This window comes from Musca autumnalis, unplaced genomic scaffold (assembly GCF_047663935.1).
Source record: "Musca autumnalis isolate F117 unplaced genomic scaffold, ASM4766393v1 scaffold_4, whole genome shotgun sequence".
In the NCBI taxonomy this organism is placed as follows: Eukaryota; Metazoa; Arthropoda; class Insecta; order Diptera; family Muscidae; genus Musca; species Musca autumnalis.
The window spans coordinates 130,010,965-130,083,053 of NW_027411977.1; positions in this window are offsets into that span (position 1 = coordinate 130,010,965).

Consider the following 72,089-nt stretch of genomic DNA (forward strand, 5'->3'; position numbering starts at 1 on the left):
AAAAATATTTTCTCGTGTGATTACGAATTAAACAAAACAACACTCGCGGGTTTGCTCAATTTTTACACAGAAACTGATTTACGTACCTGTGTTTTGTTGATGGAATGTACGATGATGAAGGAATGATGTTTCGAAATTATGAGTTATTTCCTTCACAACGATAGCAAGTTGCTCTGATGGCAACAACAACAAATATGGGTATCCAAGATTCTTCTCTTTAGCAAAGGTGATTTGATTTGCGGGCAACAACAACGACTTCGACAGGAAAATATCCGGCTCGAAGGACCAAAATGTTGGCGTGATACCACTGACCGTCGAAAGCTCAGGGATGAAAAGAGAAGAAATAAAAGACAAACACGAGTGTATAAGTTTCAAATATATTTTCGGTTTATTGTTGGTATAGGGTTTCTGCGAACGAGAAACATTACCTTTTGTATGACTCGACAACGAAATGATTGCAATAGGAGTGTGACTCCTTCGAAAGTGAAATAGCAAGTGTCGTTGCCAGTGAGCATAATAGCGCTAACAAGGTCGCGATCCACAACGACGACCGCAGCATTGGAAAGCGCCCCTCTGCATCCGAACTGAGCGAATGTGACTTTTAGGAGAGAGTGTGGGAAAGAATGAATATTCTCTCCCAGCATCCGAACTAAGCGAATATGACTCCTAAAAGAAAGGCAGAGAAGATTTCCCCATTGAGCTCGAAGAGCGGCCAATTAACGTAGTTAATTGTAATGCTGCGGAAGGGGAAAACAATGTATCGAACGTATACATTGGCGTAACCAATGTATCGAACTTAAACAGTAATGATCGGTCAATCCGAACAGAAGTTATAAACAAATATTGACTTAGCATAGTACTGAAGTTCAAAAAAATTTCCAAACTTTGAGAGCTTCTCCTACAAAACTCACTTTTTACACTTAGCATACCGTCTGCTCCGTCGGAAAAGGTCGTAAGTCCCTCTCAATAAATTTTTCAGGAGGAAGAAAAAACATTCCAGCGCTTTCTGCATTAAAGATTTTATTAGATGGGTAAAGGCAGAATTCTTCGTTTATTTATTCCGCTTTAATACCTCTCCTTTGTTTGATAAAATTCCGTCGCGTTTGGGAGATAATTGGATGTCTTTGGACTTACGACCTTTTCCTTGTACAGTTTTGTAATTTTGTAGGGACTTACGACCTTTTCCTACAATTTACGGACGTTTTTAAAAAAAAAATATTTATACTTTACAAAACAATGTGGAAAGGGTATTGTAAGTTTGTTTTGTCCAATATTCGTGTAGCATCGCGAAGTATTCGTCGTAGACCCCCTCCCCTTGCCATTTTTTCATATCTTGACGAGATAAAGCGATCTAGCTACGTGCGTCCGTCCATCCCTTAAAATTGTAATAAAACTCCAGGCCTCAATTTTGGACTGATCGTCACGAAATTTTGTGGAGAGGTCGGGTTCCGACCAGAAGTGACCCCATTAGATGTTGGTTATGATCGAAAGGTGTGAAATGGACCAAATCTACAATTTTTTCTCGACATTGTAGTTGTCCTGTAGATCGCAGTTATATTCCGATCGGAGTGACATTTTAAGAATGATTTGAGTTTAAGGCAAAGAATAAGCTTGCAATTTAACATGGTGATGAGATAATTATTAATGGGTTTAATGGACCAAAATTTTGGGTGAAATCTTATATATAAAATACAATGTGTGAATGTTTGTATGTTCCGCATAGACTCAAAAACGGCTGAACAGTTTTTTTTTTTAAAATTTCAGAGAATGTACAAGGAACAACCGAGGTGAAAATAGGCTTTATATTTTCTTTTTTGAATTTCGGAGGGGGCTGGGGCAGGCCCTATTTTTTAAAAAAACGCTTTTTTGCAAAAGTTATGAAAGTATCGGTCAGAAAATAATTTGCGAGGCAAAGGTTGTTGAATCTCCGACCCTAAGTACTTATTCCATGTAATTTTCAGATTATGCACAGGGATGTCCTTTGGTGGAAGTAGGCTATATATTTTGACGCAGGAGCTGGTTACACCTGTGCCCTATTTTTTAAATGTGCTATATATATATAAAACATACGAACTATTCCGTTTCCCCAATCCTGGGTACATACTTTAGCAATAAGACCCGACAACTTTCTTAAATATGCTACAAATCAATGGAAATACCAGATGTTATGCATGACGATGCTTTGGTCCTATTGGAAAGCAAGTGTTTAGATTAGAAGGCAACATATCGATAGCTATAGTTTCTTCAGGTATATAAGACATGCTTCAAGCCATCAGTTATTTGGCGGTATGTTAAAATTGCATATCGACACCAACATTTCTGAAGATTGTTATACCCTCCACCATAATATGGAGGGTATAATTAAATTTGTCATTCAATTTGTAACATATCGATATATTCAGCGGAGACCCTTTAAATTATATATATTCTTGATCACAGTAAAATTCTAAGTCGGTATAACCATGAACCTCTGTCCGTATTTTGAAATAAAGATACAGGTCGCAATTTTTAAGATAGATCTTCGTGATTTGGTATAGAAGTTTCTATTACTTCAAAGATGTTTGGTTTTCACGCCTTCATATAGCCCCCATAGAACGGTACCTCCCGTTTTCCGGTATTTTGAAGATGTGGCCTCAATATTCCTCCGAAATGGCTGCAATTTGGTATTAAGTCTACTTCGTAAACGAAAGGAAACTAATTGAAGTAAAATTTCATACAACTCATGGTGGAGGGTACAACAAGTTCGGCCTGACCGAATTTAACGACGTTCTTATTTGTTATTGATAGTCACTTGCATATGCCAGCTAATTTGCGATGCAAAAAATATAATTGACATAAGAAAAGGTAACATAAACAGTTTCAAGGGCCAGCAACGTGGACCGGTTCGGCTAATATTTTTAATATAAAACGTGACATGTTGTACTTACGACCTTGTATTTTTGTCTTACGACCTTTTCCTTCAATTAAATTTCATGATTAATTCCGTTAATGTACGTGGTTTCTTAGCTACATTGTAATCCCAAGTATTTCTGCCCCAACTGCCTGCATCTTTTGTTTTTGTCTGCAAACCATGTAGAATCTTCAGCATGTAATGTCTTCCTGTGTTTAGATTTTTTCACAAATTTTTCAATATATGAGGTATTTGAACACTTACAGTCTCCCAATTTGTATCAATGAAAAGGCCAGAGGTCCATCTTTCATAATCAGTTCGCTTATAGGGGAAAATAGATTTCAAATGTAAATTTTCGTTGCAATATAGAATTTATCACATTTTTATTCAAAAGTTTGGTCCACAAGCTCCGCCAAATATCATCCGATTATCATCGATAGGTGTAAGCTAGTTATTTACATTGTACCCCAACCATGGATGACGTTAAACATTATATCTGAACTACATTAGCTGTAGTATTATTTTAAAGTATACATTTTCCTGTGGACTTACGACCTTTTCGTACTCAAATTTGTACGTTTTGTGGACTTACGACCTTTTCCGACAAGGGCAAAACATATAGAAAAACGCGACATACTACTATTTTCTTTGTATCATACGACGTGTTTTGACTTGTACTATCATCCTGTAACAAAAACGCGATTTCCAAAAAAAAGTGGACTTACGACCTTTTCCGACGGAGCTTGAGAGCTTCTCCTACAAAACTCACTTTTTAAACTTAGCATACTATTATTTGGAGGTGTCGATACAATCGGGACCTTTGTACACGTCATTTTGTATTAAGAGCATGAAACATTTTTTACCGCATACCCCCTCCAAAGGGGTAGGGGGGAAATGTTACGCTCGTGGTTTCATAAAACAATCTTCGCAGCAGCTCAAAGCTGTAACCGACGCATTGGCTTGATATTTACACTGGAAAGATTTTTGACCACTTTTTCCATACAAGTGGATCCACTGTGCGATCGGAGAATGTAGAGCTTCTGAATTTGTTCGTAACTTCTGTGGAAGAAATTTCCAAATTTAATTTTTGGTCCTTATTTAAAATTCTGGTCGAGTTATGAAAACAAACTCTTGACCTCTCCCTTAGTGCAAATTACATCAATGTAGAGTGTTGGGGTGTATGGATGCCAAATGCCAGAGTAAAGCGAAAACTTCATGAGCCGAAGACAAGTTCTGATGACGTTTGTTTTCTGCTTTGCTTGTGATTTGCGTCTCCACCAAACGCCAAAAAAGATTGTATTCCAGCAAAACAATAGAGAGGGAAGAAAAGTGAAACACACAAAATGGAATCAGGCTGTGTTTGATGATGTTGGATTTATTTCTTATCTCAAGTACGTCTTACCAGTTGGGAAGATGGTTTACAAAAAAAAGATAGGATGTTATAATGATTTTTGACGGAAGTTACATGTATGACCGAAGTTGGAATATGTTTTTAGAATCTGGCAACTCTTGTAGCTTTCAGACGTATTTTATTTTGTGTCAAAAAGTGCTTAAAAAAATTGCTTTAATTTATATAGTTTTGCAGTGATTTTCAAACTAAGTGTTAATAAAATAGATATTTTGTGTTACGGCCTATAAGTGAAGTGTGAAATACTGTGCTATAACGTATTGTTCTAAAAGATAAGTAATTTAATTTCTGTCTTTGTGTTGTTGATCAATTCGTTGTTTACCTTTTTCTTTCACTTAGCCTTGACGTTCGTTAACATAGTCTTGAGCTTTTGCTTAGGTGTTAACATACTTACTTTCATACTAGCTAGCATACTTTTAGGCTGTTATAATTAAATCTATTGATTCAATTTTCAATCATTTAAACTAAACTATTTCCTAACATACTTTAAGGCATTATTCATAATGGATTGTCTTTATAAAGAATGTAAAATAACAAACCTAACTGAACGTTTTATAACATGTTGGTTATGCGAAAGATGTGCTCATCATAAATGTGCTGGTTTTACTGGCAAAAATTATGATCTTATAACTGACCGAGATAAAGGCCTTCGTTGGGCTTGCGTTGATTGCAGGTCCCTAGAAGTGGATTTTTATCGACTTTTTAGGGAAGCTAAGATCGAAATTGCAGCCATGAAGAGGAACTTTGTTGCTGTACAATCAAAGTTCAATGTTTTTGAAAAAATGTTTGCTAAATTTGAATATGTTGATGGTTCTCCGAAAAGAAAGAAGTCGACAGCTATTGCTACTGGTGAAAATTTAATTAGCTTAAATTCTCCTAGGGTGGCTCCGCCACGCAAGACTGCTGAAGATTTATCTACAGGTAACCAACTTGCGCTTCCGGCGCCATATTCAAATGTATTACCTAAAGTAAGTTTAAACCCTGTTCAAAGTACTGCAACTAAAGTTCAATTTTCAGATACTCCAACCACTTCAAATTCTCAAAATTATTCTATCGCACAACCAACCGGTGTTAATTCTTCTACTTCCATTTCTGCTCTTCCATCAACTGTAGTGACTGAAAATTATCCTTCTAACAATAGCAATGAACTAATAGTAGTTCCTCCTAGAAGAAGTATATTCATTTCCAGAGTACATTATAATACATCAGTAGAAAATATTTGTAATTATATACACTCTAAGCACATTAATTTTAATAATAACGATTTCATAGTATCCAAATTTAAATCTCACACTCAACACGCTATTTCGTCTTTTAAGATTGTTGTACCATCTGATATGTTTGACAAGATGGTGGATACTTCATTCTGGCCTGATGGCGTGTTAGTAAAAGAATTTGTGTATAGAGAACGTAATAGCCCAGTTAATATTCCAGTTGTCCCTTCTACCGTTCCTTTGTCAAAAAACTAAGTAAATCTGTATCTTTATTATATCAAAATGTTAGAGGTCTTAATACTAAACTTAAACATATCTATTTGAAATCTTTTGGCTGTGATTTCAAAATCTTGGTTTTCACGGAGACATGGCTCAAACCTGAAATTCGTGATACTGAGATTTTGTCTGATCAGTACCAAGTTTATAGGACTGATAGAGTTAATAAAAATGGTGGGGGAGTTTTGATCGCTGTGCATAACTCCATAGCCTCAGAGCGTATTATCCCTGGTGACAATTCAAATTTAGAATTTGTCTGTGTTAAATTAAATTTTTTAAGTAACGTCATTATTTTAACCTGTTCTTATATTGCTCCTAATTCTGATTTAGAAATTTACCTTAAACATTCAGAACTTATAAAAAATGTATCAGACTTACAAGAATCAACATTTGAACTGATTTGCCTTGGAGACTTCAATTTACCTCATATTAATTGGGTTTTGGGAGATAATACTATCGATTATGTGCCAACTTATACAACTTACTCATCGTCTGGTATGGATACTTTCTGGGACACAATGTATGATCAATGTCTACTTCAAATAAATAATATACATAACTCAAAAAATAGAATTCTAGATTTAGTTTTTTCCACGTCTACAAACATTTCATTGTGTAGATGCTTGCCATTTGCTGAACCTGAAGATAAATATCACCCAACATTACTTTTAACTTTAGAACTACAAGATAATTCTCTTAATAATTCTCCTGAGCAAAAATCATCAGGTAAATTCAATTTTGCCAAGACAAATTGTGAACAATTACGACTTATTTTAACTGATACAAATTGGATTCAAGGAGGTAACTTAGAATCCCGTGTATAATTTGTATAATACTCTAAATGATGCGTTCTTATCAACTGTACCAATTTTCAAAGTGAGTTCCGATAAAGGACCATCTTGGTTTACTCCATATCTAAGGCGATTACGTAATATTAAAAGTAAATTATTCAAGAAATTTAAAAAATATAATACTTCTTTAAATTATTCTAATTATTCTAAAGCTAGAAATAAATACAACACTGAAAATCTTAAGTGCTACACAAATTACCTTGATAAAATGAGAAGAAATCTTCACTCGAATCCTAAAAGTTTCTATAAATTTGTAAACTCGAAAAGAAAAGTCAAAGAATTCCCTAACAGTATGAAATTTGGTTGCAAAGAGTCCTGTGATACAGTTGAAATAGCTGATATGTTCGCTCAATTCTTTCAAAGCACATACTCAACATTTTCTTTTAATAATAATTACTCTTATAACATAGATAAACTAAATCAAATCCCTCATTTCCTTCTTACAGAGGACGAAGTGTTTAATGGTTTAATTTCATTAAAATATTGTAGCTCTCCAGGTCCTGATGGTGTACCGGCCAACATTCTGAGGAAATGTGCTTATGAACTGTACAAGCCTCTCACTAGCATTTTCAATGATTCCTTATCTTTAGGATACTTTCCTGTGCTCTGGAAATCTAGTTTTATTATCCCCTTACATAAATCTGGCAGTAGGACTGTCGTTGAAAATTATAGGGGCATTGCAAAACTTAGTGCAATCCCAAAGCTTTTTGAACTTTTGGTATCACGTAGAATAATTCATTTTGTTTCACCAATTATTTCTCCATATCAACATGGATTTATAAAAGGGAGATCAACTTTAACGAACTTATTGGAACTTACTTGCCATGTTCACAATGGATTTTCTCTAAAACATCAAACAGATGTAATTTATACCGACTTTAGCAAGGCCTTTGACACGGTCGTGCATAAGTTATTGATACACAAATTGGATACAATGGGCTTTCCAACTACACTTTTATCATGGATTTCTTCTTATTTGCAAGATCGCTCCCAAAAGGTATCTTTCAATAATATAATTTCAAGAGACATTACTGTTCACTCTGGTGTTCCTCAAGGAAGTCATTTAAGACCATTACTTTTCGTTCTGTACTTAAATGACCTTCCTTCTGTGATAAATTTTTCTAAAGTTTTAATGTTTGCTGATGACGTTAAACTATTCTGCAAATCAAGCACTAAAACTCCAACATGATTTGCATTCTCTAGCAAATTGGTGTAGTATAAACGGTATGTCACTAAATCTAAAGAAATGCAAAAAATTATCGCTGTTTAGAAGTCGACCTCTTTATTTCGAATACTTTATCGGTTCTCACAAGCTTGATGATGTTGATTCATTTGATGATCTTGGTGTCATTTTAGATAATAAACTACGTTTTAATTTACACATTGAATCCTGTGTCAATAAAGCGAAATCGCTCTTAGGGTTCATAAAACGTTGGTCCAAGGAATTTGATGACCCGTATGTAACTAAACGTTTGTTTGTCAGTTTGGTTCGGCCTACATTAGAATATGGTTGCGTATTATGGAGCCCATTCTACAAATCTTATTACAATAAGATAGAATCTGTCCAAACGCAATTTCTCCTGTTTGCTCTTAGAGGTTTGCCTTGGAGTACAGTGGAAGCACTTCCCCCCTATGAACATCGATTACAACTTATTGATCTCCCGACTTTGGCACGGAGACGTCTAATGCTTAGAGCAACATTTTTAATAAAACTTTTACGTGGTCAGATTGATTCAACATTTTTAATTGGCGAAATAAAATTTAATGTGCCCTCGCGGTTTACTCGGAATTACATACCGCTCAGTCTTCCATTAGCAAGATCTAACTATGAACTAAGCAATCCGTTTAGATCATTATGTGAAATCTATAATAATTTGTATGCACTTATAAACTTGACAGACCCTTTACCTATAATAAAGTCTTCTATTCTACGTCTACAGCTTTAGAATCAAGTTGTTGCCAGATATATGTTGTGTTGTCCTTATTGCATAATCTGTTTTATTAACTTGTTAAGTACTATTTTATGTAAATCCGGCTGATGTGTAACTGTAGCCGGAAATTTCCTACCCTACTAACCCTCCATAATCCGGATTATGGGGTGTACGCTCTCCCTACGTTATGGGGAGGTGGCCCCCTCGGTCGGCAGGGGCGGGGAAGAGTGGCGTGGGAACGTTCGAAAAAAAAAACAAAAAACATAGTTAATTATTTGGGAATTTTTGACGATTTTTACGGGATTCTGGGATTGTAAGTGACCGTTAGAGTTTGTGTTTATTTGAATATAAACATTTCCGGCCTCCCTTGCAGTCTGTCTGCAACATATTGCTTCCATATTCGATCATACTTGCTTACACATAAGTAATAATAGATGGCAAAAATTCATTTAATTATTTTAAGAGTTTGTGGTTTCATTGAGTTAATTCATTGTGTGTAAATATGTATCTTAAAATCTATGGTTTATAAAGTTCTTGGAATTGATTTACATTATATAGTATAACCCAGTTTTGTATTGTTCCAGTTGAGTAGCGCAATAGGTAAAATATAAATGAAGTTAAAGTTTAATAGTTTAGTTTTATATGTACCATAGATAGTCCACTCAAACATGGTATTTTGGGCAGTTGGTAGACCAGACCGATTAAAAATGCCTTCGCTTATGACGCGAGAATATAAGTCAACGCCCATAATTATGTCGACCGGACCGGATTTGTAAAATTCGTTGTCTGCTAACATGATATTGTTGAATTTTGAGGTAATAGTCTGTGGTAGTGATTTTCTTGGAGTGTGGATAGAAATCCTACGATTTACGCGAAGCGTAGTTTCTAACTGCATGTTGCAATCGTGGACGGATATCATGGTAATGGGACAAATGGTTTCATCCCTGAGAGTCAAAGTAGTCAATCGTAAACTATTGACGGTTTTGGAGGAAATACAGCTGAATTTTGATGCTGTGTCTAACAGACAACGTAGTTTCGAAGTGCCATTGGAGCTGATTATGTTGACCGCTACCGTTGTTAGAAGCGTAATGACGTTTTGTTTTAGTATCGAAGACAAAGACGTGCTTGGCGCTGTATTTATTGGTAGTCTGTTTGTCCTAAATGGCTTTTCCCCTGGAGAACTATCATCGCTCCTTCGTATAGTAGGGGTTTCTTTATTATGAGATGGTCGCCGATCTCGATTCTCAATCCTGGAATTAATGTGGAGCAGGGTATGGTGGGGTTTTCTGCAGTATTTCCGGTTGTCGTAAAGCAAGTCCCCTGGGAGTGTGTGTGTGCCAGACAGTTTTGACAGTAGCCATACATTTTCACAGTTTGGAGTCGATTGGCTGCATTCATATCCAAGAATTTCTTGCATTTTCTTAATGCGTGAGTATGCCTACATAGTCGACACACATATTCATATTTGTTAGATTGAGATCGCTTTTTCGATTCGTCGGTACGCATTGTAGCTGTGGTAGAATAGGAGTTAGAAGATTATTGAGACGTTGGTATTAGGGAGGAAATTTATGTTTAAGATTGTATATTAGGTATGATCAGTCGGTTGGCAGAACAACCAATTTAGTGATGGGTATCATTATTGTACCCCTTTCAGTCGCAATCTCAACTACGCGAACACGGTGGTCAGATCCAGGATGAACTTTAGAGATTCTACCCAGACGCCACAGATTGGGTGGTAGATTCTCCTATCTTACAACAACCATCACGTTTTCTTTCAAGTCATCGCTAGGGCTTTTCCATTTATAACGTTTGTGCAACTCCTTGAGGTATTCCTCCTTCCAACGGTTGCAAAAATTATTATGGATTACCTTCAGTCGCTGCCATCTGTTGATCAGGGATATGGAAGACTCTTGAATGGTTGGGTCTATTGGCGCAAGCAGAGGGGTTCCAATGAGGAAATGGCCTGGGGTTAGTGCGGAAAGGTCAGTTGGTTCCTGAGAAATGGGAGATAGAGGGCGTGAGTTTAAACACGCTTCAATTCTTGAGAGTAAGGTCTGGAACTCTTCGTAAGTGTGTTTACAATAGAAAGCAATCTTTCGGAACTGGGCCTTAAAAATTTTTACGCCGGCTTCCCATAACCCGCCCATGTGTGGAGCCCCGGGTGGGATGAAGTGCCATTGTATACCTTGATGTGCATAATTGGATTGGATAGATTCTTTCGAGGTTCGGAGAAAATCTTTGGCAAGTATTTTGGACGCTCCGACAAAGTTGGTACCATAGTCGGAGTGGAGATGTATCGGACATCCTCTTCTGGAGACAAATCTACTAAAGGCAGCCAGGAAAGTAGCGGTGGACAGGTCCGAAGTTGCTTCTGGGTGGATAGCCTTTGTCGAGAAGCGTATGATCTTCCGGAGTAACTTCTCATGTCGAAAGGCCCGGTGAAATCTAAGCCTGTATGTGTAAAAGGTCTAGAAAGCTCGGACCGTTCAGGCGGTAGAGCAGACATGATTTGTTTCTGGCGCCTGTGTTTGTATATAATGCATGTTTTGCATTTGTTTATGGCCGCTTTGATGAGGTTCTTTATTCGTATGATCCAATACTGGGTACGTAAGTAGGGTAGAAGTGTAGACTTGAAATCAAGTTGACAGATTTATGGGCCTATTTGATCATTTAAGCTTGTAATAAAAGTTTTGGTAATTAAAACTAATTAGGTCACAGCTTAAAACTTTGGGGGGAATGAACTGAAGGTCATGATGTTTTTTGATTTTTGTTGCATCTCGTTACTAGACAAAAATAAGAGAGGGGGTGAAATGTTACTAATCAGTAAAATATTCATGTAAGTGTGTCTAAAATTTTGGTGATATGTCTGTACTTATTATTTATTTTGTAAAGTGTGGTATGTTTTGATTTTTGGATGCATCTTGTTACTAAGGGTAAATCTGAGGAGAGAAATGACTAGAAATGAATTGTGTGTTTGTATTTGTTGTATGTACAAATCAGCTAAAAAACCCATGTAAGATTACACTTCATAAAAAAATTTACATATTTGAAATGTCTAAATATTTTTGGGTGGTGATTCTCATTGACTAATTTATGGCATGCACTTGTTGTTGTTGTCGTTTTCTGCTACATGTTTGTAAGAAACAGTCAAAGAATTCGTCAATGCGTTTATGTGTATTGTGCATTGTGACGTTTTCTTTAGATTTTGTTGTTATTGTAAAGTATGATTTGTAATAAGAAGCTAAATATTTTGGGTGGTGATTGTCATTGACTGATTTATGAAATACACTTGTTGTCTTCTGTTACATGTCTTTTTTTTTTTGTATGAAATGGCCAAGAATTCGTCAATCGATTCATCTTCAATGCATTTAAGGGTATTGTGTTTGTTGTTGTTTTTTCTGTTACATTTTTGTAAGAAACGGCATAGCTTAAAACTTTGGGGGAATTAACATTGGGTGCAATGTACTCTGAAGGTCATGCTTTGATTCTTGTTGTTAAGATATACTTGTTATTGTTGTAAATATGGCTTGTACTAATCAGCTAAATATTCATGTGAGTGTGATTCAATTTTGGTGGTATGATTTTGATTTTGTTGCATCTCGGGGCATATTACTAATCAGCTAATTTTTAAAGTGTGGAATGTTTTTGATACCTCTTACATCTCGTTACTAGGCAGCCATATTGTGGAGGGAATGACAAAGAATCAATTGTGCAATGTTCAATAAAACAAAAAAAAACCTAGCGACGACAATCTAACATTTGTATCATAGCTTAAAACTTTGGGGAATGAACATTGGGATCAATGAACTTAAGATCATGGTTTAATTCATGTTGCTTAGATGCACTTGTCATTGTTGACCACGAATCAATTGTATGTGTGTGCATTTGTTGTAAGTGTGGTTTGTACAAAGCAGCTAAATAACCTTGTTGTTATTGTAAAGTATGATTTGTCCTAAGAAGCTAAATTTCCATGTAAGATCACACTTCATAAAAAATATACATATTTGAAATGTGAATGTGTCTAAATATTTTGGGTGGTTATTGTCATTGACTGACTTATGAAATACACTTGTTGTTGTTGTTTTCTGTTACATGTTTTGTAAGAAAACGGTCAAAGAATTCATCAATCGATTCGTCTTCAATGCATTCGTGGCCATTGTGTGATGTTTGTTGTTTTTTATTTAATTATTTAAAAATTAAATGTAATTATAGGGAATAGTTGGTAAGAAAGGAAAATTCTATTGCTTAGATGATATTGGTATTTCATGTGTTGTTGTTGGTTTGTATAACATTGTTATTGCATATTATAAAAAATGCTATAGTTTAAATTTGATGTATACATTTCTGGTTTCTGATATTTCTTCAATCAATTGAATCAAGCAAAATCATATTGTTCGTCTGTGTTTAGACGCACTTGTTATTATTGTAAACTGTGACTTGTTAGTATGTTTCTAAATACCCGTGTTAGATCACTCCAAATGAAATTTAATGATTTGAAAATCATTTCCTGTTCTTTGATATCATCAATCGATTTGACTTAAATATATTTGTGGGCATTGTACATCACCATAAGTTTAAGACGAGCTCAATGCTTTTGTTGGGTTTGGTTAAGAACTAACTTTATAAGAAGGGCAACTATTATATATTTTTACTGATCTTTCACCTTAAGTTGTTGATATATACTGCGTTGTTGTTGCATATTATAACGTATTGTAGTCCAATTTGATGAATACATTTTTAAGTTATAACGAGAAACACATTTTTTGGTTACAAAACATTGTTAGAATTTTGAACTCGATAATATTGAGATAAAAGTTTTTCATAATCATACTATTAGATATTATAAATACCACCTTCAGTTGAGACTTCGAACAAATATTTTAAACTTGTCTGATAAAAGAGTTTTACTTCAATCTTGTAGCATGGTATTTATGTATTTCATAACTTTTGCCAGCGGTTCCACATATAAAAATATATGGAATTCTCCATTCACCAAAAACGAAAATCTTATTCATAGAGTAAATCATAGATTTAAATTCTTAGGGAAATTATTTTTGGGTTAAATGAAATGTGAAGGTAGAATGAAGGGTTGACTAAAATCAATTTAGTTTGCGGTTTGATACTGGTTGGGAAGAAGAAGTAAAATATAATATTATTACTAAATTACTTACAAATCTAAATATACAAATCATCTATGTTGTTTTTAACTTTTACAACATTATCATTAAATACTGTCAAGTAGTTTCTTGTACATTCATATGCATTTAAAAATTTGTTGATGTTTATGACATTGAATTGAACTTGTTTTTTCTCTTTTGAGAAGGTGTATGATCGGAATATTTTACATATGAAAATAACACGACATGTTTGGTGATGGGGCTCATCAAGTGTATTAAGTTGAGACCGTCTGGCTCTATATTTCCTTAATTTGCGCTGTATATACATATATCGAAGTTATTGATAAATGGTAGTAGCGAATTAGGTGTATTTAGAATGTTTAGTCCGCACTATAGGGACTGGGGGGAACAAGTGTTATCGAGGCTCCCCAATGGAGCCAGTACGCCCAATGCGTACGAGTGGCCGTCAATATAAAAAGAAATAGAATAAGAAAATAAATAAAACACGATAGTTTTAGTAGAAGGTTTGGCTCAATTGCCGTATTTATTTATGGTAAACGACATTACCTTTTCTACTTAATGTACAACGATATGTACGCGAAGCTTACGATAAAGCGCGGTTTTTGTGCTTGCCATTCAAGCTGTCGATCGATCTTATTTATTTGTTTATTTATTATGTTTTTTGTGTTGACATCTGCATGGATGTTTAAAAGTGGCGGTTGTCAAATCAATATTCGTTGAAATCTCTCATACTATTACAGGAGTGTAATAAATGGGCATGAGGAGATTTCAACGAATACACCTATGCAATTCATAGGTCTAATTTAAAGTTGTAGAATCAATTCTAACTTAAACATTTGCCGCCTCCCTTGAAACATCCAGATGTTTTAACAAATATGATATAAAAGTATGTGTAATTAAGTATTCTTATATATGTAAGTATTCAGTATTAGTATGTATAGTGCAGGCGTGAGCATAACCTTTTAAATTTTTTCTTTCAATTTTTGATTTTTTTTTTTCTTTTTAGCATATCATTTTTTTCAAAAACATTCTTACATGCAAAACGATGGGCCATGAGGGACCCCGGGCCATTAGGGACCCCACGGTAAATATGGCCATTAGGAACCATGTGATAGGCTTACAAACTAAACGATTGGGCCATTAGGGACCCCGGGCCATTAGGGACCCCGCGGTAAATATGGTCATAAGGGACCATTCAAGCGACTGGGCCATTACGGACCCAGCTGTTGTGCAGATCACTATAGACCTGGCTAACGAAAGGGCCATTAGGGACCCTGCGACCGATAGTGCAACGTGAGCTAACGTTCGCCTTGCTTGGTTGGGCCGCTTTACAACGATTTTCCGTACCATTTACGAAAACGACAATTTATGTGACAGGGCCAGTAATGATCCACCCAAACGATGTATTTTGAGCGAGCAGCGAACCAGACGAAAGTCGAAGAGAATGATTTTTAATTATTTTCGGGTACAAGTCTGCTCCTATAAAAATATCTACGGGGCGCGATTCGCCGAATTGAGGATCTGCCAAAACTATATTTGACACATCCGACTTAAGGTCCGAAGTGACCGAAAAGGCTGGAAGAGTTCTCGATATGGAACCTACTACCTACGCCGAAGTCTCAGAAGTAGACGACCTGTCACTACGACTGCAAAGTTTCAATGAGCAGCTTTTACGACATGTAGCTGCGACAGTACTATTAACTCCAATGATTGTCGATTTCGTGGATTGAACCTGGAGTTTCAGATCCTTCTGAAGTCTTTCCGAAATGAGAGACGACTCAGAAGCGGGATCGATCAGCGCCCTAGCAGGAAAAGAAGCTCCCTGATGAACGATATTGACCAGCGCTGTTCCCAATAGAACTTTTCTTTCCTGCGTAACGTGGAATGATTTTCGAACTAAATTATCGACCGATGTCGACGGAGCGCTAGATGTAGACGAACTTGTGCTACAATTTAAGGTTCTAGGCCGAAAGGTGGAAGCTGAAGCTGACAACTTCGAACTTCTGGGAGTCACAATTTGACTCGGACTGCTCACCATAGAGCGATTTCTGTGCAATAGAGTGTTATGCCTCTGATTGCACTTGCGACAAGAACGACTATTAAAATTTTTGACCTCGTGTCCCTTCTGAAGGCAATTCACACACAAACGATGCCTTTTGACCAATTTATATTTTTCCAACGGCGTACAATTTACGAACCGCTGGCAAACATTTAATTTGTGTTGTTGCTCTGCACAAAGAACGCAACAAGTATTGGGCGACGATGGAAGAGGTGTCGAGAATAGTTTGGGACTGGGAGAAGAGTGAGAAGAAGTACAAGATTTAGGTGACACTTTATAAGTCGAATTATACAAAGTGCCAACACTTCTCATCTCATGCAAACACAGAAGAGTACGAATTCTCTCTGTCAAGAATGCATCTAATTCTTTCCAAGTTGAAAGACGAGACTTATTTTTCACACTTTGCTCCCATAAAGCGTGTGTGACCTTAGGCAATTTTTGTAAACAAATGAATACCACGATCGGATCCCAATTATCCGTAGGTATTTCATAAATTGCCATTGCCGAAAGACAACTATTTATTCCACGCTGTATTTATTTAAGTCCCGAACTGGTTTCCCGATCCAAAACAGGAAGTGAAAACAATGATTTCAATTGATTGTGGACGAGCAACCGTGGATTATTATAGGTGGAATTCAATGCATTCCACGCGAAATCGAAACTCCGATGAGTCAATGCTAACTTCGAGACGATTTCTCGAGCCTCACCACAAGTTTTACTCATCAGATGACACAAACGTTCAATATATGTCAACTGGGAGTTATTTATATAAACCGCACTGAACAAATCTCTGAAAGTGAGCCAATTTAGAAAGTTTCCATCGAAAACTTCAATATCGCAAGGAGGTTATGCAATATTATGAATGCTATCAATATTTGGGAGATCAGCAACGAAGTTTGTGCCTATTCTAGGATTCCCAATACTCAATATTGGAGAGCTAGACGCCTGTGTTCCCACATCACGAGAGAGATGGGACGACAAACTCACGTTTTTAACATTCACATCACAGGACTGTTTTTCCACAGAAATGTCGCCTGGATGTTTTGTTAAGAAGTCTTCCGAACTATCCAATGTGTTCGGTGATATTTTAGATGAACTACTAAATTTAGACAACAAACTATTTATCTTTGAGGAACAACTTGTATATTTCTTATGCGACTCCTCATATATGGAATTAAGATTTTCAGGATTTTCTACAGAAAAGGGGCATTTACTAAAAGTTTCCTGAAAGTTCTTCCACAATTTCTCAATTTCCTCACAATAAACTTCGAGACCACAAAAGTCAAGTTCGTCTTCCTTTAATATACTGAAGTGTTCAGTGAATGTCACGATAGATTTGGAAGCACGAATTAATAAATATGGAGGAGTGAAAGCCATATTAGTCAAAAAAGACAAAGTAAAGCAACAAAATGGTGAATGAAATTTAAGAGTAAAAATGAAGGTCTAGTTCGTTTTCCTTTAATATACTGAAGTGTTCAGTGAATGTCACGATAGACTTGGAAGCACGAATTAATAAATATGGAGGAGTGAAAGCCATATTAGTCAAAAAAGACAAAGTAAAGCAACAAAATGTTGAATGAAATTTAAGAGTAAAAATGAAGGTCTATTAAATATAGTACTTTCCACAGAAGGATAAATTCTCAAACTACCAATTGTAGCGAGCTGATTTAAAATCGGAAATTTGAAACAATATTCAAAATCCCACAAATTGCACTAAATTATTCTAAAGAAAATCAACCAAAAATGCAATTGGCAACTCTAAACGTTCTAGGAACAACCTATTTACAATAATAATTTTAAACCAAAAGTTTAATATCAAAATTCTATAAAATAAATTTGCTAAAAAACCAAAAAAGGCGATATGCGATATTTAGCACAGATATTTATCCACCAAAATTATACAAATAACTACCGAATGTAGCGGATTTGTTTCTAAAAAATTCAACTAGAAATTCAAATTATATCAAAATTCCAATAAAATTTCTCTAAAATTTGCAAACGAAAAGCAACTAAAAATACAAATGACAACTCAAAAGGTCTAAGAACAACAAATTTGTCTAAGAATAACAATAGGAAATTTAAGATCCAACAATTATGTATAATTTGTAAATTACCATTTAATTTACAAGATTATTACCAAAAACGGTACGAGGCGATATTAATTTGCAATAAAAACTAATAATAAATCGACCAAATTTACACGAACTAACTACCGATTGTAGTGTATTTGTGTCCAAAAATTTAACTGGAAATTTAAACAATATCAAAATTCCAAAAAATATAGAATTCGCTAAAATATGTGTAAAAACCAACAAATAATATCCAACTATCGACAAAAATTGCACGAAATAACTACCGAACGTAGTGTATATTTGTCCAAAAATGCAAGGGGAAATTCGAACGATATCAAAATTCCAGAAAAATAATTACAAAATTAGCACAAATAACTTCTAAAATACACTCTACACAAGAAAAAATCCAATTGACCGGTTGTAGGGCGCATGCAATATTAAATTTATACAAATAACCACCGAATGTAGTGTATTTGTGTCCAATAATGCAACAAAAATTTCAAACTATATTGAAATTCCAAAATATATACAAATCGCAATAAATATTTTTAAATAACGCCCTACACAAGAAAAGATCTAACTGACCTATTGTAGGTTGCACGCAATTCCAAAATGTCCAAAAATATTATTAAAATGTTCCCTGACACCGATTTATTATATTTACCATAAAATATAATAAAGTGTGTCACAGTACTAATTTACTGACCGGGTACTGTGTAATAATACACAATAACCCTGACTTGCTCAAGCAGATAAGGCAGTGCTTTGTGTGTTTGAGAGAAAAATTCTTCGAAAGATCTACGGGCCAATCTGTGTTGACGGCGAATATCGGCGTCGTATGAACATCGAGCTGTATCAACTATACAATGACATCAATATAGTTGAACGAATCGAGATACAACGATTGCGATGGCTAGGCCATGTTATAAGAATGAGTGATGATGAACCCGCTAAAAAGGCGTATAAATACGGGCCGCATGGAGGTTCTCGCAGATCTGGAAGGCCAAAGCTTCGTTGGAGCGAACAAGTGAAACGAGATATCACAAAGCTACATATCCCAGATTGGGAAAATACAGCAGCAAACAGAGAGGATTGGAGATTTTTTCTTAGTTCGGCTTATGGAACAAATGTTCTGTAAAAGGCCAGCTAAGTAAGTAAGTAACCCTGACAATTACACCACTTCAAGGTACAACAAATTGTCACCAGAATGTTCTGGTTGATATTTCGAATTATGAGCCTTAGATGCTAGATTTTGCTTAGATTTTTTATATAATTTTATTGTAATTTTTTATTATAATAAATATTTGAAATAAATAAATAAAATAATTTGGAATATTGTTATATTTTCGGCTTATGTTTCTTGAAAAGAGAGACATTTATGTTTTGATTAAATTCGACAATCCTAACAAAAATTCTATACCGCCACTAAGGAGAAGTTGTACAAATTAAAAAATTATATTTGATGAGAAAAACCACTTTATTTGATTGTTTTCACCCATTTTGAAAACAGTAGATTTACCGGTAATTACTGGGACAGTTTATAATAGACGAGTATGGCTAACCTGTACTGTTTGAAATAAATCGATTGGCTTAAATGAGAAGGTTGGGCGCTGATTTATAATATTATGTTTTAAGAAGTCTAAAATAGGATGGTTTGTAAGCACCTACATTTATTGGCGGTAATCGTAATATTTAGGGGATAAAATGGACCAGAACATCGTCTTCATGAAATTTTGTAGCTTCCGTCGGCGATGTCCGACTAAAGTCATTTCATACTTGTTTTAGTGCTAGATTAAATTTGAATATTTAATATAATTTTACAAATATAATATATCTCATAATTATAATTTATTAATATAAAATTACCTTTGATGAGGAAATCAACATTTTTCGCTGTGATTTATGTGACTTTTACTGTGGTAATTTAAATAATAGATGTATGACAAGGCTGTACTGATTCCTATAAAATTATGTAGGTTGTCGGAGAATATGTAATAATATTTTCGGTGGTTTAAAAACAAACCGATAGATTAATTGGGTCCGTCGGTTTACTGAAAAACAAACAGGTCGTTAACCTGGGCGGTTCAAGAAGAAACCCTTCGGTTCACTGAGGCAGTTCAAGAAGAAACCGGTCGGTTAACTGGGGCTGTTCAAGAAGAAACCGGTCGGTTAACTGGGGCTGTTGAAGATGGAACCGCTCTGTTAACTGGGGTTGTTCAAGAAGAAACCGGTCGGTTAACTGGGGCTGTTCAAGAAGAAACCGGTCGGTTAACTGGGGCTGTTGAAGATGAAACCGCTCGGTTAACTGGGACTGTTCAAGAAGAAACCGGTCGGTTAACTGGGGCGTTTCAAGAAGAAACCGCTCGGTTAACTGGGGCAGTTTAAAAAGGTTATAATAAAGAAGCTATATACAAGTTTGGCGTTGGGACCTAAAAAAAGAATATATGTATTTGCTAACCGCAATACACATTTTTAAAAATTTGAAATAATCAACGTTAACTATACAATAAAAATTGCTTTCAAACAAGTCGATAATTATGTATAGAAAAATTTGTTTCCAAGAAGAGCTGTTACAAATATTATTTTTTTCTATGAGAATATTGGTAATGGTATTTACTTCATACTATCCAAAAGGCAAATGCGACCCACAAAATTCAGTTTTTGGAAAAATTCTACGACAATCTGTATGCATCGAGTAGTGTGTTAAAAAGTGGTGAGCAATATATTGTAAAATTTGCAAGACTAGTGGCTTTTAAATGTTCTAGAATAAACCTATGATATTTGATGACGAATATATATTCTAATGCACATATTTCTTTTCTTTTCTTTTTATTTTAAATTCATTTGATACTAGGAGCAACTTTATCAAAATTACTCATAAATACGATTTAAGGGAAATTAAAAACAGCGTTTGTTATCAACGTCGCAACGTTGCTGCACAAACGATATGATCTAAAGAGACACACTATTAGTCACCACTTCCCTCAAGTGTCCTTCTTAGCAATGATAACTTAACAACAAATACAACTTTTATTTACCCCCTACGTAAATATTTATTGATTAGTTATAAAATTATAATTACATATAAAAACATGTATAAACAAAAGTTGATAGTTTTTTAACAAAATAGTGTTTCTCGTCTAACAAATCTTAATATTCTAAATACACCTAATTCGCTACTACAATTTATCAATAACTTCGATATATGTATATACAGGGCAAATTAAGGAAATATAGAGCCAGACGGTCTCAACTTAATACAATTGATGAGCCCCATCACCAAACATGTCGTGTTATTTTCATATGTAAAATATTCCGATCATACACCTTCTCAAAAGAGAAAAAAACAAGTTCAATTCAATGTCATAAACATCAACAAATTTTTGAATGCATATGAATGTACAAGAAACTATTTGACAGTATTTAATGATAATGTTGTAAAAGTTAAAAACAACATAGATGATTTGTATATTCAGATTTGTAAGTAATTTAGTAATAATATTATATTTTACTTCTTCTTCCCAACCAGTATCAAACCGCAAACTAAATTGATTTTATGAAATTTTGCCTTTTTAGGGCGAAGATCATTTTTAATGATTTTTGTTAATTTTCTCGTTTAGAGTTAAGCTTGATGATCTGAAATTATTTGCAAGTGAAAAAGGAAAGCCAAGGACTCGAACCCACATAGTCACCAAACTACGTTACCTGGTTTCATTGGTGGTAAAGCAAATCTTCGGACGTATCGACTATGTAATGGCTTCTCTGTCCTAGAACTTATCGTTTTTCAAATGCAAATGTGTTTTTTTTTTTTTTTGTACATTAACGCGGATAATTGGCCACAGAAATGTATTTTCTTCACGACAAACGCTTTTTGCGCTGACTTTGAAGTTATGAGTTTTGACTTTGAACGCTAACACGCCATGACAACATTTTTTGATATGTTTTTCAAGGACGTGGGTTCAAATCCCAGCCGGGCTCAGCCTGTTTTTATTTTTTGAAATTTTGCCTTTTTAGGGCGAAGATCATTTTTAATTGATTTTTGTTAATTTTCTCGTTTAGAGTTAAGCTTGATGATCTGAAATTATTTGCAAGTGAAAAAGGAAAGCCAAGGACTCGAGCCCACATAGTCACCAAATTACGTTACCTGGTTTCATTGGTGGTAAAGCAAATCTTCGGACGTATCGACTATGTAATGGCTTCTCTGTCCTAGAACTTATCGTTTTTCAAATGCAAATGTGTTTTTTTTTTTTGTACATTAACGCGGATACTTGGCCACAGAAATGTATTTTCTTCACGACAAACGCTTTTTGCGCTGACTTTGAAGTTATGAGTTTTGGCTTTGAACGCTAACACGCCATGACAACATTTTTTGATATGTTTTTCAAGGACGTGGGTTCAAATCCCAACCGGGCTCAGCCTGTTTTTATTTTTTGAAATTTTGCCTTTTTAGGGCGAAGATCATTTTTAATGATTTTTGTTAATTTTCTCGTTTAGAGTTAAGCTTGATGATCTGAAATTATTTGCAAGTGAAAAAGGAAAGCCAAGGACTCGAACCCACATAGTCACCAAATTACGTTACCTGGTTTCATTGGTGGTACAGCAAATCTTCGGACGTATCGACTATGTAATGGCTTCTCTGTCCTAGAACTTATCGTTTTTCAAATGCAAATGTGTTTTTTTTTTTGGCCACAGAAATGTATTTTCTTCACGACAAACGCTTTTTGCGCTGACTTTGAAGTTATGAGTTTTGGCTTTGAACGCTAGCACGCCATGACAACATTTTTTGATATGTTTTTCAAGGACGTGGGTTCAAATCCCAGCCGGGCTCAGCCTGTTTTTATTTTTTGAAATTTTGCCTTTTTAGGGCGAAGATCATTTTTAACGATTTTTTTAATTTTCTAGTTTAGAGTTAAGCTTGATGATCTGAAATTATTTGCAAGTGAAAAAGGAAAGCCAAGGACTCGAACCCACATAGTCACCAAATTACGTTACCTGGTTTCATTGGTGGTAAAGCAAATCTTCGGACGTATCGACGATGTAATGGCTTCTCAACCCACGTCCTTGAAAAACATATCAAAAAATGTTGTCATGGCGTGTTAGCGTTCAAAGCCAAAACTCATAACTTCAAAGTCAGCGCAAAAAGCGTTTGTCGTGAAGAAAATACATTTCTGTGGCCAAGTATCCGCGTTAATGTACAAAAAAACACATTTGCATTTGAAAAACGATAAGTTCTAGGACAGAGAAGCCATTACATAGTCGATACGTCCGAAGATTTGCTTTACCACCAATGAAACCAGGTAACGTAATTTGGTGACTATGTGGGTTCGAGTCCTTGGTTTTCCTTTTTCACTTGCAAATAATTTCAGATCATCAAGCTTAACTCTAAACGAGAAAATTAACAAAAATCATTAAAAATGATCTTCGCCCTAAAAAGGCAAAATTTCAAAAAATAAAAACAGGCTGAGCCCGGCTGGGATTTGAACCCACGTCCTTGAAAAACATATCAAAAAATGTTGTCATGGCGTGTTAGCGTTCAAAGCCAAAACTCATAACTTCAAAGTCAGCGAAAAAAGCGTTTGTCGTGAAGAAAATACATTTCTGTGGCCAAGTATCCGCGTTAATGTACAAAAAAAAACACATTTGCATTTGAAAAACGATAAGTTCTAGGACAGAGAAGCCATTACATAGTCGATACGTCCGAAGATTTGCTTTACCACCAATGAAACCAGGTAACGTAATTTGGTGACTATGTGGGTTCGAGTCCTTGGCTTTCCTTTTTCACTTGCAAATAATTTCAGATCATCAAGCTTAACTCTAAACGAGAAAATTAACAAAAATCATTAAAAATGATCATCGCCCTAAAAAGGCAAAATTTCAAAAAATAAAAACAGGCTGAGCCCGGCTGGGATTTGAACCCACGTCCTTGAAAAACATATCAAAAAATGTTGTCATGGCGTGTTAGCGTTCAAAGCCAAAACTCATAACTTCAAAGTCAGCGCAAAAAGCGTTTGTCGTGAAGAAAATACATTTCTGTGGCCAAGTATCCGCGTTAATGTACAAAAAAAAAAAAAAAACACATTTGCATTTGAAAAACGATAAGTTCTAGGACAGAGAAGCCATTACATAGTCGATACGTCCGAAGATTTGCTTTACCACCAATGAAACCAGGTAACGTAATTTGGTGACTATGTGGGTTCGAGTCCTTGGCTTTCCTTTTTCACTTGCAAATAATTTCAGATCATCAAGCTTAACTCTAAACGAGAAAATTAACATAAATTGATTTTATTCAACCCTTCTTTCTACCTTCACATTTCATTTAACCCAAAAATAATTTCCCTAAGAATTTAAATCTATGATTTAATCTATGAATAAGATTTTCGTTTTTGGTGAATGGATATAAACATTTCGAGAATTCCATATATTTTTATATGTGAAACCGCTGGCAAAAGTTATGAAATACATAAATACCATGCTACAAGATTGAAGTAAAACTCTTTTATCAGACAAGTTTAAAATATTTGTTCGAGGTCTCAACTGAAGGTGGTATTTATAATATCTAATTGTATGATTATGAAAAACTTTTATCTCAATATTTTCGAGTTCAAAATTCTAACAATGTTTTGTAACCAAAAAATGTGTTTCTCGTTATAACTTAAAAATGTATTCATCAAATTGGACTACAATACGTTATAATATGCAACAACAATGCAGTATATATCAACAACTTAAGGTGAAAGATCAGTAAAAATATATAATAGTTGACCTTCTTATAAAGTTAGTTCTTAACCAAACCCAACAAAAGCATTGAGCTCGTCTTCAACTTATGGTGATGTACAATGCCCACAAATATATCGCACCTGTTCAAAAAAAAGGGTAGCAACTCGAAATTTGCATTTTTTCAGTAGAGACAAAAAACTGTTTATGTTATTGCTAATGGTATATTAAGTAAATTAACGATGTCATCGTAAAGATATATTGTTAACTATATTACAAAACTTGATTTCGTTTCATTTCGATAAGTATTTGTAAAAATATAACCAATTTCCGAGTTACTACCCTTTTGTTGAAACAAAGTTTGTTTAAGAGGAGGTTGTATTTCGACTTGTGCCCGTTTAACTGAAAATATCCGCGTAGTGGCGGTATTATTTCGACTTGTGCCCTTTTAACTGAAATTATCTGCTGTGATTAATAACACGATAAAAATGTATTTAAAAAAGAAATAAAGCAACATTTATTCATACGTTGATTTGAACACAAACATAAATAATAGTAAAATATATTAGTTTTAGTTATCTATCAGGTATTTATAATACGTTTCGTAGTATTTCTTTGGAATTATGTTTTTTTCAATTAAGTCTCTTATATCTCGTTTTTTTGTTATCTGATATTGGTAACATACCCATATAAGCAGGACATAATCTGAAATAAATACAAACCCGACATTTTGTAAGGACTAATGGTTAGGGTGGGGAGATTTGTATGGAAGGAAAAAATATAATCGGCTGCATTATTTTAGGGTGCCCCGGTCTTTCACTTGAATTTTTATAATTTTTTCTGATTTTTTGTCATATAACAGCCGAACTATTAAGATTTTCGATCCAACACACAGACAAAAATTGTAGCCGAGACAATAATTAGTAACTCTCTAGTACATCACAAAAATATTTTGGTCTGGAGTGTCGACATTTATCGACGTTTTCCATAAAATATGCACGGTCTCAAGTTCAAAACTGCCTGAAGGAGTGTTCCAATGATTTTGCGATGTTCAAAAGAGTTCTTAATTATTGTCTGGGCTACAATTTTTATTTGGGTGTTGGATCGAAAATCGCAATGGTTTGGCTCCAGGCGCACGTGATTGTGTTCAAATCTCCCCACCCTAATAAAGATGCAGTAAAAAGTAAAAACTTACTTGTAGGTCTTCCAATACGTATCAGGTTTTATGTTGTTATTGTTGTTTTCTACAAACGTTTTTAAAAAATCTTGATTTTTATAAGAAGTTTTGTACAGAAACGAAGACGTATTTTCCTTTTCTACTCGTAGTACCTTAATATTACCCCAGTTGACTTTTTGGTTGGATTCATTTATACTGAAATTCCGACCCCATTCTTCTTGTAGGGATTTAAAATCGTAAAATTCATCATGTACTAATTCATGAACTCTGTATGGTACTCCGGTCTTTTTAGCGGTTGATATTAAAGTGATATATTGGTCAGGGGTGTATATAGGTTTACTTCCTATGTGCCTTTTCACTTGCTTCTCTATTACGCTGTGGACATTATCGCCTTCGTTTTGAGAGTGACCTTTAATCAAAAACTTATGGGTTATGCTTCGTAAATTATACTTTTGAATTGCATAAAAGTACATTGAGAGCAAATATTTATTTTTTTGCTGCCCACAGCAGTTGTCGGAATAAAAAATGAGATCTAACTCTTGAGAATTTTCCGATTTTTCCACAAGATTTTTTATATACAAATGAACACATGTTCCGATTTCATTAGACCCACGCTTTCCTTCAGCTTCGGTCCAAAAGAAACAGTCAACATTTTTAGCTTTGAGGTCAGAAACTGTTAAATTGTAGCAGTTTATTTTGCTTTTATAGTAAAAACTGGAAGAAAATCCTTTCGGTAAGGGAAGAACTGCCTGCAGGTCATATACAGCTGTATAGCATTTTTTCTTGTCGAGGTCCTTTTCTTTTCTACATAGTTCTTTCTCTTCAAGATGTAATGAGTAAACTTCATTTAAATCGTTTTTTTAATTTTCATCAGAATTAAGGAAAGATTCACAAAGATCACATTGATCTTTTTTTGGTTTAAAAAATGATATATTAAACTCTTCCTTAAATATTCTGTAGAACATAATTCTACTTGCAGGGACTAAATTCTCTGTGTTTCGGTACTCTTTGTAGTCCAAGTATATGTCTGCAATACTTTTTCCACTTTCGATATATTCACGGGTTCTTCTGGCACGTAAATAATGGGACTCAACTTTTGGTATATTTTTAATGAATTCCCTTACACTGTTCTTAACTTCAAGACTCACTTTCGCATGATTGCTATGTCGTCCTCGCATGTCGATTTCTACAAAGCCTTCTTCGCTTTTTTTTTAAAGCTGTGGATATGACTTTGTCATTTATGTTAAGCGTTGATTTAAAAAATTGTTTGCATACCCTTATGGATTTTGAATTTATCTCCAAAAAATATGCGTTATTTAATCCGCGAATGCCTTGAGTGCTACAGTACCTGTATTTTGGCTTTATTTGGCTTGTATGGCTAACAATAAACTCTCTTTGCCTTTGTAAATCACCTGTACCCCAATACTTTTTAAATATTTGACTGCGTAAATTCTCGGGAATTTTCTCGGTACATTTAAGGCGACACTTTGCTCCACAAGGAGGTTGTACACATCTTTCTTTTATATTTGTTTTGGAAGCACCTAATGAAACATAAGCATGTCCAGAGTTCCTTAACATTTTTTGTTGTTTTTGACTTTGCCATTTATATCTGGAAGCCTTTCTTTTGCTACCAACTGTTTCTACTTCTAATTCCGATGAACTGCTTGCAGTAACTGCATACGGATCAAAGTCGTCTTTCGAGTCATCGCTGAATAGGCCTGCACCATTGTCATCGCTATCGATATCTGAATAGCAATGTACACTGTTATTATCCTCTAGTTGGAGATAAACTGAATAATGTTCCAGGTTTGGACACGTCATGTTAGCAAACAACCACAACCGAAATATTTTAACTTTTTAACCCGCGATCACAGTGTAAAAAATAAACACGGACTTTTATTTGCAAATTTGTTGCTGTGGAAGAACTAAATATTCTTTTTTATTCTTATCTTATTATTAAAGACACCAATTTCATCACTACTTCACTCAAAAACAACACAAAATTTATACTATGTCACTTCTGGTTACTTTTGTAACATAAAAATGGGAGCAACTAGAAATACTACCCTTTTGTTGATAAAACAACGATCAAACAACTTGAAACACGTGGTCGCAACTAAAAATACTTCTCTTTTGTTGATACAAAAGTAATTACTCTCATGACATGAAGAGTGACTTAACGGTATTTTTTTTGCGAAAGAGTGGACAAAGGAGTAGGAATTTTTTACAATGGGTGGAGTTCACTATTGTGCATCGTTTTTTGGTAAAAAGCCAAAATCCCAAAATTTCGAGTTGCTACCCTTTTTTTGAACAGGTGCGATATTTAAGTCAAATCGATTGATGATATCAAAGAACAGAAAATGATTTTCAAATCATTAAATTTCATTTGGAGTGATCTAACACGGTTATTTATAACAAGTGCGTCTAAACACAGACGGACAATATGATTTTGCTTGATTCAATTGATTGAAGAAATATCAGAAACCAGAAATGTATACATCAAATTTAAGCTATAGCATTTTTTATAATATGCAATAACAATGTTATACAAACCAACAACAACACATGAAATACCAATAGCATCTTAGCAATAGAATTTTCCTTTCTTACCAACTATTCCCTATAATTACATGTAATTTTTAAATAATTAAATAAAAAAACAACAAACATCACACAATGTCCACGAATGCATTGAAGACGAATCGATTGATGAATTCTTTGACCGTTTTCTTACAAAACATGTAACAGAAAACAACAACAAGTGTATTTCATAAGTCAGTCAATGACAATAACCACCCAAAATATTTAGCCACATTCACATTTCAAATATGTATATTTTTTATGAAGTGTGATCTTACATGGGAATTTAGCTTCTTAGTACAAATCATACTTTACAATAACAACAAGGTCATTTAGCTGCTTTGTACAAACCACACTTACAACAAATGCACACACATACAATTGATTCGTGGTCAACAATGACAAGTGCATCTAAGCAACAAGAATTAAACCATGATCTTAAGTTCATTGATCCCAATGTTCATTCCCCAAAGTTTTAAGCTATGATCCAAATGTTAGATTGTCGTTGCTAGGTTTTTTTGTTTTTTTGAACATTGCACAATTGATTCTTTGTCATTCCCTCCATAATATGGCTGCCTAGTAACGAGATGTAAGAGGTATCAAAAACATTCCACACTTTACAAATTAGCTGATTAGTAATATGCCCCGAGATGCAACAAAATCAAAATCATACCACAAAAATTGAATCACACTCACATGAATATTTAGCTGATTAGTACAAGCCATACTTACAACAATAACAAGTATATCTTAACAACAAGAATCAAAGCATGACCTTCAGAGTACATTGCACCCAATGTTCATTCCCCCAAAGTTTTAAGCTATGCCGTTTCTTACAAAAATGTAACAGAAAAAACACTACAAACACAATACCCACAAATGCATTGAAGATGAATCGATTGACGAATTCTTGGCCATTTCATACAAAAAAAGACATGTAACAGAATACAACAAGTGTATTTCATAAATCCGTCAATGACAATCACCACCCAAAATATTTAGCTTCTTATTACAAATCATACTTTACAATAACAACAAAATCTAAAGACAACGTCACAATGCACAATACACATAAACGCATTGACGAATTCTTTGACTGATTCTTACAAACATGTAGCAGAAAACGAGAACAACAACAAGTGCATGCCATAAATTAGTCAATGAGAATCACCGCCCAAAAATATTTAGACATTTCAAATATGTACATTTTTTTATGAAGTGTAATCTTAAATGGGTTTTTTAGCTGATTTGTACATACAACAAATACAAACACACAATTCATTCTTAGTCATTTCTCTCCTCAGATTTACCCTTAGTAACAAGATGCATCAAAAATCAAAACATACCACACTTTACAAAATAAATAATAAGTACAGACATATCACCAAAATTTTAGACACACTTACATGAATATTTTACTGATTAGTAACATTTCACCCCCTCTCTTATTTTTGTCTAGTAACGAGATGCAACAAAAATCAAAAAACATCATGACCTTCAAAAACATATCAAAAAATGTTGTCATGGCGTGTTAGCGTTCAAAGCCAAAACTCATAACTTCAAAGTCAGCGCAAAAAGCGTTTGTCGTGAAGAAAATACATTTCTGTGGCCAAGTATCCGCGTTAATGTACAAAAAAAAAAACACATTTGCATTTGAAAAACGATAAGTTCTAGGACAGAGAAGCCATTACATAGTCGATACGTCCGAAGATTTGCTTTACCACCAATGAAACCAGGTAACGTAATTTGGTGACTATGTGGGTTCGAGCCCTCGGCTTTCCTTTTTCACTTGCAAATAATTTCAGATCATCAAGCTTAACTCTAAACGAGAAAATTAACAAAAATCATTAAAAATGATCTTCGCCCTAAAAAGGCAAAATTTCAAAAAATAAAAACAGGCTGAGCCCGGCTGGGATTTGAACCCACGTCCTTGAAAAACATATCAAAAAATGTTGTCATGGCGTGTTAGCGTTCAAAGCCAAAACTCATAACTTCAAAGTCAGCGCAAAAAGCGTTTGTCGTGAAGAAAATACATTTCTGTGGCCAAGTATCCGCGTTAATGTACAAAAAAAAACACATTTGCATTTGAAAAACGATAAGTTCTAGGACAGAGAAGCCATTACATAGTCGATACGTCCGAAGATTTGCTTTACCACCAATGAAACCAGGTAACGTAATTTGGTGACTATGTGGGTTCGAGTCCTTGGCTTTCCTTTTTCACTTGCAAATAATTTCAGATCATCAAGCTTAACTCTAAACGAGAAAATTAACAAAAATCATTAAAAATGATCTTCGCCCTAAAAAGGCAAAATTTCAAAAAATAAAAACAGGCTGAGCCCGGCTGGGATTTGAACCCACGTCCTTGAAAAACATATCAAAAAATGTTGTCATGGCGTGTTAGCGTTCAAAGCCAAAACTCATAACTTCAAAGTCAGCGCAAAAAGCGTTTGTCGTGAAGAAAATACATTTCTGTGGCCAAGTATCCGCGTTAATGTACAAAAAAAAAAAACACATTTGCATTTGAAAAACGATAAGTTCTAGGACAGAGAAGCCATTACATAGTCGATACGACCGAAGATTTGCTTTACCACCAATGAAACCAGGTAACGTAATTTGGTGACTATGTGGATTCGAGTCCTTGGCTTTCCTTTTTCACTTGCAAATAATTTCAGATCATCAAGCTTAACTCTAAACGAGAAAATTAACAAAAATCATTAAAAATGATCTTCGCCCTAAAAAGGCAAAATTTCAAAAAATAAAAACAGGCTGAGCCCGGCTGGGATTTGAACCCACGTCCTTGAAAAACATATCAAAAAATGTTGTCATGGCGTGTTAGCGTTCAAAGCCAAACCTCATAACTTCAAAGTCAGCGCAAAAAGCGTTTGTCGTGAAGAAAATACATTTCTGTGGCCAAGTATCCGCGTTAATGTACAAAAAAAAAAAAAAAAACACATTTGCATTTGAAAAACGATAAGTTCTAGGACAGAGAAGCCATTACATAGTCGATACGTCCGAAGATTTGCTTTACCACCAATGAAACCAGGTAACGTAATTTGGTGACTATGTGGGTTCGAGTCCTTGGCTTTCCTTTTTCACTTGCAAATAATTTCAGATCATCAAGCTTAACTCTAAACGAGAAAATTAACATAAATTGATTTTAGTCAACCCTTCTTTCTACCTTCACATTTCATTTAACCCAAAAATAATTTCCCTAAGAATTTAAATCTATGATTTAATCTATGAATAAGATTTTCGTTTTTGGTGAATGGATATAAACATTTCGAGAATTCCATATATTTTTATATGTGAAACCGCTGGCAAAAGTTATGAAATACATAAATACCATGCTACAAGATTGAAGTAAAACTCTTTTATCAGACAAGTTTAAAATATTTGTTCGAAGTCTCAACTGAAGGTGGTATTTATAATATCTAATAGTATGATTATGAAAAACTTTTATCTCAATATTTTCGAGTTCAAAATTCTAACAATGTTTTGTAACCAAAAAATGTGTTTCTCGTTATAACTTAAAAATGTATTCATCAAATTGGACTACAATACGTTATAATATGCAACAACAATGCAGTATATATCAACAACTTAAGGTGAAAGATCAGTAAAATATATCAAATTGACCTTCTTATAAAGTTAGTTCTTAACCAAACCCAACAAAAGCATTGAGCTCGTCTTCAACTTATGGTGATGTACAATGCCCACAAATATATTTAAGTCAAATCGATTGATGATATCAAAGAACAGAAAATGATTTTCAAATCATTAAATTTCATTTGGAGTGATCTAACACGGGTATTTATAACAAGTGCGTCTAAACACAGACGGACAATATGATTTTGCTTGATTCAATTGATTGAAGAAATATCAGAAACCAGAAATGTATACATCAAATTTAAACTATAGCATTTTTTATAATATGCAATAACAATGTTATACAAACCAACAACAACACATGAAATACCAATAGCATCTTAGCAATAGAATTTTCCTTTCTTACAACTATTCCCTATATAAATAAAAAAACAACAAACATCACACAATGTCCACGAATGCATTGAAGACGAATCGATTGATGAATTCTTTGACCGTTTTCTTACAAAACATGTAACAGAAAACAACAACAAGTGTATTTCATAAGTCAGTCAATGACAATAACCACCCAAAATATTTAGCCACATTCACATTTCAAATATGTATATTTTTTATGAAGTGTGATCTTACATGGGAATTTAGCTTCTTAGTACAAATCATACTTTACAATAACAACAAGGTCATTTAGCTGCTTTGTACAAACCACACTTACAACAAATGCACACACATACAATTGATTCGTGGTCAACAATGACAAGTGCATCTAAGCAACAAGAATTAAACCATGATCTTAAGTTCATTGATCCCAATGTTCATTCCCCAAAGTTTTAAGCTATGATCCAAATGTTAGATTGTCGTCGCTAGGTTTTTTTTTGTTTTTTTGAACATTGCACAATTGATTCTTTGTCATTCCCTCCATAATATGGCTGCCTAGTAACGAGATGTAAGAGGTATCAAAAACATTCCACACTTTACAAATTAGCTGATTAGTAATATGCCCCGAGATGCAACAAAATCAAAATCATACCACAAAAATTGAATCACACTCACATGAATATTTAGCTGATTAGTACAAGCCATACTTACAACAATAACAAGTATATCTTAACAACAAGAATCAAAGCATGACCTTCAGAGTACATTGCACCCAATGTTCATTCCCCCAAAGTTTTAAGCTATGCCGTTTCTTACAAAAATGTAACAGAAAAAACACAACAAACACAATACCCACAAATGCATTGAAGATGAATCGATTGACGAATTCTTGGCCATTTCATACAAAAAAAGACATGTAACAGAATACAACAAGTGTATTTCATAAATCAGTCAATGACAATCACCACCCAAAATATTTAGCTTCTTATTACAAATCATACTTTACAATAACAACAAAATCTAAAGACAACGTCACAATGCACAATACACATAAACGCATTGACGAATTCTTTGACTGTTTCTTACAAACATGTAGCAGAAAACGAGAACAACAACAAGTGCATGCCATAAATTAGTCAATGAGAATCACCGCCCAAAAATATTTAGACATTTCAAATATGTACATTTTTTTATGAAGTGTAATCTTAAATGGGTTTTTTAGCTGATTTGTACATACAACAAATACAAACACACAATTCATTCTTAGTCATTTCTCTCCTCAGATTTACCCTTAGTAACAAGATGCATCAAAAATCAAAACATACCACACTTTACAAAATAAATAATAAGTACAAACATATCACCAAAATTTTAGACACACTTACATGAATATTTTACTGATTAGTAACATTTCACCCCCTCTCTTATTTTTGTCTAGTAACGAGATGCAACAAAAATAAAAAAACATCATGACCTTCAGTTCATTGCCCCCAATGTTCATTCCCCCCAAAAGTTTAAAGCTGTGACCTAATTAGTTTTAATTACCAAAACTTTTATTACAAGCTTAAATGATCAAATAGGCCCATAAATCTGTCAACTTGATTTCAAGTCTACACTTCTACCCTACTTACGTATAAGTCTCAGGACTAGTTGGTTTCCACCATGTAGCGATATCTGGTGAACAAAATCTACTAGCAAGCGAGAGTATTGGCAATTGTATGGAAGCAGGATAGGATGTCTCTCATCATAAGAAAGTGCAGGAGATGACGTAAGTCGTCCACAGATTCTCATAACGCCAGTCGAATCGAGGAATGGATTAAGGTTTAGAATTGAGCTGGAAGACTTCAAATCCCCTTTGATTGACAAGGCCATATATTCGTCGGAAAAGTAGGCCTTCTGAGTCATTGAAATTAATTTTGTTTGGACATTACGCACTTCACGGAGGACATGACTTTAGATTCTGGGTTTGGATTGGTTTTATGTTTTGGATGAGTGTGGAAGAGGAACCGATAAATGTATGCGACCACTCGAAGTGCTCTTGGAAGAGAGGAAAATCTGTCTAATATATCGCCAAAGTCCGAAAAATAGGAGAAATGTACTTTGACAGTCCTCTTTTCAAGTTCAACTTCAAGCGGTTTAACCTTTGGTAACTGTGGCCAAATATCTTCGGAATTCTGTAGCCACTCAGGTCCATTCCACCATAAAGTGTTCCCCGCTAAGTCTTGAGGACTAACGCCACGGCTTGCCAAGTCGGCAGGATTAGATTCGGAGCACACATGGTATCACTGGGATGGATTCAAAATATGTATGATTTTGGAAACCCTGTTTGCTACAAACGTCGACCAAAAGCACGGGGGTTTTGCCAGCCATGACAACACGATTGTTGAATCGGTCCAGCAGAACACTGTGTACACTGGAATTTGGAATTGAGCAACGAAGTGATCTATCATTTCAGCTAACAAGGATGCACCACAGAGTTCTAACCTTGGAATGGACATGGTCTTTAAAGAAGCGACTTTCGTCTTACAACAAATTAGTTGGGAATATACATTATCATATCTTCGGACACGGATATAGAGAACAGCCGCATACGCGCTTTCGGAGGCATCACTGAAACCGTGAAACTGGACTTCACAATCTGGGGTATAGTTGAACCACCTTGGAATCTCAATTGAGTTTAAAAGTGGATACGATAGTAGGAATTTTTTCCACCTCTACAAGGATTCGGGGGAAATTTCCTCATCCCACTTAGTTCCTTCTACCCAAATTTCCTGCATGATAATCTTGGCAGTCACGATACATGGTGCTAGCCATCCCGCTGGATCAAATAATTTGGAAATTTGTGATAACTCTTTGTATGATTATCTGTTTCAGAGAATTGAACAACAGTAAATTGAAATGAATCAGATGCCGCATTCCAACGAATGCGCAAGGTTTTAGCTGTACTTTTGGACTCGAACTCAAGAAAGTCGTCATTTAGGAGATGACTGGTTGGAATATCCGCAAGAATCTCTCTAGCATTGGAAGTCCACTTCCTCATAGAGAATCCAGCAGAACTTAATGCTCTGGTTAACTGATTTCTTGCCTCCACTGTGTCAGAAATATGATGAGCACCAACGAGGGCATCACCTACGTACATCGAGTTTCGCAGAATATCAGAACCTAAGGGGTATTGGGATTGAACGTCATCTGCTAGCTGCAGGATTGTTCGTATTGCCAGAAAGGGAGCACAATTTACCCCAAAAGTTACAGTTTTGAGTTCATAATCATGGATTTTTTTATTAGGATTCCTACGATAAAGGAGACGTTGGAAAGGAATATGTTCGGAATTCACCAATATTTGTCGATATATTTTAGTTATGTCGCCATTGAAAACATAACGGAAAAATCTCCACCTAAGGATCAAGACCACCAGATCATTTTGCAATGTGGGGCCCGTATACAGGACGTCGTTTAAACTTAGCCCACTGGAAGAAGGAGCCGATGCGTTGAACACAACACGGTGCGGACTTACGTCTTACTTCTGACACAGATTCAAAGGTTCTATGGCGATTACTCAGAAATGCGTCGAGCTCAGATCACTTGGGGGTGATTGTCTTGTCGGTTAGAGTCTGCTCCCAAAGGGTAAGAGTAACGTCAGGAAGACGGTTGAGCAAACATATAGGAAAATGGGGTCCCATGTCTTAACGTCGATTTCGTATGATTTTAGTAATGTAATGCACGAATTTATATCGCGCTGAAGACTTTTCACGGAAGTACTTGATTCAGTTTGGATGGCAGGAATACCAAATAAGTTCTTTAATTGGATGTTCACAAGTATTCTCTTATTTTCGTAGCGAGAACACAAGTTCGTCCATGCCAAGTCAAAGTTTTCATTGGTCAGAGGGACCTCTCGTTCGCTGATTCAGGTGGAATAGCTTTTCCACGGAACTAAGCCTTATATTTTTGATACACACTGCGGTGAACATATCCCTAAACGTGGGCCATGAGGGATAGTCACCGCTAAAAATGGGAATCTCACATGGTGGAAGTTTGAAAGCATGTTGTTGGGTTGGAAGGGGATTTATAGGTGGTGGAGCTTACAAACCATCCTATTTTAGACTTCTTAAAACATATTATTATAAATCAGCGCCCAACCTTCTCATTTAAGCCAATCGATTTATTTCAAACAGTACAGGTTAGCCATACTCGTCTATTATAAACTGTCCCAGTAATTACCGGTAAATCTACTGTTTTCAAAATGGGTGACCACAATCAAATAAAGTGGCTTTTCTCATCAAATATAATTTTTTAAATTTGTACAACTTCTCCTTAGTGGCGGTATAGAATTTTTGTTAGGATTGTCGAATTTAATCAAAACATAAATGTCTCTCTTTTCACGAAACATAAGCCGAAAATATAAAGATATTCCAAATTATTTTATTTATTTATTTCAAATATTTATTATAATAAAAAATTACAATAAAATTATATAAAAAATCTAAGCAAAATCTAGCATCTAAGGCTCATAATTCGAAATATCAACCAGAACATTCTGGTGACAATTTGTTGTACCTTGAAGTGGTGTAATTGTTACCTTGCGTTTACAAATGTCAGTATTGGCAAGACAATAGCAAAAATATAAACCATTTTTCACAAATACATTTATAAATTTTTAAATATGTATGGAGCAAAGTATGAATGTATTGGTGATAATGGTTTGTAACTTTGCTATTGCTTTGCTTGCCAGTACTGTCTGTGTGTAAACGCCTAGTTAATAAATTACTTGAGAAATTGTATATATCTTATATGCCAATAAAAGAGATACAATTACATTAAAATACTTTTACATTTAAGTCGTTTGCAGTCAAAAATTTAACTATTTCAATAAAATTTTCAGTGAAAATGAAGATATGTTATATGTACATATATGCGTATACTTTTATAACCATTTCATTGAATTCATACTTAATGCATCGATTTTATAAAATTTTTAAAAATATAAGAAGTGTTGAAATGGGTTGTTCTTTGATTATTCTACAATTCACTTGTTTACATTTGTACTCATCTAAATTTTAAGTAAAAATTTTTTTGCTTGAAAGCTGATTATGCGGAATATATCTATACTACACCACTCTTTTCAAATTCATACTTATATACTAATATCTTGTAATGACTGTATACATTGAGTAGTGTGTTAAAAAGTGGTGGGCAACATATTGTAAAATTTGCAAGTCTAGTGGCTTTTAAATGTTCTAGAATAAACCTAAGATAGTTGATGACGAATATATATTCTAATGCACATATTTCTTGTCTAGAAAATTTAATTTACATACCGTAAACGAAATAATATGTAATGTTTTGCTAGTATGGAAACTGACATTTAACTCTTTTAAGACTATGAATATAACAGTGTTTACTTTTTTATGCACCAAAAAAATATGTATGAAGTGAAACAAAGAAAAGAAAATATAAAAAAAGTAATCAATATAATAATTTTTAATTTTCATGCTGCTTTGGAACTTGAGTTTAAATGTGATATTCCTTAAAATGATACTGTTCTGCAATTGTTTCTAGTAGATGTATAATAAATTTAAGAAATTTTTGCTATATTACTGATTATATTCTTTCCTACCAAAAGAAAATATTAATTTTCGCTAAATAAATTCAAAAGAAAGAAAATAAAAAAGAGTAGATGAAACATGACTCGAGTCAACAAGTAAAAAAATCAGCAACCAACTTAAAATTATATGATAATCATATTATTTTTTTGCTTTCACATTCCCTACCATAGAGATGCATTTTACTAAACAAACCTGTGCAGTATTTGTCTGTATTCAAGTCAATTTTTAATGCCAAATTCCAACAATGACGACTTATATAGTTTATAATACATTTTTGTTTCTTGTCTAAACAACATAATTTAAGTACGCCAAACTGAATAATATGCTAAAATAATGATTTTACTAGTCAATAACAGCAATGTAGATCAATATTTTTTCTACTCAAGAAGTTCACTAAACATAAAATGCATGCCCATTTAGCTCGGCTTTATCTTTGGATGATTTGATTTGGTTTCTTAGGCAAACTGCCAAGACAACAAGAAAATCATTGAAATCCAACACCAAATAATGCAACCACACTTTGTATCAAATGTTTTAAATTCATTTGATACTAGGAGCTACTTTATCAAAATTACTCATAAATACGATTTAAGGGAAATTAAAAACAGCGTTTGTTATCAACGTCGCAACGTTGCTGCACAAACGATATGATCTAAAGAGACACACTATTAGTCACCACTTCCCTCAAGTGTTCTTCTTAGCAATGATAACTTAGCAACAAATACAACTTTTATTTACCCCCTACGTAAATACTTATTGATTAGTTATAAAATTATAATTATATATAAAACACATGTATAAACAAAAGTTGATAGTTTTTTAATAAAATAGTGTTTCTCGTCTAACAAATCTTAATATTCTAAATACACCTAATTCGCTACTACAATTTATCAATAACTTTGATATATGTATATACAGCGTAAATTAAGGAAATATAGAGCCAGACGGTCTCAACTTAATACACTTGATGAGCCCCATCACCAAACATGTCGTGTTATTTTCATATGTAAAATATTCCGATCATACACCTTCTCAAAAGAGAAAAAAAAAACAAGTTCAATTCAATGTCATAAACATCAACAAATTTTTATATGCATATGAATGTACAAGAAACTACTTGACAGTATTTAATGATAATGTTGTAAAAGTTAAAAATAACATAGATGATTTGTATATTTAGATTTGTAAGTAATTTAGTAATAATATTATATTTTACTTCTTCTTCCCAACCAGTATCAAACCGCAAACTAAATTGATTTTAGTCAACTCTTCTTTCTACCTTTACATTTCATTTAACCCAAAAATAATTTCCCTAAGAATTTAAATCTATGATTTAATCTATGAATAAGATTTTCGTTTTTGGTGAATGGATATAAACATTTCGAGAATTCCATATATTTTTATATGTGGAACCGCTGGCAAAAGTTATGAAATACATAAATACCATGCTACAAGATTGAAGTAAAACTCTTTTATCAGACAAGTTTAAAATATTTGTTCGAAGTCTCAACTAAAGTTGGTATTTATAATATCTAATAGTATGATTATGAAAAACTTTTATCTCAATATTTCGAGAGTATTGGCAATTGTATGGAAGCAGGATAGGATGTCTCTCATCATAAGAAAGTGCAGGAGATGACGTAAGTCGTCCACAGATTCTCATAACGCCAGTCGAATCGAGGAATGGATTAAGGTTTAGAATTGAGCTGGAAGACTTCAAATCCCCTTTGATTGACAAGGCTATATATTCGTCGGAAAAGTAGGCCTTCTGAGTCATTGAAATTAATTTTGCTTGGACATTACGCACTTCACGGAGGACATGACTTTAGATTCTGGTTTTGGATTGGTTTTATGTTTTGGATGAGTGTGGAAGAGGAACCGATAAATGTATGCGACCACTCGAAGTGCTCTTGGAAGAGAGGAAAATCTGTCTAATATATCGCCAAAGTCCGAAAAATAGGAGAAATGTAATTTGACAGTCCTCTTTTCAAGTTCAACTTCAAGCGGTTTAACCTTTGGTAACTGTGGCCAAATACCTTCGGAATTCTGTAACCACTCAGGTCCATTCCACCATAAAGTGTTCCCCGCTAAGTCTTGAGGACTAACGCCACGGCTTGCCAAGTCGGCAGGATTAGATTCGGAGCGCACATGGTATCACTGGGATGGATTCAAAATATGTATGATTTTGGAAACCCTGTTTGCTACAAACGTCGACCAAAAGCACGGGGGTTTCGCCAGCCATGACAACACGATTGTTGAATCGGTCCAGCAGAACACTGTGTACACTGGAATTTGGAATTGAGCAACGAAGTGATCTATCATTTCAGCTAACAAGGATGCACCACAGAGTTCTAACCTTGGAATGGACATGGTCTTTAAAGAAGCGACTTTCGTCTTACAACAAATTAGTTGGGAATATACATTATCATATCTTCGGACACGGATATAGAGAACAGCCGCATAAGCGCTTTCGGAGGCATCACTGAAACCGTGAAACTGGACTTCACAATCTGGGGTATAGTTGAACCACCTTGGAATCTCAATTGAGTTTATAAGTGGATACGATAGTAGGAATTTTTTCCACCTCTACAAGGATTCGGGGGAAATTTCCTCATCCCACTTAGTTCCTTCTACCCAAATTTCTTGCATGATAATCTTGGCAGTCACGATACATGGTGCTAGCCATCCCGCTGGATCAAATAATTTGGAAATTTGTGATAACTCTTTGTATGATTATCTGTTTCAGAGAATTGAACAACAGAAAATTGAAATGAATCAGATGCCGCATTCCAACGAATGCGCAAGGTTTTAGCTGTACTTTTGGACTCGAACTCAAGAAAGTCGTCATTTAGGAGATGACTGGTTGGAATATCCGCAAGAATCTCTCTAGCATTGGAAGTCCACTTCCTCATAGAGAATCCAGCAGAACTTAATGCTCTGGTTAACTGATTTCTTGCCTCCACTGTGTCAGAAATATGATGAGCACCAACGAGGGCATAACCTACGTACATCGAGTTTCACAGAATATCAGAACCTAAGGGGTATTGGGATTGAACGTCATCTGCTAGCTGCAGGATTGTTCGTATTGCCAGAAAGGGAGCACAATTTACTAGAGTTGGGTAATCTCGTTCAATTGAACGATCCGAATCACTGTAATCGTTCAAAGACGAATGAGTAACATAATAAAAACCAACGTGTGAAATTAAGTATACGCAGTTTTGTCAAAGAAATTACCGGTGTCCATTGAACGAGATAGTGATCCGGATCGTTCAATTGAACGAGATTGCCCAACTCTACAATTTACCCCAAAAGTTACAGTTTTGAGTTCATAATCATGGATTTTTTTGTTAGGATTCCTACGATAAAGGAGACGTTGGAAAGGAATATGTTCGGAATTGACCAATATTTGTCGATATATTTTAGTTATGTCGCCATTGAAAACATAACGGAAAATCTCCACCTAAGGATCAAGACCACCAGATCATTTTGCAATGTGGGGCCCGTATACAGGACGTCGTTTAAACTTAGCCCACTGGAAGAAGGAGCCGATGCGTTGAACACAACATGGACTTTTGTGGTGGTGCTTTCGGGTTTCACCACAGCGTGGTGGGGTAGATAATAACAACCCGAAAACTCATCATCTTTAGGAGGCTTAATTGGAGACATATGGCCTAAAGATATGTATTCATCAAGAACATCGTCGTACTCAGTTTTGAATTCAGGAGTTCTGAGTAAACGAGTCTCGTTTCTAAAAAACTGTGCCATAGCACTAGACCTGGATTGACCAATTTCTTGAAAATTGTCCTTAAAAGGAAGACGTACAATTTATCTGCCACTCTCGGTTCTAATTGTTGTGGATTTATACAAATTTTCGCAATATTGATCGGACGGGGAGAGAAAAGTCTTCTTTGGAAGGTCTTCCACCTCCCTAAAACGAGAAAGTTGCTTATCTAAAGCTATTTCGTTAAAATAGGACACGATGGTTGAAAAACTCAGTAGGGACTCGGAAGGGATAGGTCCTGTCAGCATCCACCCGAAGACAGTCTCCTGGGCCATGAGTGATCCGCACACACCGAGTTTTATTCCGGAAAGCATTATTAATGGGAGTAAGTCTCCTCCGAGGAGGAGGTCAATATTCGGATCTGCTGAAGGGATGTCGGGTAAATCTATGAGCGTATTGGGATCAATAGCTCTGGACGGAAGACTGCTGGAGAGGTGTGGAACTACTAACGCATTTACGAACACTTCTACGTTTTCGTCGATGTTTGAAGTTAGAGTGAAGTTGCATTCTTTTTGGACTGCTGCCGAGATGGTATTATTTAAACCCGAAACTTGCGCCGAGGTACGCTTGAATGGAAGCTGATGTGAACTAAATAACTTCTTAGATAAAAAGGTACCCTGTGAACCCGAGTCAACTAAAGCCCTTGCGAGGAAGGTTAACCCATTGTGGGATATCTTAACAACAGCAGAACCCAGTAAGACGCCATTTGAATGGCTAGAGAAGCATGTCTGGACTACACCACTTCCGGTGTTCGTGGACTGTATTGGAAGAGATTTGGCGGATGAAGAAAGTGTATGCTGTCCTTGGTAAGAGGTAAACTCCGATGGTTTGGATTCGGCTTCAATTTATCTTGTTCGCGATGTGAAAGAGTGTTATGTCGCTTTGAACATTTATAGCAGGAGAATTTGCTTGTGCAACATTTTACGCTATGAGCTTTGGAAAAGCAGTTTAAGCACATGTTGGATTGTTTAATTTCATTACTCCTCTGATTGATGTCCATCTGTAGGAATTTGGGACATTTTCTTATAACATGTGCTTCTTTTGCACATAGTTTACATGGTGAGTCAACTACGTTGTTCTGGAAGGCCTTAATAGTTTTAGAACTATCCTTCGAATTACAAGGTTTTTGAGCTGTAATGTTACTGGGTGCGGACTTACGTCTTATTTCTGACACAGACTCAAAGGTTCTATGGCGATTACTCAGAAATGCGTCGAGCTCAGATCACTTGGGGATGATTGTCTTGTCGGTTAGAGTCTGCTCCCAAAGGGTAAGAGTAACGTCAGGAAGACGGTTGAGCAAACATATAGGAAAATGGGGTCCCATGTCTTAACGTCGATTTCGTATGATTTTAGTAATGTAATGCTCGAATTTATATCGCGCTGAAGACTTTTCACGGAAGTACTTGATTCAGTTTGGATGGCAGGAATACCAAATAAGTTCTTTAATTGGATGTTCACAAGTATTCTCTTATTTTCGTAGCGAGAGCACAAGTTCGTCCATGCCAAGTCAAAGTTTTCATTGGTCAGAGGGACCTCTCGTTCGCTGATTCAGGTGGAATAGCTTTTCCACGGAACTAAGCCATATATTTTTGATACACACTGCGGTGAACATATCCCTAAACGTGGGCCATGAGGGATAGTCACCGCTAAAAATGGGAATCTCACATGGTGGAAGTTTGAAAGCATGTTGTTGGGTTGGAAGGGGATTTATAGGTGGTGGAGCTTACAAACCATCCTATTTTAGACTTCTTAAAACATATTATTATAAATCAGCGCCCAACCTTCTCATTTAAGCCAATCGATTTATTTCAAACAGTACAGGTTAGCCATACTCGTCTATTATAAACTGTCCCAGTAATTACCGGTAAATCTACTGTTTTCAAAATGGGTGACCACAATCAAATAAAGTGGCTTTTCTCATCAAATATAATTTTTTAAATTTGTACAACTTCTCCTTAGTGGCGGTATAGAATTTTTGTTAGGATTGTCGAATTTAATCAAAACATAAATGTCTCTCTTTTCACGAAACATAAGCCGAAAATATAAAGATATTCCAAATTATTTTATTTATTTATTTCAAATATTTATTATAATAAAAAATTACAATAAAATTATATAAAAAATCTAAGCAAAATCTAGCATCTAAGGCTCATAATTCGAAATATCAACCAGAACATTCTGGTGACAATTTGTTGTACCTTGAAGTGGTGTAATTGTTACCTTGCGTTTACAAATGTCAGTATTGGCAAGACAATAGCAAAAATATAAACCATTTTTCACAAATACATTTATAAATTTTTAAATATGTATGGAGCAAAGTATGAATGTATTGGTGAAAATGGTTTGTAACTTTGCTATTGTCTTGCCAGTACTGTCTGTGTGTAAACGCCTAGTTAATAAATTACTTGAGAAATTGTATATATCTTATATGCCAATAAAAGAGATACAATTACATTAAAATACTTTTACATTTACGTCGTTTGCAGTCAAAAATTTAACTATTTCAATAAAATTTTCAGTGAAAATGAAGATATGTTATATGTACATATATGCGTATACTTTTATAACCATTTCATTGAATTCATACTTAATGCATCGATTTTATAAAATTTTTAAAAATATAAGAAGTGTTGAAATGGGTTGTTCTTTGATTATTCTACAATTCACTTGTTTACATTTGTACTCATCTAAATTTTAAGTAAAAATTTTTTTGCTTGAAAGCTGATTATGCGGAATATATCTATACTACACCACTCTTTTCAAATTCATACTTATATACTAATATCTTGTAATGACTGTATACATTGAGTAGTGTGTTAAAAAGTGGTGGGCAACATATTGTAAAATTTGCAAGTCTAGTGGCTTTTAAATGTTCTAGAATAAACCTAAGATAGTTGATGACGAATATATATTCTAATGCACATATTTCTTGTCTAGAAAATTTAATTTACATACCGTAAACGAAATAATATGTAATGTTTTGCTAGTATGGAAACTGACATTTAACTCTTTTAAGACTATGAATATAACAGTGTTTACTTTTTTATGCACCAAAACAAAGAAAAGAAACAAAGAAAAGAAAATATAAAAAAAGTAATCAATATAATAATTTTTAATTTTCATGCTGCTTTGGAACTTGAGTTTAAATGTGATATTCCTTAAAATGATACTGTTCTGCAATTGTTTCTAGTAGATGTATAATAAATTTAAGAAATTTTTGCTATATTACTGATTATATTCTTTCCTACCAAAAGAAAATATTAATTTTCGCTAAATAAATTCAAAAGAAAGAAAATAAAAAAGAGTAGATGAAACATGACTCGAGTCAACAAGTAAAAAAATCAGCAACCAACTTAAAATTATATGATAATCATATTATTTTTTTGCTTTCACATTCCCTACCATAGAGATGCATTTTACTAAACAAACCTGTGCAGTATTTGTCTGTATTCAAGTCAATTTTTAATGCCAAATTCCAACAATGACGACTTATATAGTTTATAATACATTTTTTGTTTCTTGTCTAAAAAACATAATATAAGCCAAACTGAATAATATGCTAAAATAATGATTTTTACTAGTCAATAACAGCAATGTAGATCAATATTTTTTTCTACTCAAGAAGTTCACTAAACATAAAATGCATGCCCATTTAGCTCGGCTTTATCTTTGGATGATTTGATTTGGTTTCTTAGGCAAACTGCCAAGACAACAAGAAAATCATTGAAATCCAACACCAAATAATGCAACCACACTTTGTATCAAATGTTTTAAATTCATTTGATACTAGGAGCTACTTTATCAAAATTACTCATAAATACGATTTAAGGGAAATTAAAAACAGCGTTTGTTATCAACGTCGCAACGTTGCTGCACAAACGATATGATCTAAAGAGACACACTATTAGTCACCACTTCCCTCAAGTGTTCTTCTTAGCAATGATAACTTAGCAACAAATACAACTTTTATTTACCCCCTACGTAAATATTTATTGATTAGTAATAAAATTATAATTATATATAAAACACATGTATAAACAAAAGTTGATAGTTTTTTAATAAAATAGTGTTTCTCGTCTAACAAATCTTAATATTCTAAATACACCTAATTCGCTACTACAATTTATCAATAACTTCGATATATGTATATACAGCGTAAATTAAGGAAATATAGAGCCAGACGGTCTCAACTTAATATACTTGATGAGCCCCATCACCAAACATGTCGTGTTATTTTCATATGTAAAATATTCCGATCATACACCTTCTCAAAAGAGAAAAAAAAACAAGCTCAATTCAATGTCATAAACATCAACAAATTTTTTAATGCATATGAATGTACAAGAATCTACTTGACAGTATTTAATGATAATGTTGTAAAAGTTAAAAATAACATAGATGATTTGTATATTTAGATTTGTAAGTAATTTAGTAATAATATTATGTACAAGTCTGGGGGGGGTTTGCCGAAGTGGACTGTATTAGCGGTTGAATATATGGTCAGCGGTGGCAACTCCCTCAGATTGTAATAGCACGAAATGAAAGGACGATATGATTTAATGTGATGCAAAAACAGATTTTATTCTTTGTTTGTTCTTGATGACAAGGCGGTTTAAGTTCAAGTGCAAGTAAAAGTTATGTTGCAGCCATTTGCCGACATTTTCTTCTTTTTTAAGTGAGAGAAACGATTGGAATTGAAAAATATAAATGATAGCCTTTTTAGTAGAATGAAAGCTTTATTGAAAAAAGGCTACCATATCGTAAATAAATATTTAAACGGAAATTCAAAGAGTAATTCATTAATTCATTGGTAAACTTAAAACTAGCTGTTGAACTTGCTTCAACATGGCGCCCTCCCTTGCGTTGGCGCAACTTAATATTCGCAGGCCCCGGAGATCATCCAACCGAAGACCGTGCTTTGTGCGATAGGAGTATTGGACGAAGTTTGAATCAAGCCTGCTCTTAGGATTCTGGGAATGAAGTCGTTAGCCAGGATAATTTCAATGTTGATTGGATTGTAAAAGTGCGGATCCGCGAGATCCGGCAAGTGATTGTAGATAGACTGCAATCTTTTTTCAGTTGTGGGTTCTGCAAACGCTGTGTGTAATAGTTTTCGTACTTCACCCGTGACTTGTATTTTTACCGTGTGATCGTGGAAGGATTGAAGATTGAGGGTGGCAAAAGTTTTCCCTCCTCGCTGAGTGATCGGTAGTTGTAACCTTTCGACTAATTTGATGGAAATTAGTGTTTGCGTATCTCCTGAGTTTAGTAGCAGTCGTACTTTGTCGCATCCTTCTGAAGTCATAACCTTTACCAGAGCAGTAGGTATGAAAATATGCCTTTTTGCACGGCAGCTTAAACGATCGCTTACGTTAGACTTGCGTCTTTGGGTTGAGGAGCAGAAGATCTATTTTGGTTTTGTTTGGACCGACCTTGCCTTTTGTTGGGACGTTCGGGTTCAGGGCTCATACTTGGCGATGACGACCTCCGAAATTTTACGGGTTTAGTTGAGTTGTAGCTTCTGGTGTCATCCATGTGCAGCATCGTATGATGGTTTTTGTGGCAGACCATACACGTTTTACGACTCGGACACCATTCGCGAGTGTGTGCAGTACATAGACAGTTGAAGCAGAATCCTTTCTGCTGGGCTTCGAATCTTCTCTTCTGGACGGTCATTTTTGAAAAGGCGGGACAAGATTTTATGAAATGCCTTTCTTGGCATATGCGGCACTTGGGCATGCTAGAAGTATTGCTAAAGGTAAGATCGTATTAAATGTGAGCATAGGGATGGAAACCTAACAGTTGGGAAGGATACAGAGCTTTACAAGAGGGCGAACAACGACTCCATTTTGCGTTCGAATTTCTGCAACGCGAACCTTGGAATCTTTACCCGTAAACACTTTCAGTACTCGTCCAAGTCGCCATTCTGTTGGGGGGAGGTTATCGTCTTTGATAACGACAAAATCATCTTTTGCTAAATCTCTCTGAACACGCTTCCATTTATATCTTCTTTGGAGTTCTGTGATATATTCGCTTTTCCAGCGCCTGGCGAAATGAAGCTGTATAGCTTTTAGCCTTTTCCATCTATTCATAAGGGATAAATTGTCTGAGAATTGTTCAGGTGTTGCGATAAGAGGTGCTCCGCGTAACAGGTGGCCAGGAGTGAGTGGCACTATTTCCTTAGGATCTTCGGTAAGAGGAGAGAGAGGCCGGGAATTTAGAATACTTTCAATTCTAACCAGTAGTGTTGAGAATTCTTCATATGTATACTTCGTATTGCCAGCTACTTTTTTCAGGTGGGATTTCATGCTTTTGACTGCTGCCTCCCAGAGGCCACCCATATGTGGGGCATGGGGCGGTATGAAATGCCATGTGAAACCGTATAAATTATACTTGGATACTATACTTTGTTCAGCTGATTGTATAAACTTTTTGTATTCTTGACACAGAGTGCGACTGGCCCCAACAAAATTGGTGCCGTTGTCTGAAAATATTTGGTTTGGAAGGCCTCTTCGTCCAACAAATCTACTGAATGTTGCAAGAAATGCTTCCGAAGTCAATTCAGAGCAAACTTCCAAGTGGACTGCTCGAGTAGAAAGGCAAACAAATATTGCTGTGTAACCTTTGTGAAGCTTGGCATTGCGAAGGCGTGAAGTTTTTAGGTCAAAGGGACCAGCGAAGTCAATACCAGTATTCGTAAAGGGCAAGGAGAATGTGCATCGTTCAGGCGGTAATGCGGACATTATTTGATGTTGTGTGCGGTGTTTATAAATGGTACACTTGTTACATTTGCGTATACAAAGGCGAACGGCACCTTTTAATCGTATTACGAAAAATTCTTGACGTATTGCTCTTAGCATAACTTGATGCTCTGCGTGTAGGAGAAGTTGGTGTATGAAGTCAATGAAGAGTTTGCAGAATAAGGATCTTTCTGGTAAAATGATCGGATGACGTTCGTTATAACTGGTGTCAGTATTGGCTAGGCGGCCATCTGCTCGGATTATTTTATTTTCATCTAAAAATGGATTCAGTGTAAGTAGTCGGCTCTTGGTAGGAATCGGTTGATGTGATTCCAAAGCTTGATATTCCCAAGCATAGTGGGACATTTGTGCCAACCTTATGAATTTGTATTTTACAAATGATATTTCATAAGCTAGTAAAACATTTTTTCGCAGGCCAGGTACTCTAATCTTTTTACACCCGTTTATGAATCGGAAGGCATATGCGAATACTCGTAATGCTCGATTCCAGGAAGAGAAATTTTCTAGGAGACTGTCTCCGACAACTTGTGTATGAAGAGCAATTACTTTCTTCTCAGGTGCAACTTCTTTTGAAACTGCTGGCTTTGGCCAGTGGTGAGCTGCTTTGGACAACCATTTTGGTCCATGCCACCATAAGTCACTGGATTTAAGTTCGGCGGCGGTACATCCACGAGTACCAAGATCGGCGGGATTATCGGCAGATGAGACGTGTCTCCAATTAGCATTGCCGATATTATCTAGAATTTCAGAAACTTTATTGGCGACAAATGTCTTCCAGTGATAAGGAGGTTTACTGATCCATGCCAGTGTAATAGTGGAATCAGTCCATAGATATATTTCATGATTTGCAACATTTAGATTTTCGCAAACATTTCTGATCATTTTTGACAACATTGCTGCTCCACACAATTCAAGTCTGGGCAGGCTAACAGTTTGGAGCGGAGCTACTTTGCTCTTGGAAACAAGTAGATTTGTATATGTAACATTTTGTGCAGAAGTGGAACGTATGTATAAGCAGGCACAATATGCTTTCTCCGAAGCATCACAGAATCCATGTATTTGAGTCTTACTTTCGGGAGAGTAGTAAATCCATCGAGGAATCTTTATATTTTGTATATCAGAAAAGTTCAGTACAAAGGAGTTCCATCTTTCAAAGGAATGCGGTTTAATTTCCTCATCCCAATTCGTTCCATCGATCCACAATTGTTGCATCAATACTTTTGCAACTACAATGATTGGAGATAACCACCCTGCAGGGTCGAATAACTTCGCTACTACTGACAAAACTTTTCGTTTTGTTATTGAAATAGTTGGTACATCTATATGAGTTACTCTGTAGAAGAAATAGTCTTTCATTGCATTCCATTGAATGCCTAATGTTTTTGTTTCGCTGACATCTTCAATTTGCAGAAATTCTTCATTAAGAAGATCCTCGGGGGGCAAGTTTTGCAGAATTTGCGGATGATTGGATGTTATTTTCTTTAATGGAAAACCCGCGGAATGAAGCAAGTCCATTAATTCATGAAGATAAGATCTTGCTTCGGTTAATGAATGGGCACCGGATAAAATGTCATCAACATAAATTTGGCTTTTCAGTATGTCAGATGCTGTTGGATGTGACAACTTACTATCTTCACTAGGTTGAAGTAATGTTCTAATGGCCAAATATGGCGCACAGTTTACCCCAAAGGTAACGGTTTGCAAACAGTAATCATGAACTTTCTCGGTTGGAGAAGAACGAAACAAAATCCTTTGGAACTGTTGGTCGTCTTCGTGTACAAGGATTTGGCGATACATTTTTTGTATGTCGCCATTAAAAACATATTTGAAGAGTCGCCACTTCAACACTACATTCATTAAGTCATTTTGCAAAGTAGGACCGGTGTATAGTATGTCGTTCAGCGAGAGGCCACTTTCGGTTCTCTTGGACGCGTTGAAAACAACTTTGACTTTGGTAGACATTCTTTCTGGTTTGACCACAGCATGATGTGGCAGGTAGTAGGAAAGGAAGCGGTTGTTATCGACAATTTCTTGACTTGAAGTTTGTTTCATGTGACCTAGCGATACATATTCTGATAAAACTTTGTTATACTCAGCTGCCAAGTCGGAATTTCGTTCGAGGGTTTTTTCCATTCGTAAGAATTGACCCATGGCAGCACGTCTAGAAGCCCCAAGGTACTTATCAGGAGTCAGATTTTGCTTAAAAGGAAGTTTTACAACGTAGCGACCATCTGACCTACGGTTTACAGTATTTTTGAAAAACTCTTCACACCATTGCTCTGTTCCAGAACCTGCAAGAAGCTACTATTTTCTACTACGATAACGTTTTTTCCTTTATGTTATCGGAAAAAATAGTAGAAAATAGTAGCTTCTTGCAGGTTCTGGAACAGAGCACATATGTCGTCGGCCGACCTGGTTTTTTCGTTACAGACATTCTCTAACTCCCAAAACTTTTGTAACTCATGGTTCAGTGGATCAACAGTTGCCGTCCAAGAGGCAAAGGAAACTACAGATTGTGATGTGGGCTTACCACTAATTATCCACCCGAATTCCGTATTTTGGGCCAAAAGATTTCCGGAAACATTCTTTTCAAGTCCAGGTTTTATAATTGCTGGTAGTATGTCACTACCTATAAGCAGATCAATGGGTGCGGGTTTGAAGAAGTTAGGGTCAGCTAACTCTAGGGCATTAGGTGATTCAAATTTGAGATCACAATAGCGGAAGCGGTAACCTTGAAATTGGATTTCGTAGACTTTAATGTCAGTTCACAAATCTTTGTTGAATTTTCTAGCAAAGTTCCACCCAGACCAGAAATCATTGTGTGAGATTTCTTTGTCGGGATCTCAAAACGGTTTATGATGCGGCTTGCAACAAACGATTCTTGAGATCCTTGGTCTATGAATGCACGAATAGTGAAACAGATACCTTGGTGTTCTATATCCACCAAGGCTGTTGGCAAAACAGTTTTTTGACAAGATTGGGAAAAATGGTTCTGAATGTAGGAGTTATTGGTCATAGCAACCTTAGAGGTGCAAGGCTGTTCATCATCATATGTCTCAAGATGATAAGATGCGGATGCAGATTTCGGACCTAGAGAACGATTGAGCGGATTAACTCCGTCAGAATGTAACAGGGTGTGATGTGCTTGCTTGCATGTTTGGCATAAGTATTTACTTTTACACTTCTTTGAAGTGTGTCCATATGACAAGCAATTGGAACATATTTTGTTGTCAGAAACAAACTTCCTTTTTTCTGGAAGTGACCATGAACGAAATTTAGGGCAAGATCTTAAAGGGTGGTCGTCTTGACATGCCTTGCATGCTTTGTGAGGACTATCCGTAGCTGTACTGTAAGTATTAACTTTTGTATTGGATGGTTTTTTCATATCAGAAATTGACTCCATCATATTCAGTCGTTTGGAAATAAATTCGTCGAGTTGGGGCCAAGACGGCATTTCCTTATGGTTTGATAAAGAATTTTCCCATGCTGTCAATGTTTCCTCGGGTAATTTTGAGGAAACCCAATATACTAATATTGGATCCCACGAGATGACAGAGATATTGTATGTCCTAAGGACAGAAAGGCAATTATTCACAGTGTACTGTAAAGTGCGCAACGTTTTACCCTTTTCGGAGGAAACACTGTCGATCTCAAAAATTTTCCTCAACTGATGGTTTATTAGAATACGTTTATTTTCGTAGCGCTGGCGTAAGGCATCCCAGGCTAATTGGAAATTGTCATCAGTAAAAGAAAATCGCTTGACAATAAGGTTTGCTTCGCCTCTAGTTTTGGCTCGCAAGTGAAACAGTTTTTGAGCGGGAGATAACTTGGGGTGTTTAATGTAGATAGCTGAAAACATGTCACGGAAACTAGGCCACTTATCGTAACCTCCGCTGAACAGTTCAGTATCACATGGCGGTAATTTTAGTGAGAAACTGGTATCATTAGAAACGGTCCTGTCAACAGTGACTCTTGATTCGGACGCAAGTTTTTGATTTTCAATTTGGAGGAGGTCAAGAATTGACGCCTTGCACTCTTTGTATGACTTACAGGATTTGGCAAACTTGAGTGAATGGACTCTCTAGTATTTTCTTCTAAGGTGGAAGTCTCAGATGTCATTTCATTTTCGTAAACTTGTACAAGTTGGCGCCAACGCCTTTCTAGGTCATCTAATTCGACCTGCAAACTAGAGGAAGTATGCTGCTCGATAGGGATTTGTTTAAAATTGGCGCAGAAAGTTTAAGTTTATATAGTATCCCAGTAAATCAAGATAAGTCTGTTCAGTGTCACAGATTTATAACAAACGGCAAAACAGAAAAACTATATCTGGTGTTATCCAGATTTTAAACAAAACCTGTAGGCCTATTCTGTAACTTTTATCGATTGAAAAGTTGCTAAAATTTCTTTTGTTTTTGTAACAACTAAAAAACAAACATATGAAATTGTTGTAAAATAAACCATGAATAAAGTCGTTAAAAAGTTACTGAATAGGGGGTCTGAATAATTTTTTAAATTACTCAAACTTCTGCAGCAAATGGTGTCAATTAATATTTGTCAGTTGTAGAACAAATCAAAAAATTCCTGAAGAGAACGGCTACATAAGCTTTGCGGTTGTTTGAATATTTCCCAAACGAATAATAAAAAATTTAAAAAATGGTTTCGGATGACAACAATTGCCATAAGCTAATTCGACTATCTCTATTATGTACTATATGGGTTGTAACCAGCGAAATAAGTTGTGAGAGGAAAAAAATCGTTGTACTTACAACTAGCTCCAGTGTAGATTTGTGCGTGTAAGTGGTATCCAATATGAAAGCTGATGACTCCCAATAATTCTTTATAATGTCCGCAACAAAGTCGATGATGATCGCGTTAAAGGGAAAAACAAAACAATTGTTAAGGTAGTTGCCTTTCAAGAGATATATTAAGTGAATACTTATTCCTCTTTTAGCTGTCAAATCCTGTTGTATTATGTTAATTTCCAGACGTGACGAAGTTCATAACTGAAGAGCAATATAAAATCAACTGCAAAAATTGATTAACCGTTTAGTGCTTACTTCAGTGGTTATATATCTTTAGTTTTCTCCAAAAGTGAAGGGCTGTTCCAAATTATTTTCAAAATCGAACGCAAGTTTGTTCTCTGGCTCTGTTTGCACAATAAAGCAATTTTTGAAATGAAAAAAATATTGTTGTAGAATTGCTACTCCAAAATGACTTCCTTTGAGCTCAGTCCAAATTTTGCTATTGCCAATTCTTCCGAATAAATTATCCAAAGTAGTGCGTTTTGCGTTCGACGTTGATTGGCACGACAGCTGATATGATGCAAATTATTTTATTCCAAATATAAAACGGCGTTTATACTATAGTTTTTGACAAGGTTAATGATTATGTACTTCACTTTCGTAATGTTGACTTATCTTCTTTGGAATCGACAGTTTAAATTCACCAGATTTTTTAAATAAGGTTGTGTGTAAATGAGCTGTAAGATGGCCAGGAAATTTTGTGATTTATGCTGAGTTTCTATATATATTTTGTCAAGGTTAACCGCCTTTAATCGGGTTTATTTCACGTACGCAATGTAGTTTGACAATTGAAATCTACTAGATTTATTAAATCTAGTTATATATAAACATACGTTTAGTATCAGGTTTATTTGGATTTATTTGACGTACGCAAATCTAATAGATTTATAAAATCCCGCTATGTATAAACATACCTTTAGTATTGGATTTTTTGAGGTACACAAATCTATTAAATCCAGTTATATAGAAACATACGTTTATTATAAATGGCAATATTATTGTCGATACTCATCTGTTATTAATCACTGCAAGAGCTTTTCTGTTGGTTTTGTTGTTGTTGTTAAACTTCTTTGTTTTATGCTTTTTGTTTTGTTAATTTCCAATTTCTTCCACTTTATTTCTTTTCAGGTACTTCTTTTGATTGCTTTTTCTAATTTACCATTCCATCTATTTTGTATCGTTCTTCATATTGATTTGTGTTTGCTTTTTTGTTTTGTTTCAATGCACCGCTATTTTATGTGGAAAACAAAGTTAAAATTTGCACATTTTGTAAGGGATTGAAACCTTTTAATTATTTACCTTTTGGTTTATTTGTTATTGTTTCAATATGTTTTGTATGAGAGGCCGAAATCTTGCAAAGTAATTATTTTACGATAAATTCAAATAAATTCAATTTCAAACCGTGTCTTCCAGTATGGTACGATTATTTACTTTTTTTTCCCAAGAGTAATTTTACGTTGATTTATTTATGATAATTGTAATCGTTTGCAAATTTTATTTTATGATTTCTATTCTGGTTATTATTTACATGTGTTCTCCACCGCAGTAATTTTAAAATGATTTATGTTGATCATTTCTTCCTCTTGTATCGTTATAACTATTCTTATATGGGTAGTCAACCTTACGTTTGCAGTGGGGTTGTCGGTTGGTGGACACACACTTACAAACCACAAAGGAGAGGATTGAGCGTAAGCTACCTAACAGTCGACGCCGTCGCTGACTGTTGATGAGGTAGGTGCGTAACTGCAGCTGAGCGCTTGCAGTGAGTGTGTTATACGTAAGTATGTGTTGTTGATAATGAAGAGAACAAGTACAGAGAATGGGGATGGCTCCGTTGATGGCGGTCGATGCGACTATGTGGGGTGGGAGCGTAAGTATGTAGGTATGTAGTGTGGTTGATATCAATGCAACTGAGATAGAGTGGAGATGGTTGTCTAAGAACTTGTTGTTATGACTGTTTATACGTAGGAGCGTAACTATCGTTGAGATGACCCAAAGAAAAAAAAATGCCAAATATGAACAGTCGATTCTGTTCTAAACCGTGTTGATGACGAATAATAATATGAAGAGAATGGTTTGATGATTAGCCTAACAGGCTGTGGGGCTGTTTGCTGATAAAAAAAATGTTTGTATGTGGCGCGTATTGCAATCCCCTAACATTGTTAGTATTAGGCAAAACAAAAGAAAAGAGTGTTAATAATTTTGGTCTTTACTAACTTGCGGAGTTTTTGTGATTTTTTTTTTTATGTGGTTGTTGCTAATTGAAGAAGAGTTGACTATTATCGCAGCTCTTTCGTTTTATTTCTTCTTGATTTCGGTGATGTGTTGATACTGCTGTTGTTGTAATGGTAACACAGAGTAATATTTTGATCTATTTTCCGTTGACAGCTGTAGGTAAAGAGAAAATTGCAACACAAAGGGGAATGACCTACTATATGGACACCAAAGCAGAGCAAATCTCCCAATTTGACGAGCAGTGAAATTACAGATGTTAAGAAAAGTAGCAACAACTTCAAATGGTTGTTGCGTAACCTTGCTGTAATGTAAATAATTTTTTTGGAATGTTTGTAGCGGGTAGAATGTTTATTCTATTTTTTTTCGGAATTTTTGTAGCGTTGTAAGCGTGTAGAATATTTCTCCTTTTTGTTGAGAAATTTTTTTACGATGTATGTACATATGCGGGTAGAAAATTTCTTTTCTTTGTACTCTTCAAGAAGAGTTGTTGTTGACGACTTGGACTTTTGTGTTTATGCGGAACAAGTGTTTGAATTTAGATTTTAAATTCAAACTACTAATCTTCACCAACAAATGGAAAAACAGAACCCTATTTGCTCACAATTTAACAAATCTTCCATACCTCTTATCCATGTCAAATAAGAATAAGTTTCCAAAAGTAATTTGTTTTTAGCGGCGGACCCAATTCACAGAAGTCTTCCTTCAGTTTCTTCACGGCTCGAGTGGACCATGTACAAGTCTGGGGGGGGTTTGCCGAAGTGGACTGTATTAGCGGTTGAATATATGGTCAGCGGTGGCAACTCCCTCAGATTGTAATAGCACGAAATGAAAGGACGATATGATTTAATGTGATGCAAAAACAGATTTTATTCTTTGTTTGTTCTTGATGACAAGGCGGTTTAAGTTCAAGTGCAAGTAAAAGTTATGTTGCAGCCATTTGCCGACATTTTCTTCTTTTTTAAGTGAGATGGAATTGAAAAATATAAATGATAGCCTTTTTAGTAGAATGAAAGCTTTATTGAAAAAAGGCTACCATATCGTAAATAAATACTTAAACGGAAATTCAAAGAGTAATTCATTAATTCATTGGTAAACTTAAAACTAGCTGTTGAACTTGCTTCAACAATTATATTTTACTTCTTCTTCCCAACCAGTATCAAACCGCAAACTAAATTGATTTTAATCAACTCTTCTTTCTACCTTCACATTTCATTTAATCCAAAAATAATTTCCCTAAGAATTTAAATCTATGATTTAATCTATGAATAAGATTTTCGTTTTTGGTGAATGGATATAAACATTTCGAGAATTCCATATATTTTTATATGTGGAACCGCTGGCAAAAGTTATGAAATACATAAATACCATGCTACAAGATTGAAGTAAAACTCTTTTATCAGACAAGTTTAAAATATTTGTTCGAAGTCTCAACTGAAGTTGGTATTTATAATATCTAATAGTATGATTATGAAAAACTTTTATCTCAATATTTTCGAGTTCAAAATTGTAACAATGTTTTGTAACCAAAAAATGTGTTTCTCGTTATAACTTAAAAAAGTATTCATCAAATTGGACTACAATACGTTATAATATGCAACAACAATGCAGTATATATCAACAACTTAAGGTGAAAGATCAGTAAAAATATATAATAGTTGCCCTTCTTATAAAGTTAGTTCTTAACCAAACCCAACAAAAGCATTGAGCTCGTCTTCAACTTATGGTGATGTACAATGCCCACAAATATATTTAAGTCAAATCGATTGATGCTATCAAAGAACAGAAAATGATTTTCAAATCATTAAATTTCATTTGGAGTGATCTAACACGGGTATTTAGAAACATACTAACAAGTCACAGTTTACAATAATAACAAGTGCGTCTAAACACAGACGGACAATATGATTTTGCTTGATTCAATTGATTGAAGAAATATCAGGAACCAGAAATGTATACATCAAATTTAAACTATATCATTTTTTATAATATGCAATAACAATGTTATACAAACCAACAACAACACATGCAATACCAATAGCATCTTAGCAATAGAATTTTCCTTTCTTACCAACTATTCCCTATAATTACATGTAATTTTTAAATAATTAAACAGAAAAAACCACAAAAATCACACAATGTCCACGAATGCATTGAAGACGAATCGATTGATGAATTCTTTGACCGTTTTCTTACAAAACATGTTACAGAAAACAACAACAACAAGTGTATTTCATAAGTCAGTCAATGACAATAACCACCCAAAATATTTAGACACATTCACATTTCAAATATGTATATTTTTTATGAAGTGTGATCTTACATGGGAATTTTTCTTCTTAGTACAAATCATACTTTACAATAACAACAAGGTCATTTAGCTGCTTTGTACAAACCACACTTACAACAAATGCACACACATACAATTGATTCGTGGTCAACAATGACAAGTGCATCTAAGCAACAAGAATTAAACCATGATCTTAAGTTCATTGGTCCCAATGTTCATTCCCCAAAGTTTTAAGCTATGATCCAAATGTTAGATTGTCGTCGGTAGGTTTTTTTTTTGTTTTTTTTTGAACATTGCACAATTGATTCTTTGTCATTCCCTCCATAATATGGCTGCCTAGTAAAGAGATGTAAGAGGTATCAAAAACATTCCACACTTTACAAATTAGCTGATTAGTAATATGCCCCGAGATGCAACAAAATCAAAATCATACCACCAAAATTGAATCACACTCACATGAATATTTAGCTGATTAGTACAAGCCATACTTACAACAATAACAAGTATATCTTAACAACAAGAATCAAAGCATGACCTTCAGAGTTCATTGCACCCAATGTTCATTCCCCAAAGTTTTAAGCTATGCCGTTTCTTACAAAAATGTAACAGAAAAAACAACAACAAACACAATACCCACAAATGCATTGAAGATGAATCGATTGACGAATTCTTGGCCATTTCATACAAAAAAAGACATGTAACAGAAGACAACAAGTGTATTTCATAAATCAGTCAATGACAATCATCACCCAAAATATTTAGCTTCTTATTACAAATCATACTTTACAATAACAACAAGCTCTAAAGACAACGTCACAATGCACAATACCCATAAACGCATTGACGAATTCTTTGACAGTTTCATACAAACATGTAGCAGAAAACGACAACAACAACAAGTGCATGCCATAAATTAGTCAATGAGAATCACCTCCCAAAAATATTTAGACATTTCAAATATGTACATTTTTTTATGAAGTGTAATCTTAAATGGGTTTTTTAGCTGATTTGTACATACAACAAATACAAACACACAATTCATTCTTAGCCATTTCTCTCCTCAGATTTACCCTTAGTAACAAGATGCATCAAAAAATCAAAACATACCACACTTTACAAAATAAATAATAAGTACAGACATATCACCAAAATTTTAGACACACTTACATGAATATTTTACTGATTAGTAACATTTCACCCCCTCTCTTATTTTTGTCTAGTAACGAGATGCAACAAAAATCAAAAAACATCATGACCTTCAGTTCATTGCTCCCAATGTTCATTCCCCCCAAAAGTTTTAAGCTGTGACCTAATTAGTTTTAATTACCAAAACTTTTATTACAAGCTTAAATGATCAAATAGGCCCATAAATCTGTCAACTTGATTTCAAGTCTACACTTCTACCCTACTTACGTATAAGTCTCAGGACTAGTTGGTTTCCACCATGTAGCGATATCTGGTGAACAAAATCTACTAGCAAGCGAGAGTATTGGCAATTGTATGGAAGCAGGATAGGATGTCTCTCATCGAATCGAGGAATGTATTAAGGTTTAGAATTGACCTGGAAGACTTCAAATCCCCTTTGATTGACAAGGCCATATATTCGTCGGAAAAGTAGGCCTTCTGAGTCATTGAAATTAATTTTGCTTGGACATTACGCACTTCACGGAGGACATGACTTTAGATTCTGGTTTTGGATTGGTTTTATGTTTTGGATGAGTGTGGAAGAGGAACCGATAAATGTATGCGACCACTCGAAGTGCTCTTGGAAGAGAGGAAAATCTGTCTAATATATCGCCAAAGTCCGAAAAATAGGAGAAATGTACTTTGACAGTCCTCTTTTCAAGTTCAACTTCAAGCGGTTTAACCTTTGGTAACTGTGGCCAAATATCTTCGGAATTCTGTAGCCACTCAGGTCCATTCCACCATAAAGTGTTCCTCGCTAAGTCTTGAGGACTAACGCCACGGCTTGCCAAGTCGGCAGGATTAGATTCGGAGCACACATGGTATCACTGGGATGGATTCAAAATATGTATGATTTTGGAAACCCTGTTTGCTACAAACGTCGACCAAAAGCACGGGGGTTTTGCCAGCCATGACAACACGATTGTTGAATCGGTCCAGCAGAACACTGTGTACACTGGAATTTGGAATTGAGCAACGAAGTGATCTATCATTTCAGCTAACAAGGATGCACCACAGAGTTCTAACCTTGGAATGGACATGGTCTTTAAAGAAGCGACTTTCGTCTTACAACAAATTAGTTGGGAATATACATTATCATATCTTCGGACACGGATATAGAGAACAGCCGCATAAGCGCTTTCGGAGGCATCACTGAAACCGTGAAACTGGACTTCACAATCTGGGGTATAGTTGAACCACCTTGGAATCTCAATTGAGTTTATAAGTGGATACGATAGTAGGAATTTTTTCCACCTCTACAAGGATTCGGGGGAAATTTCCTCATCCCACTTAGTTCCTTCTACCCAAATTTCCTGCATGATAATCTTGGCAGTCACGATACATGGTGCTAGCCATCCCGCTGGATCAAATAATTTGGAAATTTGTGATAACTCTTTGTATGATTATCTCTTTCAGAGAATTGAACAACAGAAAATTGAAATGAGTCAGATGCCGCATTCCAACGAATGCGCAAGGTTTTAGCTGTACTTTTGGACTCGAACTCAAGAAAGTCGTCATTTAGGAGATGACTGGTTGGAATATCCGCAAGAATCTCTCTAGCATTGGAAGTCCACTTCCTCATAGAGAATCCAGCAGAACTTAATGCTCTGGTTAACTGATTTCTTGCCTCCACTGTGTCAGAAATATGATGAGCACCAACGAGGGCATCACCTACGTACATCGAGTTTCGCAGAATATCAGAAGCTAAGGGGTATTGGGATTGAACGTCATCTGCTAGCTGCAGGATTGTTCGTATTGCCAGAAAGGGAGCACAATTTACCCCAAAAGTTACAGTTTTGAGTTCATAATCATGGATTTTTTTTATTAGGATTCCTACGATAAAGGAGACGGTGGAAAGGAATATGTTCGGAATTGACCAATATTTGTCGATATATTTTAGTTATGTCGCCATTGAAAACATAACGGAAAAATCTCCACCTAAGGATCAAGACCACCAGATCATTTTGCAATGTGGGCCCGTATACAGGACGTCGTTTAAACTTAGCCCAGTGGAAGAAGGAGCCGATGCGTTGAACACAACACGGACTTTTGTGGTGGTGCTTTCGGGTTTCACCACAGCGTGGTGGGGTAGATAATAACAACCCGAAAACTCATCATCTTTAGGAGGCTTAATTGGAGACATATGGCCTAAAGATATGTATTCATCACGAACATCTTCGTACTCAGTTTTGAATTCAGGAGTTGTGAGTAAACGAGTCTCGTTTCTAAAAACTGTGCCATAGCACTAGACCTGGATAGACCAATTTCTTGAAAATTGTCCTTAAAAGGAAGACGTACAATTTATCTGCCACTCTCGGTTCTAATTGTTGTGGATTTATACAAATTTTCGCAATATTGATCGGACGGGGAGAGAAAAGTCTTCTTTGGAAGGTCTTCCACCTCCCTAAAACGAGAAAGTTGCTTATCTAAAGCTATTTCGTTAAAATAGGACACGATGGTTGAAAAACTCAGTAGGGACTCGGAAGGGATAGGTCCTGTCAGGATCCACCCGAAGACGGTCTCCTGGGCCATGAGTGATCCGCACACACCGAGTTTTATTCCGGAAAGCATTATGTGAACCCGAGTCAACTAAAGCCCTTGCGAGGAAGGTTAACCCATTGTGGGATATCTTAACAACAGCAGTCCCCAGTAAGACGCCATTTGAATGGCTAGAGAAGCATGTCTGGACTACACCACTTCCGGTGTTCGTGTACTGTATTGGAAGAGATTTGGCGGATGAAGAAAGTGTATGCTGCCCTTGGGTAAGAGGTAAACTCCGATGGTTTGGATTCGGCTTCAATTTATCTTGTTCGCGATGTGAAAGAGTGTTATGTCGCTTTGAACATTTATAGCAGGAGAATTTGCTTGTGCAACCTTTTACGCCATGAGCTTTGGAAAAGCAGTTTAAGAAATGCGTCGAGCTCAGACCACTTGGGGATGACTGTCTTGTCGGTTAGAGTCTGCTCCCAAAGGGTAAGAGTAACGTCAGGAAGACGGTTGAGCAAACATATAGAAAAATGGGGTCCCATGTCTTAACGTCGATTTCATTTCATTTCATTTATTTCAGTCAATGGAATTACAATTCCTTACAGACTAAGATAACCAATCAAAAATAAATAAATTTTAAATATTAAAGTTTAAGTAAAAGCATAATAAATTAAACATTTAAAAGATTCTTTAGAAGCACTAAAGTCAATGCATGGCTTCTGATCTTTTTGAAAGTTGAGATTTATTAAGTTAAGATTTCTGAGTGTACGCGTCAAAGGCCCATTACATGCATAATTAGTCCGATGTAAAGAAATATTAAACAAATCATTAAATCATAATCTCCTTGAGGGAGCAGAAAACGGAATTAAGGACAGCAAATCAGGTGAATCAACATTGTCATTAATCAAATCACAAATGAATACAGAAGACTGGAATTTTCTACGACATTCTAAGCTCTGTAATCCTAGTAGCAAACATCTTGATTGATATGGTGGAAGTTCAACAAACGAAATTGGTTTTAGAGCAAATTTCGTAAATCGTCTTTGAATTCGCTCAACACGACTAATTTGGGATAAACTATAATGGTCCCAAATAATGGATGCATATTCTAGCTTTGATCTTACAAAGGCAGTATAAATCAATTTAATAGTATTGGGATCAGAAAACTCTGAACAATTTCTCTTGATGAATGCGAGGACTTTGTAGGCTTGTGGAATAATAATATCCATGTGAGGAACAAAAGTCAAGGAGTAATCAAAAATTACCCCGAGATCGTGAATTGAAGTTACTTTATTTAGTATAATGTGACCAATTTTGAAAGAGGTCTGGATGGGATTAAGTAATCTATAATATGAAACATGAAAACATTTAGATAAATTGAATGCAAGATTATTATCAATACACCATTGTAGAACATTATCTAGATCTTTCTGCAAGTCGATCGCATCACGCAGAGACTCAATTTTATAAAATAACTTCAAATCATCGGCATAGAGAAGGAACTTTGCCTTGGAAAAGCACAAAGATATGTCATTAATAAATAAATTAAAAAGTAGTGGCCCCAGTATACTGCCCTGTGGTACCCCAGAAGTTTGAAAGTAAGACTCAGGCACAAATTCCTCTACTCTTACTTTGCATAGTCTGTTATGCAGATATGAAGCAATCCATTGTAAAAAATTAGAATGCAAACCTATTTGTTCCAATTTAGATAATAAAATCACATGTGAGACTTTATCAAATGCTTTGGCGATATCAGTATAAATAGCATCCACTTGAAAACCACGCTCAAAAGCAGATAAACAATACTCAGCAAAAAGGATTAAGTTGGTAGTAGTAGACCTACCAGAAAAAAAATCCGTGTTGATGAGGAGTAATAATTGATTTGCATGTGAAAAACAGTTTTTTGTGAATCACGTGTTCAAATACTTTAGAAACGCACGATAATTTAGCAATAGGCCTATAACAGGTTATATCACCCTTACTACTACTCTTAAAAATCGGTGTGATGTATGCAACTTTCCATCTGCTAATGAATACACCTTCTTCAATAGAACGATTAAAAATTAATTTTAAGATTGGTGATATGAAAACTGAACAATTCTTCAAAAGGTGAGCACACAAACCATCAACGTCACTTTTGAAACTATTCTTGATTTTACTAATAGCTTCCAAGACATCTTCTTCTGAAATTAAAATATTACCCAAATTTATGGCAGATACAGAGTTTGGAATAACGTTATTATTCACAGTTGACGAATCAAAATTAGACTTGAAAAAGTTTGCAAACATATTAACAATGTCAACACCTGATTTCGACGTTGTACCATTATACCTCATAACAGTAGGAATATCAGACGATTGTTTTTTTGATTTCACAAACGACCAAAAACTTTTGGGATTTGTTTTAATATCGTTTTCTTTATCTAAAATAAACTGCTTGTAGAGGAACTTGTTTAAAAAGTTAAATTCTCGTTGATAGTGTTTAGTGATGTTAGTAATGTTATGCACGAATTTATATCGCGCTGAAGATTTTTCACGGAAGTACTTGATTCAGTTTGGATGGCAGGAACACCAAATAAGTTCTTCAATTGGATGTTCACAAGTACTCTCTTATTTTCGTAGCGAGAGCACAAGTTCGTCCATGCCAAGTCAAAGTTTTCATTGGTCAGAGGGACCTCTCGTTCGCTGATTCAGGTGGAATAGCTTTTCCACGGAACTAAGCCATATATTTTTGATACACACTGCGGTGAACATATCCCTAAACGTGGGCCATGAGGGATAGTCACCGCTAAAAATGGGAATCTCACATGGTGGAAGTTTGAAACCATGTTGTTGGGTTGGAAGGGGATTTATAGGTGGTGGAGCTATTTCTTGAGACTTCTCACCCAAATGAGCTATGCAACGGCAGTACGTTGCGTAAGCATATTGATATTTTGCTTTAACGGTGTCGATAGCTGAAGCGGATTGGCTATCATCCCCTCTGGATTCATCTTCTTCATCATTAGCTTCAATCTCCAAATCGATGAGACACTGTTCGTATGCGATTTTAAGTCGACCCCAAATCTCTTTGACTTCCTCCTTGTGTGTTTCGAGGACATAGTGACTTATGGGAGGAGCTTGTTTGTCGGTCAAGTTAGCTTCGAACCGGACTAAACTGTCCTATAGGCGAATGAATTTCGCTAAGGACATTGTAAACCTTTACAATTATTGTAAAAAGAAAAAAGGATGATAAATCAGAGGAACCTCATGTAATAAGAGCAAAGACCTTTTGCTTATCTATTGGTTGATAATATCGATAGGATCAAAGACGATAAGGGCTGACGAGAGCTTGAGTTTATCTTTGGAAGTGACGGATAATTTACAATTTAGTGTGGAGATACTGACATTTCTGTTCTTTGGAGTGTAGAAAGCACTATGTCCCAATATTGCAAAATAAAGCGACAGATAAAAAGGAGTGGAGATATGTTCTTAGTTCAGCTTATGGAAAAATTTTTCTGTAGTTGAGTAAGTACAATTAGTGTACCTCCTTATATAGCGAACAGCCTATATCAGAAAATATGACTAGGTTGCTTTCTTGACAGGATTTGACAGAATTTTGTACGCCAGTGTAAGACTTCACACAAGATTCTGCTTGCGATTATGGGTATTATTCACAGGCAGAGTTGACCTCACAAAACAGCTGATCAGAATAACTATTAGAATTGGGTCAACGACCTCTTTTCATAAGTAGGCTATTGGAAATCGACGATCTCTCTAGAATCGAAGAGGAATTAAAAATACAGAGAATAAGTAATCTCTCTATTTTCTGTGTAACTCCCCAGCAAACCAAAATCGGAAGAAACATCAGAGTTCGGACAGAATTCGGTCCGAAATTCGGATGAAACGTCCGAGTTCGGATCCGAATTCGGTCCGAACTCTGACCGAAAGTCATATGGCGTGGTTGACGTGTTCTCTGACCGAAATTCGGATGAAAATCGGATGTTTTAGCCGACTTTCGGACCGAATTCGGTCCGAACTCTGATGAACTATCGTATAAATTTCTGATTTATTTACCGACTTTCGGACAGATATCGGTCCGAATTCGGAAGTAAAATCTTATGAAATTCGAAAGTGTTTGCCGACTTTCGGACCGAATTTGGTCCGAAGTCAGATGAACTATCGTGTGAACTTCTGATTTATTTACCAGCATTCGGCCAGACTTTGTTTTTATTATTAAAAGATGTTGAAAATACACAGTTAGTTCATGAAATATCCAAATCCTATAAAAGTTTATCTACTATAAACATATTAAAGGTTTTAATATCGTATTATGCTGTGTTCAATGCGCGAGTTGGTGGAAAAACAAACTGTGGAGAACAACAAATTCGTCAACACGATCTGTGAAATATGTAAAACAATTGTTATTAATATATGAAAAAATACATGTCTTCACATGTAAAAAATTTTTATACACATAAAAGTGTTAAGAAACTTTGGCCATATACAAATATATGTAAAACATATGACTTTCCACGGAATAGTGTTGAAGTTTGACGAAGAAAATCTTTACTTCCATTAACTTCATAAAAATAAAGAAATATGTATGCAACCGATCACTATGAATAACATTTAAACACTATCATGCATCAACACGCATAACAAAAATAAACCAAATTTGTTCTCCGATACAGAAATTTAAACCCGAGCACTCAATTTTTCGTTCGTACTCCATCAACGTCGGCACATCAACAATTACACATTTACAATGTGCGAACGAAACATGTACAATTCTTTTCTCTCTGCTTATTTGCACTTAATTTTGCCAAAGCAGAACAAGGGAAAATAGAAAAATTCCCTTCAGAGAGGGGAGAGAGGACGGGAAAAAGTTCGTCAGACTAGTCGGACAGAGTTCGGAGCGAAGTCGGTCAGACGCGTCGGAAAAAACTTCCGACTTTGAGCAGACGCGTCTGACGTCCGACTCTGTGTTTGCTGGGTCAGGAGAATCTTGATACAGAATAAGAGCGGAACACGTAATCAACAGTAGCGTTGATATTAACCCATGTATGACCACTTCAGTTGGGGTGATTTTGTTAATTAGGGACACAATTAGGCACGGTTTTTTTTCACTTGGAATGAAACTTACGGCTTTTGGTATGTAGAAAACAGTCAATGTTGAATATTAAATCGCTATTTGTATTGTGATAACTGAAAATATCAAACAAGTAATATTGTTGTTCGACAATATAATGAGGACTTCTGGTCCTCCACAATGTGTTGATGGGTTAAGTTGTGTTAAAAATTGTAAGTGTTAAATCAGAGTGTATGTTGTTAGAGAATGATGAAGAAGTGAGGGGGGAGGGGGGGGGAAGGAGAAAGGAATGCAGAATATGTATAGTTGGGAGCGCCAATTAAGCAGATGGAGAGAATGTGTATTTCGGAACAATAGAAATAAAAAACGATATGTAAATAGAGGTGATATGTAAATAAAGGTGATGTAAAATCGTAAACAGCAGACACTGATTGTAACTGGAATCTGGAAGGGTTGCATTCATATTTTGTCGGCTGTAAAAGAATTTGCAGAGCACTATGTCAACGATATCATTAACATCAGCAGCTCTTCATGATAGCATAGAAACGCGCATTAACAATAGTAGATTATGTACTTGCCCTTCGTCTCGTATATGATTTGATTAATGTAGGTATAAATAAATCTCGACACTGGTGCAATTTTCGTCTTATTCTGATCCATGTAAACGTACAATTACTCACTGTGTCAGTTTTAATTCGCAAGCCATAATCTTTCTCCTTGTTTGATTAACCACTCCTTTATGATTGTGAACTACCAATCCCCACAAATTGTATTGAATTTTTTTAATTTTAGTTGGACCTTTCGTAATTTTTCACTTTGATGAATTTATTTTTCGATGATTCTAAATTTGTCTTCTTCATGTAATTTACGCGCACGTGTCAAATATTTTATATCTTAAAGCGATAATTATGCGCTCAACTGACTCTTTCACTTATCAAACACTAATGAGTGGGAGGAATGTCGGAATTTGAAATCTCAGAGAGTGCTCCAAAATAGCTTTGTATGTCGCTCAGAAACGGACCAAATGTTGGGGTGTATTGATGCCAAATGCCAGAGTAAAGGGAACACTTCATGAGCCGAAGACAAGTTCTGATGACGTTTGTTTTCTGCTTTGCTTGTGATTTGCGTCTCCACCAAGCGCCAAAAAAGATTGTATTCCAGCAAAACAATAGAAAGGGAAGAAAAGTGAAACACACAAAACGGAATCAGGCTGTGTTTAATGATGTTGGATTTATTTCTTATCTCGAGTACGTCTTACCACTTGGGAAGATGGTTTACAAAAAAAAAAGATAGGATGTTATAATGATTTTTGACGGAAGTTACAAGTATGACCGAAGTTGGACATAAAATTTATTTTGACATATTGGAATAAGTTTTTAGAACATAGTTAATTATTTGGGAATTTTTGACGATTTTTATGGGATTCTGGGATTGTAAGTGACCGTTAGAAATTGTGTTTATTTGAATGTAAACATAGAGTGAGATACGATAATGTTACTACTGTAATTTTTTTTGCAAACAAAATATTTTTCGAGTCTAAGTAACCTTTGAAACATACATTGAAACTGAAAAAATTGTATTGTAAATTTGTGTTCATTCTGTCGTGATTCCTTCATTAATGCCTGACATAAAACAGGCAAGCTCAACTAGAAAATATAACTTTTTGTGTTGTGATAAAAAACGCGATTAAAAAAGAAAACATAATTTTCTGTGGTGGGACAAAAAACGTGACTAAAAACTCTTATTAATAAAAATGGGAAGAAAACGTAACGCTGGCGCTGTCTCATACTTTTCAAGAATATATTTCTTAAAGATTCAACATGAAAAATCTTTAAATTTAAAAACATTTTCTAAATGCACAAGCAATTCAGAATTCTGTGCCTTTTTTGAAAAATTAAATAGTTTCTATAATTTAATTGGCAAAAAGAAAATGGCTAACAACGAGAAGCAAAGGAAACGAATTTATGCCTTCTTCAAACCTGTGGTAAGTACAAGTAATTCATTGCATTTATAAATGTTTGGTTATCGTTTATTTACGTATATGTTTTCTTTGCATATTGCAATACACGCAGGTTACACAAAAATCGAAATTATCAACGATTTTGTAATTCATTGCATTTATAAAAGTTTGGTTATCGTTTATTTTCGTATATGTTTTCTTTGTATATTGCAATATACGCAGGTTACACAAAAATCGAAATTATCAACGATTTTGAAAGAAGCTGAAAACAATTTTTCTGAAACAAACAGTTCATTGATGTTTGAAAACATATTGTCCGTACTTGATATTAGCTTTGTCAGCGATTTTAACTGTTCATGGATATAGTTTCAAGAAGTCCCAAAATTTCAAATATGGACTGAATATATTTCAGTAGCTACTGGAGGCTCATTTCACCCCCCGTTGGCGCTTGTTCCCAGGTTTTATAGTTTTCGAAATATGGGTCCAACTTTTCATGGATATAATTTAAAGAAGTCCCAAATTTTCGATATCGGAAATTGATTTCAGATATAGACTTTATATATTTCGGTAGCTACTGGAGGCACATTTCATTGCCCGTTGGCGCTTGTTCCCAAGTTTTATAGTTTTCGAACTGTGGGTCCAACTGTTCATGGATATAGTTTCAAGAAGTCCCAAAATTTCAAATATGGACTGAATATATTTCAGTAGCTACTGGAGGCTCATTTCACCCCCCGTTGGCGCTTGTTCCCAGGTTGTATAGTTTTCGAACTGTGGGTCCAACTCTTCGTGGATATAATTTCAACCAAAATTTTCGATATCGGAAATTGATTTCAGATATGGACTTTATATATTTCGGTAGCTACTGGAGGCACATTTTATTCCACCGTTGGCGCTTGTTTCCAGGTTTTATAGTTTTCGAACTGTGGGTCCAACTCTCCATGGATATAATTTCAAGAAGTCCCAAAATTTTCGATATCGGAAATTGATTTCAGATATGGACTTTACATATTTCGGTAGCTACTGAAGGCACATTTCATTCCCCCGTTGGCGCTTGTTCCCAGGTTTTATAGTTTTCGAACTGTGGGTCCAACTCTTCATGGATATAATTTCAAGAAGTCCCAAATTTTCGATATCGGAAATTGATTTCAGATATGGACTTTATATATTTCGGTAGCTACTGGAGGCACATTTTATTCCACCGTTGGCGCTTGTTTCCAGGTTTTATAGTTTTCGAACTGTGGGTCCAACTCTCCATGGATATAATTTCAAGAAGTCCCAAAATTTTCGATATCGGAAATTGATTTCAGATATGGACTTTATATATTTCGGTAGCTACTGGAGGCACATTTCATTCCCCAGTTGGCGCTTGTTCCCAGGTTTTATAGTTTTCGAACTGTGCGTCCAACTCTCCATGGATATAATATCAATAAGTCCCAAAACGGATTTCCCCCCTAGCGGCTTGTTCCCAGGTTTTATAGTTTTCGAACTGTGGGTCCAACTGTTCATGGATATAATTTCAAGAAGTCCCAAAATTTTCGATATCGGAAATTTATTTCAGATATGGACTGAATATATTTCGGTAGCTACTGGAGGCACATTTCATTCCCTCGTTTGCGCTTGTTCCCAGGTTTTATAGTTTTTGAACTGTGGGTTCGGGACTTCGAAAACTATAGAACCTGGGAACAATCGCAAACGGGGGAATGAAGTGTGCCTCCGATAGCTATCGAAATATATTAAGTCCATATCTGAAATCAATTTCCGATATCGAAAATTTTGGGACTTCTTGAAATTATATACATGAACAGTTGGACCCACAGTTCGAAAACTATAAAACCGGGGAACAGGTGATTAAAAACTCTTATTAATAAAAATGGGAAGAAAGCGTAACGCTGGCGCTGTCTCATACTTTTCAAGAGTATATTTCCTAAAGATTCAACATGAAAAATCTTTAAATTTAAAAACATTTTCTAAATGTACAAGCAATTCAGAATTCTGTGCCTTTTTTGAAAAATTAAATAACTAGTATAAATTAATTTAAATTAAAATGACAACTAAACAACTATTAAGAACAATTTTTATTAAAGTACAATATTAGTAGCTAACAATGTTTTTTATTATAATTAATATAAATATGATTAACATTGTTAATTAAATGTAAAATATTTAACTTTGTCATTTCGTTTGTATCTCATCGAAATAGTCGATTTAGATCCCACAAATAATATATATTCTTGATAAGCGTGCAATTCTAAATCGATATATTTAATTGGCAATGTCAATATCCCACCGAAATGACTGAAATTAAGTATTTTTCTTTCCACTTGAAATTTGTCGGTATAAGTCCACGCCTTTTCGGTATTTTGAAGGTTGTGGTATCAATATCCCACCGAAATGGCTGAAATTTAGTAGTTAGTTTTCGTTGGGGATACTAAATTTTTTACCTGAAATTCCAAAACGGATTTCCCCCCTAGCGGCTTGTTCCCAGGTTTTATAGTTTTCGAACTGTGGGTCCAACTGTTCATGGATATAATTTCAAGAAGTCCCAAAATTTTCGATATCGGAAATTTATTTCAGATATGGACTGAATATATTTCGGTAGCTACTGGAGGCACATTTCATTCCCTCGTTTGCGCTTGTTCCCAGGTTTTATAGTTTTCGAACTGTGGGTTCGGGACTTCGAAAACTATAGAACCTGGGAACAATCGCAAACGGGGGAATGAAGTGTGCCTCCGATAGCTATCGAAATATATTAAGTCCATATCTGAAATCAATTTCCGATATCGAAAATTTTGGGACTTCTTGAAATTATATACATGAACAGTTGGACCCACAGTTCGAAAACTATAAAACCGGGGAACAGGTGATTAAAAACTCTTGTTAATAAAAATGGGAAGAAAGCGTAACGCTGGCGCTGTCTCATACTTTTCAAGAGTATATTTCCTAAAGATTCAACATGAAAAATCTTTAAATTTAAAAACATTTTCTAAATGTACAAGCAATTCAGAATTCTGTGCCTTTTTTGAAAAATTAAATAACTAGTATAAATTAATTTAAATTAAAATGACAACTAAACAACTATTAAGAACAATTTTTATTAAAGTACAATATTAGTAGCTAACAATGTTTTTTATTATAATTAATATAAATATGATTAACATTGTTAATTAAATGTAAAATATTTAACTTTGTCATTTCGTTTGTATCTCATCGAAATAGTCGATTTAGATCCCACAAATAATATATATTCTTGATAAGCGTGCAATTCTAAATCGATATATTTAATTGGCAATGTCAATATCCCACCGAAATGACTGAAATTAAGTATTTTTCTTTCCACTTGAAATTTGTCGGTATAAGTCCACGCCTTTTCGGTATTTTGAAGGTTGTGGTATCAATATCCCACCGAAATGGCTGAAATTTAGTAGTTAGTTTTCGTTGGGGATACTAAATTTTTTACCTGAAATTTATTGGTTGGCGCTTGTTCCCAGGTTTTATAGTTTTCGAAATATGGGTCCAACTGTTCATAAATATAGTTTCAAGAAGTCCCAAAATTTTCGATATCGGAAATTGATTTCAAATAGGGACTGAATATATTTCAGTAGCTACTGGAGGCACATTTTACCCCCCGT